The 72,089-nt window shown below is 42.3% G+C and overlaps 1 protein-coding gene, 2 long non-coding RNA genes and 2 pseudogenes across 3 annotated transcripts; 3 read left to right on the forward strand and 2 right to left on the reverse strand.

Annotated features, from left to right (window-relative positions):
- Positions 1-2,586: 2,586 nt before the first annotated feature.
- Positions 2,587-18,029, reverse strand: LOC132492633 (interferon-induced protein with tetratricopeptide repeats 1-like). The gene is made up of 2 exons (XM_060102364.1): positions 17,861-18,029; positions 2,587-6,527 (listed from the first exon to the last, which is right to left on the reverse strand). The coding sequence occupies exons 1-2, from the start codon at positions 17,863-17,865 to the stop codon at positions 5,093-5,095; spliced, it is 1,440 nt and encodes a 479-aa protein (XP_059958347.1). The 5' UTR covers positions 17,866-18,029; the 3' UTR covers positions 2,587-5,092.
- On the forward strand, positions 17,756-31,726 carry LOC132492639 (uncharacterized). Its single transcript, XR_009532837.1, has 3 exons — positions 17,756-17,948; positions 21,852-21,946; positions 31,609-31,726. It is a non-coding gene; the product is annotated as an uncharacterized LOC132492639 (long non-coding RNA).
- On the reverse strand, positions 24,676-26,054 carry LOC132500331 (interferon-induced protein with tetratricopeptide repeats 2-like; annotated as a pseudogene).
- Positions 31,727-38,602: 6,876 nt separating the features above from the next.
- On the forward strand, positions 38,603-42,552 carry LOC132487932 (serine/threonine-protein kinase MARK2-like; annotated as a pseudogene).
- Positions 42,553-53,515: 10,963 nt separating this feature from the next.
- LOC132500401 (uncharacterized) lies at positions 53,516-59,182 on the forward strand. Its single transcript, XR_009534029.1, has 3 exons — positions 53,516-53,701; positions 56,450-56,561; positions 59,042-59,182. It is a non-coding gene; the product is annotated as an uncharacterized LOC132500401 (long non-coding RNA).
- Positions 59,183-72,089: the final 12,907 nt, after the last annotated feature.

A 72,089-nucleotide genomic window follows, 5' to 3' on the forward strand; every position in this document is an offset into this window, starting at 1 on the left:
GAAGAAGCAAAGACCCGACTGTTGAGTAGGTGTTGAACATGCTGAAAGTATTGGATGGAATTTGAATATCAGTCTTTTTTTCACAGACTGTTGGATTGGGTGGATTCTTGGGAAAATTCATCATGTATTACCTTCTGGATTTAGTCTCATCAACCTGTGAAACACAGCAAGTAGAGAAAAAGAGAAGTAGAACATGAAACGTGGCAACTGATCAAAAGTCTGCTTGGGAAGCTGAAACGTAAGTAATAACTCGTCCAAGGAATAGATAGAAGCCAGAGTTTCTGAACCTTGGCACTATTGACAGTTTAGGGTGTTTAAGCAGCAATCTTGCATCTCTCCACTAGATGTCAGTAGCACGCTGCAGTTGTGACAAATGAAATGGTCTCCATATAATGCTAAATCCAACTTCTTTTGTTGTTGTTGTTGTTTTTGTCCGGAGGGGCAAAATCCTCCTCTTCCCTCTTCCCCACAGTTGAGAATCATGTAAGTAATACCCTCATGTATACACCTAATTTATTTGAATTAGTCTTCCCAGCACAGCCCGAAAGAGAGAGGAGGTGGACTTTAGGTAGGACAGGGAAAGTGGATACAGATCAAGGGAAGTTGCGGGTGGTACTGGAGTTCAAGAGATGGCCTGGGTGAAAGGATTGCTATCCAGGGGAATGGCAGTGAAGGCGTCCTCCCTTCAGCATGGGCTTCAAAGTGGAGGTGCCTGTATCACATTTGGTGTGGCTGGGGACAAGATACAGAGCTATGGACACAGACTGAGGGTGGGCAGCTCAAGCTGGGGCAGGCTGTAGGGTAGAGGCTTTTAGTCCCAATGCCGTTCCAGCTCTAGCAGCGTCGTGAGAATGGAGACATTGGTGGCCAGGATGATCCTCAAGGAGGCAGAGCCTGTGGTGGTGTGTAGACAGCAATTAGCAAGGACTTGGGCTGGGGCACCTATAATAGTAGTGAATGGCAGGAGCTATGGCTTGGCTTGATTCAGGGTACATGAGAGAGCCCCGCTGGGCACTTGGGGGGAGCTCTAAATCAGGACACCGACTGAGGTTCTGTCAGTCATTTCCATGGGAGTAACAAGCTCCTGAAATTCAGCTGTCAACTTAAAGCTGTCAGTTACTGCTTGGTAATCCCTGGATATGTTCATTTGTAAGCTTGGCAATAGTATCTTTAGTACGAAAGAGCATCTGTTTTCCTGGATTTGCTGCTTGTTGTTTTTCTCTGCAAACATCCAGGCTGTCACACATTTTAGTTTTACTGAGCTCCGGGAAGTGCAGAGACCTCTTCCAGAGTTGGGAAGGATGGGAGAGAGAGGTGGTATTAGGTTATAAGACACACTAAGTAAATGTGATCTCTGGAGATTGTCAAACACATCTCACACAAACACATTACATAATCCAGAGATTTATTTTACATTAATGAGCTCTGCTTTCTGGGTACAAACGATGTATAACAATACCTGGGAAAAACTGCCTAGTTGAGAATTGACCACTTATCCAATAATTATTTACCTTTAATATTTCTGACTCGGGGAGTTGGCAGTGGTTAGACTTACTTAAGTACCTTACAGCCTCCTCCCACCAACACAAGCACTTTAAGTTATGTTTTTGTTAATTTAATAAATCTCATGTTTTAGTGATAAGGAAATTGTGAAAATTGCTTCTATGTAACCCTGATGCCTACCCCTCAATGATATAAATTTTGCTCACTTCATTTCCTATAGAGTTTCAGTAGAAATCCAAAGTCTTGCCCAATATTTCTGGGAATTCCCTGGGGACTTGTATTTTCTGTGGATTAGGGGTCTGCACCAGGAAATACAGGCAGCCTCCAGAATCTGGAAAAGGTACCAAAGGAATTGTCCCCTAGAGCCTCTGGAGGGAATTTGACTGTGCCAACACCTGATTTCAGGCCAATGAAACCAATTTCAGACTTCTCATCTCTACAACTGTAAGATAATAAATGAGTGTGGTTTTAAGCCACCAAGTTTGTGGTAATTTATTAGAGCCACATAGGAAATTCATACATCTTCCTCCCAGACACACACAAGAATGAAAAAACAATAACATTGGTTCCTTAATTTTCCTTTTAAAAACATTATTTCTTGTGCATTGTCTATTAATAAAATGTCATAATCAAAGATGATTGCTACAGACCGTCTCTCAGATCCTTTAGCACCCTTTTCTTTTGTTTTGTTTTTTTTGTTTTTGCGGTACGCGGGCCTCTTACTGTTGTGGCCTCTCCCGTTGCGGAGCACAGGCTCCGGATGCACAGGCTCAGCGGCCATGGCTCACGGGCCTAGCCACTCCGCGGCATGTGGGATCTTCCCGGACCGGGGCACGAACCGATGTCCTCTGCGTCGGCAGGCAGACTCTCAACCACTGCGCCACCAGGGAAGCCCGTAGCATCCTTTTAATATTTCTTTTTTCTTTTTCTTTTTAACATCTTTATTGGAGTATAATTGCTTTACAATGGTGTGTTAGTTTCTGCATTATAACAGAGTGAATCAGCTATACATATGCATATATCCCCATATCTCTTCCCTCTTGTGTCTCCCTCCCTCCCACCCTCCCTATCCCACCTCTCTAAGTGGTTAGAAAGAACCAAGCTGATCTCCCTGTGCCATGTAGCTGCTCCCCACTAGCTATCTGTTTTACATTTGGTAGTGTATATATGTCAGTGCTACTCTCTCACTTCGTCCCACTTTACCCTTCCCCCTCCCCTTGTCCTCAAGTCCATTCTCTACATCTGTGTCTTTATTCCTGTCCTGACCCTAGGTTCATCAGAACCATTTTTTTTTTTAGATTCCATATATATGTGTTAGCATACGGTATTTGTTTTTCTCTTTCTGACTTACTTCACTCCATATGACAGACTCTAGGTCCATCCACCTCACTACAAATAACTCAGTTTCGTTTCTTTTTATGGCTGAGTAATATTCCATTGTGTATATGTGCCACATCTTCTTTATCCATTCATCTGTCAAAGGACACTTAGGTTGCTTCCATGTCCTAGCACTTGTAAATAGACCTGCAATGAACATTGTGGTACATGACTCTTTTTGGATTATGGTTTTCTCAGGGTATATGTCCAGCAGTGGGATTGCTGGGTCATATGGTAGTTCTACTTTTAGTTTTTTAAGGAACCTCCATACCGTTCTCCATAGTGACTGTATCAATTTACATTCCCACCAACAGTGCAAGAGGGTTCCCTTTTCCCCACACCCTCTCCAGCATTTATTGTTTGTAGATTTTTTGATGATGGCCATTCTCACTGGTGTGAGGTGATACCTTACTGCAGTTTTGATTTGCATTTCTCTAATGATTAGTGACGTTGAGCATCCTTTCATGTGTTTGTTGGCAATCTGTATATCTTCTTCGGAGAAATGTCAATACCAGCAAATGACTGAATCAATAGCACTTCAAACAAAATGGCATAAAACAAGAGAAACTACTTGGCACAGTTTGACAATGAATTAAATTTCAAACATCTTCATGGGGAAAGCTGACCTTTAATTGACTGTGTATTTGTTTTACTATCTTTCTTACTAGATTGTAAGCTGCATGAGGTTTGGGGAAAATGTCTGCTTTGTTTCACTGAGGGGTAGCAGAATGTGCCACCCCCAAATATGCCACCTTGCCATAGGATTATTTTGAGCTAAAGGCAGTTGAAAAGAAGCAGATATAAGGAAAGCTCTCTGCTCTCCCCCATCTGCCTGAAAAAAATGTCTCTCCTCCTCTACCAGGAATGACAGAAGTTAATCACCTGAGACAACTCTAGTCTCTAATCAACCCAGAGACACAAACAGAAAAATATACATCACAAACCTTATAAGCAGGCTATTGTCTTCCATTAGTTTCCCTCATATACTTGCCTTCCTATAATTTGCCACTTAGAAACTAAAGTTCTTTGCCTTTACCTTATCACTTCTCTAAAAATGTATTGTTTGTTTGTTAGAATGCTGTATAAACCCACCCCTTTGAATTACTCATCACTGGGTACTCCCCTGTGTATGCCTGATGCAGTGTTAATAAACTTGTTTGTTTTTCTCTTGTTAATCTGTCTTTTTTCAGTTAAGGCCCAAGCCAATGAACCTAAAATGGGTAGAGGAAAAAGAATTTTCCCTCCCCTACATCACCATAGTATTTTTGGTATCTAGCACTGAAAACTATTTATTGATAAAATGAATGAACTGAACATTTTATTTTATGTAAGTCCAGTGGTTTTTTTTAAATAGATCTTTATTGGAGTATAACTGCTTCAGGATACTGTGTTAGTTTCTGTTGTACACCAAAGTGAATCAGCCATATGCATACACATGTCCCCATATCCCCTCCCTCTTGAGCCTCCCTCCCATCCTCCCTGTCCAGCCCCTCTAGGTGGACACAAGCACCGAGCTGATCTCCCTGTGCTATGCTGCTGCTTCCCACTAGCTAACTACTTTACATTCAGTGGTGTATATATGTCGATGCTACTCTCTCTTTACCCCAGCTTCCCCCTCCCACCCCATGTCCTCAAGTCCATTCTCTATGTCTACATCTTTATTCCTGCCCTGCAGCTAGGTTCATCAGTATCGTTTTTTTTTAGAGTCTATATATAGTTAGAATAAAGTATTTGTTTTTCTCTTTCTTACTTACTTCCCTCTGTATGACAGACTCTAGGTCCATCCACCTCACTACAGATAACTCAATTTGGTTTCTTTTCATGGCTGAGTAATATTCCATTGTTTATATGTGCCACATGTTCTTTATCCATTCATCTGTCAATGGACATTTAGGTTGGTTCCATGTCAAGGCCAGTGTTTTATTTGCTACAAATCTACTCAACAAACTTTCTTTTTTCTACTACATAACATTCACAGAGAAATGGTTCTTCTGTCTGCTCCTCTCTCTCTCACACACACAGAGACCTGTATAGTCTGTTTCACTATTTTCTCAATACAACCAATGTTTTATCAGGTTTGAGTAATTGTTCAAAGATTACATCATTGCAGTGAATTACATAATATGTTTCTGAAAGCAGCAAGCAGAAAAGATGATTAGTATATGTTGACATAAAATCAAGTGATAGGTAAGAGTGGTCCATATTTCAATGCCTACGGGTCGGTCACAAGCACAGAGTTCTCCAAGACAGGAACCAGCCTCAGGGCCTGCTCGTAATACTCCAGGGCTTCATTCATTTCTCCTTTTACTTTGTGGATGAACCCAAGGATGCACAAGCTTTCTATATCTGATGCATCTTTCTGAAGTTTCTTTAAAGCCAATTTCTTCAAAGAACTGATACTTTTATTCCTTCCTAATGATGCGTTTTCTATTTTTACTGCTTTTAAATAATGGCTGATTGCATCAACTTCAGATTTTTTTTGATATTCCAGAAATCGGCCGTAGTGGAAGTGTACCTGTTGCAGCATATGTTTGTTGAGTGCTTCCATGCATAACACCTTTTGATAAGCATCTTCAGCTTTTTTGTGGTCACCTGCTTCTGTGTACATTTCTGCCAGGTCTATGTAAGCAAACTCAAATGTGGGCTTTTGTTGCACAGCAAATTCAAAATGATATATGGCTGATTGTATTATTCTGTTGACGTTTGCTTTATCCTGTCCTTTAGGCTGCCAGTTTGTAGCTTTCTTTATTTGGATGATTTGTGCCTTGTAGCAAAGCCCCATCTGGTGATGCAGGAGGACAGAGGAGGGTGTTGCTTCCAAGGCCAGTTTTAAGAACCAAAGAGCTTCACCCAGAGAGCCTTTTCTTCGGTAAAAGGTGGCAATATATCGGAAGACATAGATCTTTGAAGACGCGTTGGTCAGTGCTTCTTTAATGTATTTTTCTCCTTCAGCTTCTTGTCCTACAGCTTGAAGCTTCAGGGCAAGGAGAACCTTAATATATGCATCTTTTGGATTTAGCCTGATAGCCTGTTTTAGGGTATTCAGACAAAATGCCCCAGGACTTCGTTCTTCTTTGTGAAAGCTCTCCAGGCGATAGATGGTGATTGCATACCCAGTGCTGAATTCAGGGTTTTCAGGGTCCTCTTCCAGAGCCTTTTCAAAGCAGACCTTGGCCCGTTCATAATTCTCTCCTCCACATTTCAGCAAGGCCCATCCTTCCTCACAGTCCATCTGAGGACACTCCATTCTGTAGCTGGAGGAATTTGCAAGCTTCCTGCAAGTGTTCTTCACCTCGTCCAGGTAAATCTGGGCTTCTGCATGTCGGCCCATGTGGTAATGCAGCCAGGCATAGTTGCCCCAGGTAACCAGACTTCTCACGTCTGATTGGTTGCCATATTCTTGCAGGGTTAAGTCTTCAGCTTCTTTCAAACTCTTCAGGGCTTCCTCGTTCTGGCCTCTCAGGTGTTTCACATAGGCCAGTAAGTTGTATATTCCTATGTTGTATTTGGTATCTAGGAACTCAATCTGGTCCAAGACCCTGTTTTCTAAATCAGGTATTTCATCGTCTTTAATGACCAACTCCCATGTAAAGTGACATCTCAACTGTTCCAGCTTATCCTTGATCTGATCTTCATCAGCATTATTACTTTAAAAACAAAAGCAGATTTTCTTTGTTAGGTGACAAAGAGCCAATAGAAATAAGCCAGACAAAACACCACATATTTAGAGCTTAGCCTTGAAAAGGGCACGCCTGCTTTGATCTTCCTTTGAGTTCCTGTATTTCTAAGATCCATGTGGCCTTTGAATGCAGTTTGCTTGGCTTCATACACTGGCCCCAGCACTTTCTAGCCATGCAACCTCTCTGTGCTTCAGAGTCTCCTTTGTAAAGTGGGGAAAATAATAGACTTATCACACTGGATTTGGTGAGAAATAATAAGCCTATCTATGGAAAGCACTTAGAACATACATATTTCATGCTATGTAAGAGTTTCCTAGGAGATTTGTTCAAGATGTGGAGTAGAAGGACATGCGCTCACTCCCTCTTGTGAGAGCACTGGAATCACAACTAACTGCTGAACAATCATCGACAGGAAGACACTGGAACTCACCAAAAAAGATAGCCCACATCCAAAGACAAAGGAGAAGCCACAGTGAGATGGTAGGAGGGCCACAATCACAATAAAATAAAGTCCCATAACCGCTGGGTGGGTGACTCAATCTGGAGAACAGTTATACCACAGAAGTCCACCCACTGGAGTGTAGGTTCTGAGCCCCACGTCAGGCCTCCCAACCTGGGGGTCCGACAAGGGAGGAGGAATTCCTAGAGAATCAGACTTTGAAAGCTAGCAGGATTTGATTGCAGGACTTTGACAGGACTGGGGGAAACAGAGACTCCACTCTTGGAGGGCACACACAAAGTAGTGTGTGCATCGGGACCCAGGGGAAGGAGCGCTGACCCCATAGGAGACGGAACCAGACCTACCTGCTAGTGTTGGAGGGTTTCCTGCAGAGCCCAGGGGCAGCTGTGGCTCACTGCGGGGACAAGAACACTGGCAGCAGAAGTTCTGGGAAGTACTCCTTGGCGTGAGCCCTCCCAGAGTCTGCCATTAGCCCCACCAAAGGGCCTGTAGGCTCCAGTGCTGGGTCACCTCAGGCCAAACAACCAACAGGGAGGGAACTCAGCCCCACCCATTAGCAGACAAGTAGATTAAACTTTTACTGAGCTGTGCCCACCAGAGCCACAGTCAGCTCTACCCACCACCAGTCCCTCCCATCAGGAAACTTGCACAAGCCTCTTAGATAGCCTCATCCACCAGAGGGCACACAGCAGAAGCAAGAAGAACTACAGTCCAGCAGCCTGTGGAAGGAAAACCACATTCATAGAAAGATAGACAAAAGGCAGAGGACTATGTAGCAGATGAATGAACAAGATAAAATCCCAGAAAAATAACTAAATGAAGTGGAGATAGGCAACCTTCCAGAAAAAGAATTCAGAATAATGATAGTGAAGGTGATCCAGGACCTTGAAAAAGAATGGAGGCAAAGGTCGAGAAGATGCAAGAAATGTTTAGCAAAGACCTAGAGGAGTTAAAGAACCAACCACTAGAAGAATCAAAGAACAAACAAACAGATGAACAATACAATAACTGAAATGAAAACTACACTAGAAGGAATCAGTAGCAGAATAACTGAGGCAGAAGAACGGATAAGTGACCTGGAAGACAGATTGGTAGAATTCACTGCCATGGAACAGAATAAAGAAAAAAGAATGAAAAGAAATGAAGACAGCCTAAGAGCTGTCTGGGACAACATTAAATGCACCAACATTCACATTATAGGGGTCGCAGAAGGAGAAGAGAGAGAGACAGGACCCAAGAAAATAGTTGAAGAGATTATAGTCAAAAACTTCCCTAACATGGGAAAGGAAATAGCCACCCAAGTCCAGGAAGCTCAGAGAGTCCCAGGCAGGATAAACCCAAGGAGAAACATGCCGAGACAGATAGTAATCAAATTGACAAAAATTAAAGGCAAAGAAAAATTATTGAAAGCAACGAGGGAAGAACGACAAATAGCATACAAGGGAACTCCCATAAGGTTAACAGCTGATTTCTCAGCAGAAATTCTACAGGCCAGAAGGGAGTGGCACAGTATGTTTAAAGTGATGAAAGGGAAGAACCTACAACCAACATTACTCTACCCGGAAAGGATCTCATTCAGGTTTGACAGAAAAATCAAAAGCTTTACAGACAAGCAAAACCTAAGAGAATTCAGCACCACCAAACCAGCTCTACAAGAAATGCTAAAGGAACTTCTCTAAGTGGGAAACACAAGAGAAGAAAGGACCCACAAAAACAAACCCAAAACAATTAAGAAAACGGTAATAGGAACATATATATCAAAAATTACCTTAAATGTGAACAGATTAAATGCTCCAACCAAAAGACACAGGCTTGTGGAATGGATACAAAAACAAAACTCATATATGTGCTGTGTACAAGAGACCCACTTCAGACCTACAGAGACATACAGACTGAGAGTGAGAGGATGGAAAAAGTTATTCCATGCAAATGGAAATCAAAAGAAAGCTGGGGTAGCAATACTCATATCAGATAAAATAGACTTTAAAATAAAGAATGTTACAAGAGACAAGGAAGGACACTACATAATGATCAAGGGATCAATCCGAGAGGAAGATATAACTATCAAGATCAATAAAATAAAGATCAATAAAACTAAAAGCTGGTTCTCTGAGAAGATAAACAAAATTGATAAACCATTAGCCAGACTCACCAAGTAAAAGAGGGAGAGGACTCACATCAATAAAATTAGAAATGAAAAAGGAGAAGTTACAACAGACACTGCAGAAATACAAAGCATCCTAAGAGACTACTACAAGCAACTCTGTGCCAATAAAATGGACAACCTGGAAGAAATGGACAAATTCTTAGAGGGGTATAACCTTCCAAGACTGAACCAGGAAGAAACAGAAAATACGAACAGACCAATCACAAGTAATGAAATGGAAACTGTGATTAAAAATCTTCCAACAAACAAAAGTCCAGGACCAGATGGCTTCACAGGTGAATTCTATCAAACATTTAGAGAAGAGCTAACACCCATCCTTCTCAAACTCTTCCAAAAATTTGCAGAGGAAGGAACACTCCCAAAGTCATTCTATGAGGCCCCCATCACCGTGATTACAAAACCACACAAAGATACTACAAAAAAAGAAAATTACAGGCCAATATCACTGATGAATATAGATGTAAAAATCCTCAACCTGATACGAGCAAACAGAATCCAACAGCACATTAAAAGGATCATACACCGTGATCAAGTGGGATTTATCCCAGGGATGCAAGGATTCTTCAATATACGCAAATCAATCAATGTGATACACCATATTAACAACCTGAAGAAGAAAAACCATATCATCATCTCAATAGATGCAAAAAAAGCTTTTGACAAAATTCAACTCGCATTATGATAAAAACTCTCCAGAAAGTGGGCATAGAGGGAACCTACCTCAACATGATAAAGGCCATATATGACAAACCCACAGCAAACATCATTCTCAATGGTGAAAAACTGAAAGCATTTCCTCAAAGATCAGGATCAAGACAAAGATGTCCATTCTCACCACTATTATTCAACACCCAAGACCCAAAATACTAGCCTTAATGGGTAAATCATTTATGAATCTAGTATAATGGTTAAAAGACAAAAGTTTAAAAAATAACTATAGCTACAGTAATTTGTTAATGTATACACAAGGTAAAAATATACAAATTGTGCCATCAAAAACATAATCTGGGAGGATGAGAGAGTTAAAAAGGTAGAGCTTTAGTATGTGTTTGAACTTAAGTTATCAGCTTAAAATAAACTATTATAAATATAAGATGTTTTATATAAGGCTCATGATACCACAAAGCATAAATTTATGATAAATACACAAAAGATAAAGAGAAAGGAATCCAAGCATATCATTAGAGAAAGTCATCAAATCACAGCAGAAGAGATGGAGAGACGAAGGAAGGAAAAAAGTAACTGCAAAGTAACCAGAAAGCAATGAATAAAATGCTATAGTAAGTCCATAACTATCAATAATTACCTTAAATGTAAATGGACTAAATCCTCCAATCAAAAGACACAAAACGGTTGAATGGATAAAAAACAAGACCCAACTATATGCTACCTTCAGCTTTAAGGACACTCATAGACTGAAAGTGAAAAGATGGAAAAAGATATTCCATGCAAACAAAAAGAAAGCAGGCTTATATTGGACAAAATATATAATAAGAGACTATAATAAGAGATAAAGAAGACTATAATAAGACTATAATAAGAGATAAAAACAAAGACTATAATAAGAGATAAAGAAGGTCATTGTATAATGATAAAGGGGTCAATCCAACAAGAGAATATAATATCTGTAAATATTTATGTACCCTACATATGAGCACCTAAATATATAAAGCAAATATTAATAGTCCTGAAGGGAGAAATAGATAGTAATACAATAATAGTAGAGGACTTCAGTAACACATTTTCAACAATGGAGAGATCATCCAGATAGAAAATCAATAAGGAAACATTGGACTTAAATGACACATTAGGCCAGATTGACTTTATATGTATATCTATATAGATATATGGATATATGGATACACACACACACACAAAGAACGTTCCATCCAACAACAGCAGAATGAATACATGTTCTTCGCAAGCACACATGGAACATTCTCCAGGATAGAGCATATGTTAGGCCACAAAAGAAGCCTTAATACAATTTAAGAAGATTGAAATCATATCAAGCATCTTTCTGACCAGTATTATTCAGCCATAAAAAAGAAGAAAATCCTGCCATTTGTGACAACATGGATGGAACTTGAGGGCATTATGCTAAGTGAAATGAGCCTGACAGAGAAAGACAAATACTGCATGGTATCACTTATATGTGGAATCTAAAAAAAAAATTCAAACTCATAGAAACAGAGTAGAAAAGTGGTTGCCAGGGGTGGGAGCAGGGAATAGAGAGAGGTTGGTAAATGAGTACAAATTTTCAGTTATAAGATGAATAAGGTTTGAGGAGCTAATGTAAAGCATGGTGACTACAGTTGATAACACTGTGTTGTGTAATTGAAATCTGCTAAGAGGATAGAACTTAAATGGTCTCATCCCCCCACAAAAAGTACATGAGATGATGGGTATGTTAATTATCTAGGTGGGGGACTCTTTTCACAAGGTATACATATATCAAATCGCTACAGTGCACACTTTCAATATCTTACAATTTTGTATGTCAATTATAAAATGAAGAAAAGAATTATCTTAGAAAATCTGTTCCCTTTTTCTTCTATATAGTTTAGGTACATGAAATACTTGGTCCCCCGCACGCCCTGCAGATTTTCATTACATATTTATTGTGAATTGACATGTTTACATGTCAATTCTGTAATTGATATGTTTACGACAATGTAAATATATTTGACTGAGTAGATAAAAATAAAACATTTAAAGCTAAAACTCCATTTGCCAAGCTTTCCTCACTTACTAATTTATCTCATGTGTTTTTCTTAGATAGCTGCACTCTTCAGTTTATTATTTACATAAATTATTTCAACACCTTCCTATTATTTAAATATATGCTAACACATTTTTACATGCTCTAAGACTTTTTTTAAATATCTTTATGGAGTATAATCGCTTTACAGTGTTGTGTTAGTTTCTGCTGTATAACAAAGTGAATACATGTGTATACAAAGTGTATATATGTATACATATATCCCCATATCTCCTCCCTCTTGGGTCTCCCTCCCACCCTCCCTATCCCACCCCTCTAGGTGGTCACAAAGCACCGAGCTGATCTCCCTGTGCAATGCAGCTGCTTCCCACTAGCTATCTGTTTTACATTTGGTAGTGTATATATGTCCATGCCACTCTGTCACTTCGTCCCAGCTTACCCTTCCCCCTCCCTGTGTCCTCAAGTCCATTCTCTATGTCTACGTCTTTATTTCTATCCTGCCCCTAGTTTCATCAGAACCATTTTTTTTTTTGTAGATTCCGTATATATGTGTTAGCTTATGGTATTTGTTGTTCTCTTTCTGAATTACTTCACTCTGTATGACAGACTCTAGGTCCATCCACCTCACTACAAATAACTCAATTTCGTTTCTTTTTATGGCTGCATAATATGGTATTGTATATATGTGCCACATCTTTATCCATTCATCTGTTGATGGACACTTAGGTTGCTTCCATGTCGTGGCTATTGTAAATAATGCTGCAATGAACACTGTGGTACATGACTCTTTTTTTTTTTTTTTTTTTTTTGTGGCATGCGGGCCTCTCACTGTTGTGGCCTCTCCCGTTGCGGAGCACAGCTCCGGACGCGCAGGCTCAGTAACCATGGCTCACGGACCTAGCCGCTCTGTGGCATGTGGTATCTTCCCGGACCGGGGCACGAACCTTTGTCCCCTGCATTGCAGGCGGACTCTCAACCACTGCGCCACCAGGGAAACCCCATGACTGTTTTTGAATTATGGTTTTCTCAGGGTATATGCCCACTAGTGGGATCGCTGGGTCATATCGTGGTTCTATTTTTAGTTTTTTAAGGTATCTCATATGTTTTTGAAAGTTGCTTTAAATACTCTCTCTCTCTCTCTCTCTCTCTCTCTATATATATATATATATATATGTACAGACATACATACTCTATCTCTATATATACACATATAGTGTATAAAATTTAATAAATTGCTGAATAATAATTCAAATCTTTAAGGGAACAAGCAAGCAGGTAGGATGCTGGCTGAAGTAAAGAGAATGTCTAAGTTCAGGTGAAATGTGGAGAGTTGAGTGCCCTTCCTACCTGGAGATTTGGTATCTCATTGAAAGAATCGGGGAGGTAAGAGCCCTTTGCGCCCAGGAAGAGATTTCTCATGGGCTCACGCTGCAGCTGTGACCAAAGCAGATAAAACCAGCATTGCTAGTCCTTAGGAAATATCCAGAATCAACCCATTTTTTAAATTAGTTTCTGCTTTATAACAAAGTGAATCAGTTATACATATACATCTGTTCCCACATCCCTTCCCTCTTGCGTCTCCCTCCCTCCCGCCTTCCCTATCCCACCCCTCCTGGCGGTCACCAAGCACTGAGCTGATCTCCCTTTGCTATGCGGCTGCTTCCCACTATCTATCTACCTTACATTTGGTACTGTATATTAGAATGAACCCATTTTACAGTCTTTCCTCCTTCTCCTTTCTGCTGACCCGCCTGGATGGTGGCATTGCCCACACACCCCATGGTAGTTGGCACATCTCCTTCCAGGACCTTGTCAAAGCCATGACTAGAGTACAATCTTGAAATTCGCAGAAAGAGGCCCTGTTTAAATGGTAAAAGTAGGAGTTTCAAGGGAAATCTCTGAGGCAGCTTGACCATGGACATTGTGGTGATGCTTCTGTGGAGCATATGACTCTGTGAAGGGCCAGGCAGACCTCATGCCCAGTTAGTTGTTCAGGACAGGGACAACCCAAGGAGCCCATCACTTCAAAAAGTGAGCCAAGGAACTCTCCAGAGCAGTGCTTCTCACACTTTAGTGTGCACAAGGACCAAATCACCTGAGGATCTTGTTAGAATGCTGATCTGGATTCAGTAGGTCTGGGATGCTGCCTTGGTAGCAACCTCCCAGGGGGTGTTAGATTTGAACCACACTGAGTAGCAATGTCCTGGGAAGACTTCACTTTGGGGCAGTGAATTCCGATCACCAGTTTCTTCTCCCTAAAACATCCCTTAAAGAGGCAAGCCTTGCTTTATGTCAACATCCCACCCCTCCCACTCCCTACCCACTTTGGGCTTCCTCCACTCACATTTATACACGTACAATGCAGGAAGCATGTAGTGTGTGAATGAAGTACCTGCTGTCCCCTTTAAATACATATTTCTTTCCTAGGCCTTCTTTCTGATCTGTTCAATCAGGATTTCCCAATGCAGGGCCCAGTAATTTGGTTCTAATAGAGCACTCGGGTCGGGTGTGGTACAGGGAATCTGCCACGCAGTTTGAGAGGCTCTGTGACACTTACTCCCTGTTTATAGTTCACACGGGAAGTCTGGCAGGTCGGTAAGAAGATGGTTCGTGTAGACATATTCTCCAGTGCTGTCAGAGCACATTTCAAGGCAAAAGCGACTTCATTACGAAGTTTCATAGTGCTGAACTAATCCTTAGCACATTTGCTGAGAAGTCAGCATGCTTTTAAAATAACCACAGGAACCATAACAAAACACACAAAGCTCTGATTCTGTCCTTTCCAATATAAGAAACAAAAGGGGGACCGGGACCTGCAGCAACTTTCCTCCAGGCCCCAGCTCTCACTGACCAGATTTTGCCTGAAAGGATCTGAGCATGCCCTCCTAGGCTCTCTCAACATCCCTTCCCAGCTGCCAGCTGCCAGCTCTGCTGGGAGCACATCCCTCAGCACCTGACTCTGTAAATCAGGCAGAGCCACAGAAATCAAAGTGCATGCACTGGTAAGATAGATTAGATAGATGATTAGTGAAATGCATATTTAATCTACTAGCAAAAACGGAATCAGCATAATTCAGGAAGTTGCTCTCAAGAACAAGATTTGGGAGAGATTCTCAACTTCCTGTCAGAGAACCAGGGAATATTTACTTCATGATGGCCGTTTCCCTGCAGTTCTGAAAAGCTGGGGTTCAGGCCGATTTTATTTTCTGCTGTGGGCTGCAAGCAAATGCAGAGGAGGTTTCCACTCAGGATGCTAGCTGTTAGGTCTGTGCTTTTATAAAATGGAAAAGGAAAACAAAACTGAGGCAATGCTATCAAGATTCCTGCTGAGGAGAAACTGAAACTGAACATGCAGAGCTGAGCTCAGTTCTCCACTGGGAGTACCATTCTACACAGACTCTGCAACTGTGCTTGAGAGTTAGAAAGAAGGCATTGTGGATGCCATACACATTATAAGCCCTCCTCCCAGAGATTCAGATGCAACCTAGGGGTGGGCTTGGGCTCCGGACTCTGCATTTTCACAAGCACCCTGGAAATTCTGTTGCAGAAGTCCCTGTATCGTGTTTTTGAGAAGCATAGTCCTGGAGGTATTTTGTTTTGTTTTTTGTTTTCTTTTGTTTTGTTTTGGCAGTACGGTATGCAGGGTCTTAGTTCCCCCACCAGGGGATTGGACTTATGCCCCCTGCAATGGAAGTGAAGAGTATTAACCACTGGACTGCTGGGGAAGTCCCTGGAGGTATTTTGAAAAGCAGTTTCCCATTTGTGGGAGATCATGTAATGTATCAAACAGTGATTCAGACATCTAGAAGAAAGGAAAATAACCACAGAAAGCCTGGACTTCGGTTTTCTCTTTGACCAGCTCTGGGATATTTCTTGAATCACATCACAGCCTCATTTCCTCATTTCTAAAATGGCCTGGAATAAATTTCCTTTTTTCTTCCATCCAAATGATAGGAAACTGTGCCGTAGGGAGATCCACTTTTACCTTCATGTCAGGTGTGGCTCTGGGCACTCTAAGGACTGATCCTCCCTCTCCAAATAGGGACCCGAGGGTCCAGACCTCCCAGTCCCTGCCCATCCTCTCTAATGTGAGCATAATTAAAAGCATTAATACATTTCACCCGTTTGGCCTTTGTACCCAGAAGAAGCTCAGCCCTGGAGTTTGGCACCTTAGTAATGACCCTGCTCTGACACACTTTCTATATGACTTCTCGGCCAAGTAATTTGCCCTCTGAGACCCGTTTTTCTCATCTAAAATATGAGGCTAATAAAAAATAATAGCGTCCCCTTCCTTGGGCTACTGGGAGGATGATAATAGATGATGCGTGTAGAGCCCTGGACAGAGTGCACTTCCAACTACAAGGAAACTGTTACTGCCATGATCAGTGGCATATCAGTGTTATAATTTTAAGTGAATTCTGGGTGTGCAAAGGGGCCAACAGAGTTCCTCAGTGGATGGGGCATAGGAGGGCACTCATTAGCCAGCCAGCAGGTATGAGGTGTTTCCCCAGGTGGCTTCCCCGTTTGGAAATTTTTAGCACAGCTGAGAAGGAACAGCCTAACTTGCCCCTGTTCCTACAGCCTCTGAGAACAGGGCACCTTGATGTGGGCCTCAGTCGAGCATAGTCCAGAGAGCCTCCCTCAGACTTCCTCAGGTCCGTGGCTCTGGACACACCCAAGCACAGATCACTGCCAAACTTCTTAGGCAGACTGGCTACCGAGGCACTGGGTAGGGCTAGGTTTTTCTGGTCAACTCATTCATGTAGATATGATTCACATCACTTATGACTGGAAGCCCATCACATAGGGGAAGTGACCTGAGGCGTTTAGCAGTGAATTCCTCTTATCCACCCCGATCCCAGACACAAGCCTGCAGAGCATTAGGGAGCCCTTGGATTGCCCTGTCCTCATTCCCTGAATGGTCACTAGGTTGCTCCCTCCCAAGCCAGTCAACCCCTCAATCCCTTCCCATAGGTGTCTGATGCGAAAGTTTTCCTTTTCTCTCAGCTGTATTTTTCCTGAGGCTCTAACTGATGTTAGAACTCAAGCAGGTCTATATGCATCTTTGAAAATCAAGTTTATTAAGATTATCCTTTACATATAATAAAATGAACCCATTTAACGTGTAGTTTGATGAATTTTGACAAATGTATATTCCCATGTAACCACCACCACTATCTCCCTATAGACTATTTGCATCATCCCCTGTGTACCCTCCTGGTCAAGCCCAGTCTCACCCTCTACCATCCCCGGGCAACCATTGCTCTGCTTTCCTTCATTAGAAATTAGATCAGTATTAGGAAAGAGATGAGGTCATTATGTTTTGAAGAGAAATTATTTTCTGCTGCTCACAAGTTCTCATTACAGGGATAAAAAATAAACTCAATAAAAAAAAATTAAAAAAATAAATAAATAAACTCTCAGCTTCCAGTTTGTTTTCATATAAGAAATGGAAAAAATGTCCATCTGTAAGGATTGTTTTTTCCACTTCCCACCTTGAAGTGATCAAACTTTTAGGGCAAAATTCCCAACATGGGTTGCCTTTTTACTACCAATTTCATCTTTCATAACATCTGCTGAAAAGAAATGTTTCCTTTTAAAATGACAAGAAGAAACCCTCTTAGTTCTTTCAAAGAAAAGAACAGAAAAAGCCTCAAAAGAGTAATTTGCTTAGATCTGACTTTGAACCAGCAAACTTCGTACCTGATTGGATCTAACCACTCCTGCCAAGCCTCCCTCACATCCAGCTCCTGGCTCCCAGCTCCACCCGTGAAGCTTAGGGAGTCTGAGTGCACACACCAGAAAAAGTCACAGAAATAAAAAGTACCCTATTGGTAAAGGCATGTTTAGTCCACAAGCAACAGGACAACTCTGGAACTTGCCTGCACCCAAGAAGCTAAGCTTACAATTTGGTTTCAAGATCGAGGGTGCTTGCAAGGTATCTCACTGACCTCATGATGGTGATCTGTTCTCTGCTGTTCTGAAAAGCTGGTGTCCAAGCTGATTTGCTCTTCAGAAGTCTTTCACATCTACCTCAAGGTAAGTACTGAAGGAGCTATAAAAGAGGGACGTGGGGTGGGGAGAATGCATCAGCTGATGCTTTCTCCCAGTCTCTGAGTGACTGCCTTTATGAAAGGGAAGAGGATTTGGAAAGTGAAACTGATTTCAAATCAAGAGGAGGAAAAGGAAACTTAAGGGTTTCTGTCATGATTCAGTAGAAGTAAATCGTTTAAAAATCATGACTGGGGACTTCCCTGGCCATCCAGTGGTTAAGACTCTGTGCTTCCACTGCAGGGGGCGTGGGTTCCATCCCTGGTGGGGGAACTAGGATCCCACAGGCCTCGGGGCGCAGCAAAAAAAAAACCAAAAAAAACAAAAAAACCCGGGCTCCCAGGAATCTGACCCTAACTCTAGGGTGGGTCCCAGGAAATTGCATTTTTAATGAAGTCTGTAGGAGATTCTGATGTAGGGGTTTCTGGGAGCACATATTGTGAAAGACTGCTCCAGAAATATGTTGTAAAAAGTAACTTCGTCAAGTCAATTTACTTGTGGGAGACAATTTGCACCTTGAGACCTGGATTTAATTCTGTGTGTTATTTACTAGCTCTGGGATTATCCATGAGTCAAATCACTGAGCCTGCTTTTTTTTTTCCCCCATGCTAAATATAAGAAGCCAAGCCCTGGAGTAAACCCTGAGCACTTTCAATCTCTGAGGTCTAAGGCAAGCAAGCTGCCTAGCTGATAAATTTACATATTTATGCTTTAAGCTCTGAAGGAGTGATAATACCCTGAGAGATTTTTTTTAAATAAAATTTTCTATGATGTAAATATCCGTGAAAATATAGGGAATATAGTTCTCATGGCTGATTTGAAGATGAAAGAATTGTCAATTGCGTAGGAGAAAGGCTCCCTCCATTCTGAAGCTGCAGAAGGTGAGAGAGAGAGATGCTTGTGTAACAAAACGGACACCTGTTTGTTTTTTCCCAACAATGGGAGTACCATGAGATACTTCAAGTTCAGAGACTGTGTTATGTCCAACCAGAGTAACCTGCGACTTGGAAAGTCTGTAATTCTGTTGGTTGTCTGACTTAACAATTTGTTATCCTGGTAGTGATAAAGTGATATCCCTTTATATCTTTTATAGTGTCACCCAGGTAAGAGGGGCCCCTGCTTTTGGCCTTGTGCTTTAGAGGGCCCACATACCACAGACACACAAAATGTAAATTTGTTAAGGAACACACGGCGTCTCTGTTACTGAGAATCCGGTGCTTGATCCTGGCATAGTGAGACCTGAAACCTAAAACGTCCCACATACCACAGACACACAAAATGTAAATTTTTTAAGGAACACATGGCATCTCTGTTACTGAGAAACTGGTGCTTAATCCTGGCATAGCGAGATTTGAAACCTTAAACATCCAGCCCAGGGAAAATGTGTCTCTATCTCTTGCCTTCTTTGCTCAAAGAGAAAGGAAATTGTGTCATGAAAATTTCTGTGTTGTGAGGGTGCTGATTTTAGGGATAGACACTACTTTGAAGTGCAGAAATGATCGGAAGTGGTTAGATCAGAGAAAAGGCTAATTTACTGAACTGGCCAAAGCCTTCCTCTCAGCCTGAATGCAATAGATCTTACATTATGAAGTTATTTTCCAGTACAGTTGCACCAGCTGCCCATTTCTTGCCGATTTTCTTATTCTAATTCCTGGCTTATGCAGCACTCATGAATTAGCATGGTATTTGCAACAGCTGCATATGGTAGTTGAATAACATTCTATGTGTTAAGAAATTCATAGTGTGCTTAAATTTGTACACATGTACATTTAGACTTACACAGTGAGTCACATTTTCTTCTGCTTTTAAACTCTTCCTTTGTGGCAATTTGCTGATGAATGGTTCCTGAGAATGGGTATTTAAAACTAAAACAAGGGCCTCCCTGGTGGCGCAAGTGGTTAAGAGTCCGCCTGCCGATGCAGGGGATACGGGTTCGTGCCCCGGTCTGGGAGGATCCCATATGCTGCGGAGCGGCTGGGCCCGTGAGCCATGGCCGCTGGGCCTGCGCATCCGGAGCCTGTGCTCCGCAACGGGAGAGGCCACAACAGTGAGAGGCCCACATACCGCAAAAAGAAAAAAAAAAAAGAAAAAAAAAAAACTAAAACAAGTGGGACCAGATTTTCCTACCCACACCCTACTCAGAAAATAGAATATAGAATTTCTCCAACATGTCTCTTGAGTGCAAAAGTAATGATGGTACTTAAAATGTTATTAATAAGAAGGGCACAGCACAGTGCCAACAAACTTAGAGGTTAAAAATAGAAGGCAATGAAAGGAAAGCTTGCTTTCTTTATATACATTTATAACAAGAGTACTCATTCTTTTTTTAAATAGCCATATTGAAATATAATCCACATACCGTACAATTCACCCATTTAAACTATACAATTCAATAGTTTCAGCATTTCACAGAGCTGTGCAACCATCACCACAGTCAATTTTAGAATATTCTCATTTCCCCCAAAAAGAAACCCTACCCCCCTTTGCTGTCACCTCCAGTCCTCCCATCCCTCCCAGGCCTAGGCAACCACTAATGTACTTTCTGTCTCTTATAGATTTGCCTACTTTGGACATTTCGTATAAATAGAATCATACAATATGTGACCTTTTGTGACTGGCTTCTTTCATTTAGCATAATATTTTCAAATGTCATCTATGTTGTAGCATGTATCAGTAAGTACTTTATTTTTATTGCTGAATAATACCCCACTGTATGGAGATACTTTATTTAATACATCAGTTCATCAATTGATGGATCCGCCTTTTGGCTATTGTGAATACTCCTATAAACATTCATGTACAAATTTATGTGAATGTGCGTTTCCATTTCTCTTGGGTATATACCTAGGAATAAAATGGCTGGGTCATGTGGTAATTCTGTGTTTAACCATTTGAGGAACTGCCAAACTGTTTTTCCAAAGGCACTTTACCATTTTTACAGAAAAGATTTTAGTCAGTTTCCCTCTTTGTGGCCTCCCAAGAAGGCATAGATTACCAGTAATGAGGCAACTATGCTGTAAATCATAAGGAAATTTTGTAATTAGTCAAATCAGGTTACCTCCTTCCCCAAAAGAGACGATGGGGGAAATGGTGGAGGAAGGGAGGTAACAGGAGTACGTGGTCTCTAGTTGGAGCGCACATTTTCCACATTGGCCTCCAGGGTTGACGCTGCACATGCTAAGGATCCTATCTGTGATTATCTTCAGGATTCTCACACTTCCATGGTTCCAGTCGCCCTGGACACACATTGTGCAAGTCAGCTGACATGAAGTGGAAAGAAAGATGAAAGTTGTGTGGAAAAGGGGGCTGGGGGCAGAGGCTGATGAATCTTTTGCTGAGGACTCTGAGGCTGAGGAATAATTAGTATCACTTAGAACCCAGGCAGGATGAGAGAAATTCTCCTCACTCCTTCATGGGCATCAACACACTTGAGAACGTCTTTGGCAGGGATATCAGTACTCTCCAGGTGACAATCAAATACAGAGAATGACGAGCTGTATTGAAGCAGGTTTGTGGGCAGAGGACATTGTGGGTGCTGGAGCCATGCAAGAGGCAGATGTTATCAGGTAAGTCTGACAGACCTGTTCATCCACACTTAGGAGACACCTGTTGGGGGCTTGTTATCTATCTGGTGAGTATCTGAGGGGAGGGAAATGCACCAAGAGATATGGTTAAACGCCAGGGAATTACAAGTCATTCCATTTAATGTGGCTCCATTTGTTATTTCTGGATAGTGAGATTTCAGGAAACAAGAGCTACATACATAATTGTTTTGATTGTTTTCCAATCATTTCTCTTAGCTTTAAGTCCTCGAATAAATATTAAGTGTCATATGATATACATCTCTTCCCTACCCTTTCTACCTTTTTTCCTTTTGGGCTCCTGTTCCAGCAAGGGTTTTGGTGGCATGACGTGCAAGGACAAGATCACATACACCTGGGGTACCTTCTTTAGCACTCTGCAGTCGCCGATGGTCGTCTCTCAAGGTCAGCATGCCTGCCCATCTTACCCTCCACTCAGAACGCTCGCAGTTTTTCTCCCCAGGCACCAGATCCGATAATAAGTTACTCAGGCCAAGTGAGCTAAATCTTCCCCTGCAATGGACACTTGCCCAAGTCAGTGCAATAGAATAAGTTTACCTTTGCGGCTGGTGTGAATTATATTTTCCACCAGAGGCCTCTTGAGAAAGAAGAGAGACTTCTCGGCTTCCTGTCTCTCTCTGTTCTTTACTTAACAGAAAACATTCTCCTATGTTTGTTTAGATTGCCTGCAGGATGTGGCCTAAAACAGAATTGGAGAAACTCCACGTTTCTCGTAGTGGACATCAGAAGAGGAGAGAGAATGTGGGTGGAAGCACAAGATGTTGACAAGATCTAGCAGAGAGAAGGGCCGCAGCCCCCCTGCTTCCCTGTGGGGGCAGGGTGTTTATGTACATGGGGTGCGTGGTGGTGGTGTCAGGGTGTAAGCTGAAGCCCTGGACTCTTAAAGCTGTAGAGGAAATGGTTGTTCTATTCAGTGGTCATGAAGTTAGGCCAGTCTGTGTCATACGGAGCCAATTCATGCTCAGTGTAACATTGTATTTATCAGTAGTTGAGTCTGGAAGATTTAAGGTACAGTAAAATTTCAGAAAAACCAGAACACGCCTTTATGTTCCATCACACCTAAGTTATTTATTAATTAAATCGATGACTCTTTCAGGCCTCCACACTGTGTATACCGATCTCAAGTGCACACCATGCTATTTTAAAACAAAAAATATTCACTATATTGTGCATTAAACCTCCAGGTCTTATTTATCTACCAGTTGGAAGTTTATACCCTTAAACTACATCTCTCTTATTCCCCCCCACACCCCAGCCCCTGATAACCACCATTTAAATTTAAATTAATTCCAACAGGCAATCATTTTGCAACCCAGAGGGTGACTGGTGGTCTCATGCTGGGTCAGCTAACTGTTTTGATTCACACCAACCTTGATGTCTGTTCCTGGCCATTCAATATTTACCTAGAAAATCCCAATTGCTCCAGGCATACCATGACTTTTGTGGTTTCCCTCAAGATTTTCAGGGTTAAATGAAGTTTTATATCACCTAATATACAATATTTCTAATGGGGGAAAGAAACCTCCATTATTATTTCCTAAGACCTTTCACTAGGTCCTTAACCACCCAATAATTCCTCTGTCCAGCCGCTTTCCTATCATCTTGAACCTGGGCTCATCAAAGCATTTCTGAATAAAGCAAGTCTTCATGTTATCAAGACATTTTCCCCATAGTGGCTAAGAAAATGAAAATTTCTCCATATGTTTATAATCTACGATGACAAACCAGCATTGTTCCCTCCTTCTCTTTTGCCTATCTTTCCCCATTCCTACTGGTAAGACATTTTTCCATATAAGTTTTAAAGAAAAGTATTATTTTGGTTTCTAGCATATTGTACAGAATCTACTTTTTAATCCTTCACATGGTGTGTTATGATTACAGGGCGGGCAGAAAGGAGGTGAAATCTCCCCACATGCCTCCTGAAACTCTTGTATTGTGGTTGCCGGACCCCATTTCTTTTAGATATGTTCCTTCTAGATTTGACCTGTTCTCTGCTCTCTTTTTCTAAAAACTCTCTTCCCCCTTCAGTTAATGGGGCAGTTGAACTCATGTTGTTTGTAGAGTTTGTAGAGACAATCCTAGATGGAAGCTTTTCTGAAGAGGAGGGGGAAAAAGGCAGAAGGGAGAGAGAGAGAGCACCCAGCCCTCTCTAGGCTTTGGTCCCCCAGCCTTTGGATGGACACAACACGTTAGTGTCTATGCAGGGTGTCGGGGAGGGGCAATTTCACCTTACCCTTTGGGGTTCCTCTGGCTGATCTAATAATTAAATTGACACAAGACAAATGAACAGGAGAAAATCTAAGTTAATTTCATACATATGGAGGTCTCATAGATACAGCCTAAGAAGTGACCAAAGCAAGCAGCTTTTATACCTTTTAGGCAAAGAAATAATAAATTTGTGAGGAATTGCCAAGGCAAAGAAACTTGGGCTTGGGTACGAATTAGTGGAGAATCTAAGCAGACCTGGTTTACATAGCCTTCTCGGCCCTCAATTCCCTGTCTCCGGCGACAAGGATGTCTCCCTACCTCCTGCTACAGTGAGGGTACCTTTCACATGGGAGATTTATTTCCTGCTTTCAGAGGACGGTCAGAGTGTTCTTCTGGCGCTGGCTGTTTTCTCAAGCAACAAATTCCGAGTAATCAGTATGCCACTGGCATATTTTGTGACAGCCTGCATTGAACTGAATCACAGGACCAATCTGTACAGGATCTAAAATGACTCCAAGGATGGAAAAACATTGCTTAAAAGGACCACAGTGTTACAGGTGTGAGGTATCTGACTGCTTTATAAAAACAGAGAAAGAAACCCAAGACATCACCCCACAGAGGGAATGTCAGAGTGCCAACTGATCCCAAGAGGTCAATTGGGAAATAGCCCCTTTACTGAGCCCCAGGACCTTCACCCAATCTAGTCCCCCTCCCAGAACTCTCTGAGCCATTCAAGTGTTAACACTTACCCAGCAGAGTTTCTCCTTAACCCTGATCCTGTACTGTGGCCAGGGCCTAAGTCCATGCCAATGCCATACCAGATGTTAAATATTTTGAATACCAACTTGGTGGAAGGGTTTCAGCTCCCTTCCAGCAGTAGCCCTATGGGTACCACATTCCGATTCTTATTCCTCGCTTAAAGATGCTAAAGGGATGAGGTTTCCAGAGTCCAAAACCCTCTCAGAGTTTTTCTCTGCTGGCTGCATTTCTCCATTCAGTTCCTGAAGAAACGCCAAGAGATGCAAAGCCTTAGGATCTGCTCTGTTTTTTGAGAGGTTGATTTTGGCAAATTTTTGCAGTCTGTTTTACATTTTTTTCTCTCTCCTTTGACTCCTGGTTTATTTTCACACCTGTCATAAAATGGTGGATGGCCTTGTCTTCACACTTCATTTGATACAGCTGAAAGTTGCAATATCGCAGATGGAGCACTTGTTTGGCTACAGGAGGTAGCTCTTTGCTGAATTCTTTTTGAAAGTAATACTCTGCGTCTTCATACCGACATGCTTGTGAAGAGAGACAGGCGATACAGGAGCAGATATGGAAGAAATTTCCATTGCTCTCATCAGCTCTCTTTAAATGATCTAGAGCATGTCGTATTCCTGTAACTTCTCTCTTTTCCCACCCATTTACTGTATTTGAAGAACTTTGGCCCTATAGTAGCACCCAATGTGGCAATGCAGGTAGGTGTTGTTTGGCATGCATTTTAGAGCCTTTCTCAGGAGTTCTATAGCTTGGTCCAGGTCACCTTTTCTTCCATACAGCTTTGCTGCCCCACGAAGCACATCTGTTGCCAATGGGGCTTTCTCCAAAGCTTCTTTGACTGACCTCTCTCCTTCACCTTCTTTATTAATCTTTTGAAGTCTCAGGGCCAAGAGGACTTTGACATACTGGTTGTCAGGATTCAGCTGAATGGCTTGCCTCAAAGGGTCAACGGGATTCTGAGACGGTGGCCAGTTATCCAGACGGTAGCTCGCGATGGCCAGTCCAGAGGAGAATTCTGGGTCTTGGGTTTCTTTTCCAGAGCCTTCTCAAAACACACCTTGGCCCTTTCATTTTGGTTTCCTCCACACCTTAACCATGTCCACCCTTCCTCACAATGCATCTCAGGATGCTCAATTCTGTAGGGGCTGGAATACTTCTGGCATACTTGTTTCACCTAGTCTACATAAACCTGAGCTTCTGAGAATCTTCCCAGGTGGTAGTAGACCCAGGCGTAGTTTCCCCAGGTGACCAGGCTTCTGATCTCTGCCTGGTCAGCGTGCTCTCGCTGGATGAACTCTTCAGCCTGCCGTAAGCATCCCAGGGCTGCCTCGTGCTGGCCTCTGCAGTGTTTTATGTAGACCAATATGTTGCACATTGTGGCTTGGAATTCACTGTTCTGAAACTCAATCAGGTTACACACTCTGTCTTCAAAATCATCCAAGGAATTTTCTCCCTCTACCAAGTTCCAGGTGAAATGGCATTTTAGTTGCCATAGGCTGCTGTCCAAGGAGTTCTTTGTGGTCTCACTGTGGGGGGGAAAAACAGAAAGATGAACACTCTGAGACATAGCACAGATTCACCAGACAAGAAATGGGGAGCATGACAAATAGCATTCTCCTCCTAAAGGGTGTCAACCCCAGTCAAAAAAGAATATCCTATTGGGAGACTGGGATTGACACATATACACTATTGATACTATGTATAAAATAGACAACTGATGGGAACATACTGTATAGCACAGGGAACTCTACATAATGCACTGTGATAACCTAAATGGGAGGGAAGTCCAAAAGGGAGGGCATATCTATATGTGTCTGGCTGATTCATTTTGTTGTGCAGTAGAGGCTAACACAACATCGTAAAGCAACCATACTGCAATAAAAATTAATTAAAAAATTTTTTTTAAGGAATATCCTTTCGGGGCTTCCCTGGTGGCACAGTGGTTGAGAGTCCGCCTGCCGATGCAGGGGACACGTGTTCGTGCCCCGGTCCGGGAGGATCCCACATACTGCGGAGCGGCTGGGTCTGTGAGCCATGGCCGCTGAGCCTGCGATTCCGGAGCCTGTGCTCCGCAACGGGAGAGGCCACAACAGTGAGAGGCCCGCCTACTGGGAAAAAAAAAAAAAAAGTGATGAAGGAAATGCTCTTTTGCAATGAGTTGAGAAAAGAAGAAGTGAGGAGACAGTTCTTCTGAGAAGTTTCGCTGTAAAAGCAGGAACTTGGGTGGCTATAGCTGGAGATGGCTGAGGGGAGATTATTTTTGAAAGTGGGTGATATTAATGAATATTTATGTGCTGATGAGAGTGATGCAGTAGGGATGGAAAAACTGTGATACCAAAGAGCTGACAATTGCTGGAGAGAAGTCTTTAAGGAGGTGAAATGGGATGTGAACTAGAACAAAATTATGATGCTCAACCGTTTTTTTTAAAACACTAGGGATAATTCATCCAAACTATGGAAGGGAAGGCAGGCTGAAGGCATAGATTTAGGCAAGTAGAAGATTTGGTAGTGACACGTGAGGGTGGTTCTCTAAGTTTGCTTCTTGGGGAAGGTATACACCAAAATGTTAGCAATACTTTTTTTTTTTTTTTTTTTTTCCTTTTTGCGGTACGGTATGTGGGCCTCTCACTGTTGTGGCCTCTCCCGTTGCGGAGCACAGGCTCCGGACGCGCAGGCCCAGCGGCCATGGCTCACGGGCCCAGCCGCTCCGCGGCATATGGGATCCTCCCAGACTGGGGCACGAACCCGTATCCCCTGCATCGGCAGGCGGACTCTCAACCACTTGCGCCACCAGGGAGGCCCCAGCAATACTTTTTATCTTTATTTATTTCTCTGTGTTTCCTTCTCCTCTACCTCTAAGTTTTTGCTTCTGAGCATGCATTTCTGTAAACCAAGAAATGTAGGCATTATGACTCCATGGAGTCAGGACTCGATAGTTTCCACTTGCCCCTTCAGATCCACTCTGCATCCTTCCCCACCAGACTGTCACCGTCAGAGAGGGAGCTCCATGGTCTCTGGCTTCCCAGTGGGTTTGGCCAAAGGGAGACACAAGAGCTCAGAGGGAGGGAGTGGTATCCTCGTCGCTTCTGGGGCTTCCACCCTGCAGAACGTTCCTCTGCTGAAGCCCACAGGTGCTGTCAGTTGGCCTTCTGTTTACACTTGTTTTTTCAGGTTCCTGTAACTTCTCCTTTCTCTTGGGGCTTGGGGCCCTAGTGTGTTATTAGCTCCAGGGTGTTATATCATCTCTTCTTATCTCTGAACCCAAACCACTTCTTATTCAACTTTCTTTAATTACTCAGCTTGAGTTCAACATCAGTTTCCTGCTAGGAACTTGATTTACACAGAAAAAGAAAGGAAACCTTAAAAACCAGGACTCAGGACCTTAGAACTAATTGGCAGATGAAATTAACACATTCTTTTTGTGACCTTGTGTAAGTTGTTTAGCCTTTCTGAGCTTAGATTTCTTATATCTCTTGTGAGGATTAAGTGAGATACATATAAAGTGCCTGTAACATTGCCTGGCACATGGAAAGCATCTGAAAATGTTATTTGTTAGTACTGTTATCATTATGGGCAACAACAAGCTACATTAATCAAGTGAAGCCATTCACAGGGATCATCTTACTTGATATTCACAACAGCCCCAGGAGGTAGGTGGTCAATAACCCCATTTTCAGAGGAGGAACTGAAAGAGCTAGTTTCTTACACAGTATCACACAGCAAATACATTGCCATTTCAGTCAACCAAATGTGTGTGTGTGTGTGTGTGTTTACAGGAAAAGAAACGTCATTGTTGAGCAATGCATTCTTGATTTCTGGGATGATGACAGAAGTCATAGCACCAGAAGCCTCTGCTAATAATAGCAGCAGCACCAAAAAAACGAAACCATTCTTCATCTCTGTGGGTCCTGAGAAAGGAAACTCCAAGAAAGTCGATCCTCAGGGAAGTCACCTCCCTTCCATCAGACATAGAAATGACAGTTCTTGCTGGGAGCCCCAGTCCCCATGCTTACCCATAGTCTCTTGTCACGGTCCAAGGATCAGGGGAAATTTTCTTCATCTTGCCAGATTTCAGTAGCATAAGCAGTATTGTTGTTTGAGTCAATGTATACAAGATCCAAGATGCTAAGGGACAGACATTAGTCAAAAATGATTTTTTAAAATATCCTTTTATTTCCTAATTAAGATACGATGAGGACGTGATCTGCCCTGGTTAGCTGTCCAACACAGAGGTCTCTCTTTTTAACTTGTGGGCTGCTTTTGGGGACCGAGCAGAGCAGAGAATTGAGCATCCCCCTTTTAAGAGGACCCACACCAAAGGCTGCCTGGAATCAGGCACTGTGCACATATCCTATGTCCATGGATATGGTCCTTTCCCTCAAGGTCATCTGTCTCCTTCTCTAATTATCCCCAGATGACTGACAATGACGACGTCCATATATGTCTCTCATTTTCATTTGGGTTTCCATTCTCTCTTCTCTAACAAAGACAATTCAAAGCAACAAGTGTGCAAATATTCTTACAGCAGAATGCAAGACCAGAGGCAATCCTTTGCTCTATTTTAGATTCTTGTTATTATTTAATTAAATTATGTCTCATAGGAAGCATTGAAACATTTCAAATAACCAAAAAATACCCCAGAGGGTGTCTGTACTTTTGTCCAGGGGTCCCTGGCACACCATCAGCAGTTTCTACCATCTGGTGAGTCTCAAGGATCCCAGGAATGGTAATCACAGCTATAATAATGTTCTCTAGCAGAGATTGCTAATATTTTTAAAGGCCCAGGTAGTAACTATTTTCAGCATTGTGGGCAACACAGTCTCTGTCTCAACTCCTTAACTCTGCTGTTACAGTACAAAAGCAGTCATAGACAATACATGTTCCAGTAAGACATATTTATGAAAGCAACTGGCAGACTGTACTATAGTCCACGAGCTAAAGGGTGGTAGTCCTTGCTCTATGGCCCAATACATTCTTCATATTCACAGAGCATCTTGAGGAAATGGCAAATAGTGTTATTCACTCTACCTCGTTTTACTTCAAATTTCTGTTATTTTAAAAAAAAAAATTATTATTATTATTTTTTTTTTTTGGTATTTTTCGGCTGCGCTGCACAACATACAGGATGGTTCCCTGACCAGGGATCGGAACTGAGCCTCTGCAGAGAAAGTGCCACATCCTAACCACTAGGCCACCAGGGCACTCCCAAATTGCTGTAATTACAACAAATGACCTACAGGAATATCTCATTGAACATCCCAAACGTACCATCTCCATCTATACATTGGTTAAATCTTTTGACTAAGTGATCAATAAAGTCCTGACAATTGTGGCCTGATCTTCTCCTTAGCAGCCTCCTCGCTGCTCCCCACTTTACAATATTTTTCCTAGCAGACTTCTTTCCTGGCTGTCAAAAATGTGATTTGATTGATACTTAGGTAAATTGGGGCAGACGTGGTTTCTTAAACAGGAAACAAAAAGCATTAACCATGGAAGAAGTCTTGGTGGCAAAACACTTGCTAGGGTTTACTAAAATATACAGAGTGCTGTGAAGATTTAAATGAAGAAGTGATCACATAAACTCCTCTGAAGCTTAAATGGTTAGAAGACTTTGCTGCAGAAGCAGCTCTTGGATACTCGCTGAAGGATGCTGGAATGTTATTGAGACGGGAGCGCTGCTGGAGACGTCCAAAGACTTACAAAGTAATAAAAGAACAGTGAAGGCTTTGTTGGGCACCAGAGAGCATTCCATTTGATGGCATGTCGTTGTTTAGAGCTAGAGAGAAAAGTTGGAGGCAAATGTGGGAAGCCTTGAATCATCCATCAAAGGCATTATAAGAGGATTGTCCTCTCTAGAATGGGTATTATGGTTAAGCCAAGATGAGCAGAAAGTTTCTTCTTGAGTATCAGCTCCCATGAATTGGTAGCTGATGTCTCCTGTGGTCACTGGAAGGAGTAGTGGTGTATTGATACATACATACATACACATATATATATATATATATATATATATATATATATATATATATATAATAACAGCATGATTCCAGTGGTATATTTCTACCTTGACACAATAACCCAGCCAGATGTTTTCCTTTCCCCAGATTTCCGGGTATAGCTGACTCACCCCTGTCAATTCACCACAAACTGTAGATGTCCAAATGCCTGAAGTCCAAAGCTCCAGATTTCTGCAGCTTCACGTGGGTTTCTGTGCTCATGGCCTCCTGAGTTCCCTCATCCCAGACTCCATGTTTATGGTGTTTGTTTTGACCTAGATGTGAAATTAACACCTCCGCACAGCACCCCTAAAATACCCATTCACACAGTGCAACAAACGATTTTGCATTTGTTGCCAAAAAAGAGCCAGGTCATCCAGCTTCCTCCCAGCTCTGAATCCCTTTTGTCAGAGGACACCCAGTCCCCACACCCCATCTCTCTCCTTCCTGTATCCAGGGACAAGATGTCCTCCCGCTCTGAACCCAGAAAATGAACCAGTTTATTTTTCTCAAAAAAAGAAAAAGAAAAAGAATACATGAAGAAAGGAAATAGAACCCCCCACACACAAAAGGAATTGAGATGCCAGTTGCTACTTTAAAAAGGAAAAGTCAACTCATTCCACACTAAAATGCTAGTGGACTCCCAGTGTTCTAAGACTGTGGATAAATTTTCTTTGTGGTTTTCTGTATTTTGGTAATTTTCTGAGTAGTCCTTTTCAAGAACTACAAAAGAAAAATGGTGTTTTTCAAGCACTCACTTCTGAAGGGGTTGTGGAAACCTTTGTGGGGAAAGAAGATGGACAGGCCACCACCGCCCAGCTCACAAGGGGCCAGTGAGTTGGCCAAGCCCGCCCCCTAGTGGGAAAATCTGACAGCGCCCTCCACCCCTCCAGGGTCCGTTAAAATTGTCCTTGCAGAAAAAGCTCCTTGACATCCGTCTTGACAATGATATTTTTGGATATGACACCAGAAGCACAAGCACTAAAAGCAAAAGTAAACAAATGAGACTACATCAGGACATGAACACTACATGACACTGTCCTTCTGTTGCTTTCTTTTCTCTTCCTTTTCTAATTTCAGTGTGTTCACTCTCCTGAAACACTCCTAAGGGTGAAGGCGGTGTGTGGAGCCATGCAGATTTCCCCACTCTGCCTAACACAGCGCCTTGCCCATGGTAACCACAGTACTTGAGTGAAAAGCAGAACACTTCACCACAATTAAAGGTGACCCAGTGGGAGTCCCTGATCGCCAGGATTCCTAGCTGCTCTTCTGGGAGAAGCTGCTGGGTGAGTGGAGGCCTGAGTGGAGATGCTGAGATGCTGCCAGATACTGGACACCTCCTGACTGACAGGCCTGAGATGGCTGAGAGAGACTGAGGGGAGAGAGGAGGGCCATACGACCACAAGTGTATGATGCAAATAGGATATGATAGCCTTAATAGGTTCTAATCGTGGAGATTTTGTCATTCGTTTGTTATCCACATCTATGCAAAGTAAATTCTTTTTATTGATCAATTTCACTAAATTATAACAAGTCTTACAAGTTCTTTTCATTGGCTTTGTAAAATAAGCTTGTTTTCAATGAGTTCCAGCAATGACAGGCTTTCAATAAATGTAACTGGATTCATACCCCTCCTGTCACCAGTGATTCCCACATCATTCCAGCCTGGAGTCAAAACCGGCACCTCCATGAGAGAAACAGAAGAGAGAAGTAAAACCCTGTTTCTCTCGCTCCATTTCCACCCACAAGAGCAGAATCCAGCCCTGCCCTAGTCTACCCCCCCACTCCCAAATATGTCTGGGAGCTCCATGGAATCTCCATGGGGCTTCTCCTCCCTGCTTCCCATGCCATGGTGACACTCCTGCCACTGCTCTCTCCAAAGCCCAAGCTGAGTCTGGTGTCCTTGGCCAGGCCACCTGCTCCCCAGTGAACTGGCAGAAAGGTTTGCCTTGACTCCCTGCATGTAGCTGGGTTACCACATATGGAAAGTGTGGTGACAGAAGAGCTTTAATGTACTTTTACCTACACAAGTAAGTGCCTAGGCCGGACAGAAAGGGAAGGCAGATCTAGAATGAAAACTACTCCCTTCCCTTTCACACTGAGTCATGTTCCTCACACCAAATCTGTGTTCCCATTTTCTCTTCCCTTACCTTAAAATCTATCCAAGACACTCCTAGTCATTTCTGCAAATGGCCCCCAGAAGGGCACCACCCCACACAGCGACACAACAGTAACAATTAACCCCTGAATGCCCCCAGGGGCCTGGTGGAGTCAGACTCAGCTTAGTACCACTTAAGTTTTTAAGCCAGAATCCTGCTTCTCTTACCTGGACGCACACACACTAATCATACACATCAGCCCACACACATACACACACAAGCACATACACATGTACACACACTGATTTGTCTCCTATTTGAGATATTTCTATCTCCAATCACTCTTTTTTTAATTTTTATTTTATGTTTTTTTTTTTTTTTTTTTGCTGTACGCGGGCCTCTCACTGCTGTGGCCTCTCCCGTTGCGGAGCACAGGCTCCGGACACACAGGTTCCGCGGCCATGGCTCGCGGGCCCAGCCGCTCCGCGGCATGTGGGATCTTCCGGGATCGGGGCACGAACCCGTGTCCCCTGCATCGGCAGGCGGACTCTCAACCACTGCGCCACCAGGGAAGCCCTATTTTATGTTTTTATACAGCAGGTTCTTATTAGTTATCCATTTTATACATATTAGTGTATACATGTCGATCCCAATCTCCCAATTCATCCCAACACCACCCCACCACCACCCCCCACAACTTTCCCCCCTTGCTGTCCCTATGTTTGTTCTCTACATCTGTGTCTCAATTTCTGCCCTGCACACCGGTTCATCTGTACCATTTTCCTAGGTTCCACATATATGCGTTAATATACGATATTTGTTTTTATCTTTCTGACTTACTTCACTCTGTATGACAGTCTCTAGATCCATCCACGTCTCTACAGATGACCCAATTTCGTTACTTTTTATGGCTGAGTAAGATTGCATTGTATGTATGTACCATTTCTTCTTTATCCATTTGTCTGTCGATGAGCATTTAGGTTGCTTCCATGACCTGGCTATTGTCAATAGTGCTGCAATGAACATGCGGGTGCATGTGTCTTTTTGAATTACGGTTTTCTCTGGGTATATGCCCAGTAGTGGGATTGCTGGGTCATATGGTAATTCTATTTTTAGTTTTTTAAGGAACCTCCATACTGTTCTCCATAGTGGCTATATCAATTTACATTCCCACCAACAGTGCAAGAGGGTTCCCTTTTCTCCACACCCTCTCCAGCATTTGTCATTTGTAGATTTTCTGTTGATGCCCATTCTGACTGGTGTGAGGTGATACCTCATTCTAGTTTTGATTTGCATTTCTCTAATAATTAGTGATGTTGAGCAGCTTTTCATGTGCTTCTTGGCCGTCTGTATGTCTTCTTTGGAGAAATGTCTATTTAGGTCTTCTGCCCATTTTTGGATTGGGTTGTTTGTTTTTTTAATATTGAGCTGCATGAACTGTTTATATATTTTGGAGATTAATCCTTTGTCCATTGATTCATTTGCAAATATTTTCTCCCATTCTGAGGGTTGTCTTTTCATCTTGTTTGTAGTTTCCTTTGCTGTGCAAAAACTTTTTAAGTTTCATTAGGTACCATTTGTTTATCTTTGTTTTTCTTTCCGTTACTCTAGGAGGAGGATCAAAAAAGATCTTGCTGTGTTTTATGTCAAAGAGTGTTCTTCCTATGTTTTCCTCTAAGAGTTTTATAGTGTCCGGTCTTACATTTAGGTTTTTAATCCATTTTGAGTTTATTTCTGTGTATAGTGTTACGGAACGTTCTAATTTCATTCTTTTACATGTAGCTGTCCAGTTTTCCAGCACCACTTATTGAAGAGACTGTCTTTTCTCCATTGTATGTCTTTGCCCCCTTTGTCATAGATTAGTTCACCACAGGTGCGTGGGTTTATCTCTGGGCTTTCTATCCTGTTCCATTGATCTATATTTCTGTTTCTGTGCCAGTACCATATTGTCCTGATTAGTGTAGCTTTGTAGTATAGTCTGAAGTCAGGGGGTCTGATTCCTCCAGCTCCATTTTTTTCCCTCAAGACCGCTTTGGCTATTCTGGGTCTTTTGTGTCTCCATACAAATCTTAAGATTTTTTGTTCTAGTTCTGTAAAAAAAAATGCCATTGGTAATTTGACAGGGATTGCATTGAATCTGTAGATTGCTTTGGGTAGTAGAGTCCTTTTCACAATATTGATTCTTGCAATCCAAGAACATGGTATATCTCTCCATCTGTTTGTATCATCTTTAATTTCTTTCATCAGTGTCTTATGCTTTTCTGAATACAGGTCTTTTGTCTCCCTTGTTAGGTTTATTCCTAGGTATTTTCTACTTTTTGTTGCAGTGGAAATGGGAGTGTTTCCTTAATTTCTCCTTCAGATTTTTTATCTTTAGTGTATAGGAATGCAAGAGATTTCTGTGCATTAATTTTGTATTCTGCAACTTTACCAAATTCATTGATTAGCTCTAGTAGTTTTCTGGGAGCATCTTTAGGATTCTCTATGTATAGTATCATGTCATCTGCAAACAGTGACAATTTTACTTCTTCTTTTCCAATTTATATTCCTTTATTTCTTTTTCTTCTCTGATTGCTGTGGCTAGGACTTCCAAAACTATGTTGAATAATAATGGTGAGAGTGGACAACCTTGTCTTGTTCCTGATCTTAGGAATGCTTTCAGTTTTTCACCATTGAGAATATGTTTGCTGTGGGTTTGTCATATATGGCCTTTATTATGTTGAGGTAGGTTCCCTTTATGCCCACTTTCTGGAAAATTTTTATCATAAATGGGTATGAATTTTGTCAAAAGCTTTTCCTGCATCTATTGAGATGATGATATGGTTTTTCTTCTTCAGTTTGTTAATATGGTCTATCACATTGATTGATTTGCATATATTGAAGAATACTTGCATCCCTGGGATAAATCCCTCTTGATCATGGTGTATGATCCTTTTAATGTGTTGTTGGATTCTGTTTGCTAGTATTTTGTTGAGGATTTTTGCATCTATATTCATCTGTGATATTGGTCTGTAATTTTCTTTTTTTGTAGTATCTTTGTGTGGTTTTGTAATCAGGGTGATGGGGGCCTCATAGAATGAGTTTGGGAGTCCTTCCTCTGCAATTTTTTGGAAGAGTTTGAGAAGGATGGGTGTTAGTTCTTCTCTAAATGTTTGATAGAATTCACCCGTGAAGCCATCTGGTTCTGGACTTTTGTTTGCTAGAACATTTTTAATCACAGTTTCAATTTCATTACTTGTGATTGGTCTGTTCATATTTTCTATTTCTTCCTGGTTCAGTCTTGCAATGTAATACCTTTCTAAGAACTTGTCCATTTCTTCCAGGTTGTCCATTTTATTGGCATAGAGTTGCTTGTAGTAGTCTCTTAGGATGCTTTGTATTTCTGTGGTGTCCACTGTAACTTCTTTTTCATTTCTAATTTTATTGATTTGAGTCCTCTCCCTCTTTTTTTGATGAGTCTGGCTAATGGTTTATCAATTTTATCTTCTCAAAGAACCAGCTTTTCATTTTATTCATCTTTGCTATTGTTTTCTTTGTTTCTATTTCATTTATTTCTGCTCTGAACTTTATGATTTCTTTCCTTCTACTAACTTTGGGTTTTGTTTGTTCTTCTTTCTCTAGTTCGTTTAGGTGTAAGGTTAGATTGTTTATTTGAGATGTTTGTTGTTTCTTTAGGTAGGATTGTATTGCTGTAAACTTCCCTCTTGGAACTGCTTTTGCTGCATCCCATAGGTTTTGGATCATCGTGTTTTGTCCTTTGTCTCTAGGTATTTTTTTATTTCCTCATTGGTGATCTCTTGGTTATTTAGTAACATACTGTTTAGCCTCCATGTGCTTGTGTTTTTTACTTTTTTTTCCCCTGTAATTGATTTCTAATCTCATAGCATTGTGGTCAGAAAAAAATGCTTGATATGATTTCAATTTTCTTAAATTTACTGAGGCTTGATTTGTGACCCAACATGTGATATATCCTGGAGAATATTCCGTGTGCACTTGAGAAGAACATGTAATCTGCTGTTTTGGGATGGAGTGTCCTATAAATATCAATTAAATCTATCTGGTCTATTGTGTCATTTAAAGTTTGTGTTTCCTTATTAATTTTCTGTTTACATGATCTGTCCATTGTTGTAAGTGAGGTGTTAAAGTCCCCCACTATTATTGTGTTACTGTCAGTTTCCTCTTTTATAGCTGTTAGCATTTGCCTTATGTATTGAGGTGCTTCTATATTGGGTGCATATTATTTATAATTGTTATATCTTCCTCTGGGATTGATCCCTTGATCATTATGTAGTGTCCTTCCTGTCTCTTGTAACATTCTTTATTTTAAAGTCTATTTTATCTGATGTGAGTATTGCTACCTGGCTTTCTTTTGATTTCTGTTTGCATGAAATATCTTTTTCCATCCCCTCACTTTCAGTCTGTGTGTGTCCCTAGGTCTGAAGTGGGTCTCTTGTAGTCAGCATATATATGACTCTTGTTTTTGTATCCATTCAGTGAGCCTGTGTCTTTTGGTTGGAGCATTTAATCCATTCACATTTAAGGTAATTATAGATATGTATGATCCTATTACCATTTTCTTGTTTTGGGTTTGTTTTTGTAGGTCCTTTTCTTCTCTTGTGTTTCCCACTAAGAGAGGTTCATTTAGCATTTATTATAGAGCTGGTTTGGTAGTGCAAAATTCTTTTAGCTTTTGCTTGTCTGTAAAGCTTTTGATTTCTTCATCGACTCTGAATGAGATCCTTGCCAGGTAGAGTAATCTTGGTTGTAGGTTCTTCCCTTTCATCACTTTAAATATGTTATGCCACCCCCTTCTGGCTTGTAGAGTTTCTGCTGAGAAATCAGATGTTAACCTTGCGGGGGTTCCCTTGTATGTTATTTGTCATTTTTCCCTTGCTGCTTTCAATAATTTTTCCTTGTCTTTAATTTTTGCCAATTTGATTACTATGTGTCTGGGTGTATTTCTCCTTTGGTTTATCCTGTATGGGACTCCCTGTGCTTCCTGGACTTGGGTGGCTATTTCCTTTCCTATGTTAGGGAAGTTTTCAACTATAATCTCTTCAAATATTTTCTCTGGTCCTTTCTCTCTCTCTTCTCCTTCTGGGACCCCTATAATGTGAATGTTGTTGTATTTAATGTTGTCCCAGAGGGTTCTTAAGCTGTCTTCCTTTTCATTCTTTTTTCTTTTTTCTGTTCCAAGGCAGTGAATTCCACCTTTCTGTCTTCCCGATCACTTATCCGTTCTTCTGCCTCAGTTATTCTGCTATTGATTCCTTCTAGTGTATTTTTCATTTCAGTTATTGTACTGTTCATCTCTGTTTGTTCTTTAATTCTTCTAGATCTTTGTTAAACGTTTCTTGCATTTTTTCAATCTTTGCCTCCATTCTTTTTCCAAGGTCCCTGATCATCTTCACTATCATTATTCTGAATTCTTTTTTTGTGGAAGGTTGTCTATCTCCACTTCATTTAGTTGTTTTTCTGGGGTTTTGTCTTGTTTCTTCATCTGGTACATAGCCCTCTGCCTTTTCATCTTGTCTGTCTTTCTGTGAATGTGGTTTTTGTTCCACAGGCTGCACGATTGTAGTTCTTCTTGCTTCTGCTGTCTGCCCTTTCCTCATGCCTTTGTTAATCATCCTCCAAACTCTTGAATTCCATACTCCAGAGGGCTTTCTTTCCACATGCTGCCTCTCCCGTTCTGTGCAGGCCCTCTCCAATCACTCTTGATATTTCTATTTGTCCCACCCTCCTGACCTTTCATAGGATGATGGAAAATGTATTTGTACTGCATCAGATCACCTAAGTAGAGACCCTCCAATTGATATTTGTCCCATTGTCACAACTCTCTGAACAAGCCAGAAAGAAATCATTAGATGTGTTGGTGCCTCTGAGTCCATCATAAAAGTAGGAGACTGGGGGTGGGAGTTGGGGAAGATCTATTGAGAATAGTGACAGAGAGAGAGAGAGAGAGAGAGAGATAAATGAAGACTGAGAACCAGTTTGGGCTGAACTTCAAATCCATTGAAAATATGGTGAACATGCTGCAAACCATTGGACTGGTTGAACCCAGGCACAGTACTCCCAAACTTGGTATAAGACAGAAATCTCCAAACAACAGAAATTTGTTCTCCACTGTTCTGGAGGCTAGAAATCCAAAATCAATGTGTTTGCAGGGCCACACTCCCTCTGAAGGTCGTAAGGGAGAATCCATTCTTGCCTCTTCTAGCTTCTGATGGGTCCTGTGTTACTTGGTTTGTGGCTGCATTACTCTAGTCTCTGCTTCTATCTTCACATGGTCTTCTTCCCTGTGTGTCCCCGTGTCTTCTCCTTTTCTGTCATAAGGACACTGTCATAGGATTTAGGGCTAATCCTAATCCAGGATGATCTCATCTCAAGATCTGTAACTTAATGAAAAATACAAATAGTAGCCTCATTGAGGGTGTACTACATGCCAGGCACTGTATGCATATTTTCTCTGTTTCTCACAGGAAGACTGCAGCCCTGCAATCAGTTCTGCAAAGTGGGTGTTATGAGTCCCACTTTACAGATGGGAAAACCAAGGCTCAGAAAAGTTGCTCAAAGTTTTAGAGATAGAAACTACCAGATGTGACCAGGTTTAGACAGCATACCCCTTGATTGTCACATCCTTGTTGCCAATTCCATTCATTCATTCATTCCACAAACATTTATTGGATGCCTACCTCATGTGAAGGCCATTCTAGGTGCTGAAGATACCTAGAACAAAGGACAAAACAAAAATCTCTGTTTGCTCAAAGTTGAAATTCTAATGGGAGATAAAGACAGGAAGCAGATATGTAAAATATGTAGTATTTTAAGTGGTGATATAGCTATGGAAAAATTATAAAGCAATATATGTACCTTGTCAAACATGTCAACTGTAACAAGGCATCTTTGAGATAACCAGGAGATTTGAATATATACTGGTATATGATAATGTTAGTCTCTTAGATTTGATAATGGCATGGTAGCAGTGTTTCTAAAATACATTCATTTAAAAATGCAGACTGAAGTGTTTATGTATAAACTAAGATTGCAAAAATGCTGCAAATTATTGATATTGGATGATAGATACATGAGGAAGATACTTTAAAATTTTTTGTATGTTTAAAAAATTTCCATAATACATAGGGGTGGCAGATAAGACATGCAAGGGGTTTTGTAAGACCAAATAGGTAAATCAGGGAAGGTCGCACTGAGAAGGTGACATTGGAGCAAAGACTTGAATGAGGTTGGGGAGGAAACCATGTGGATCTCTGAGAATGTCCCAGGCAGAAGTAGGAGTTAGTACAGAGCCCTGAGAAAAACGCAAAAGAGAGAAAGAGTGTGGAAAGAGAGAAATGTACTCCAAAGAACCTGGGCAGAACTGTGAATAAGAAATCAAACTATGATGCCTGCTAGCTTCCCTTCAGCTTTAGAGTTATTAATAATGTTCTTTACTGTGTCTTATGCAACAGAGCATTTCAGACAGTATCATAATGCCAATTAAGTTGTGACATTATTTTGAGCCGAATCATTCAGATTTTCAAGGATATTGAATATTTTAAGTGTAGACATTATGAGGTTTTCAAAAGCCAGAAATGATCACACCTTTCCAAACTAGAAAAGGCCACTGAAGCATACTACAGGTTTCAATTTCTAATAAGGTAATGTCACTTGCTATAACCCACACAAAAAGCTCTCTGAGGCCCTTAATATTTTTTTTAAAAGAGTAAGGGGGTTTTGAGATCAAAAAGTGAGAAAATCACAATGGATTATCCCCAGCATTGTTGGTAGATTCATTTCTTCCCATGACCTCATACGAAACTATTGCTTTGGAGTTCCTAGCACTTATCCAAGTCCCTGGCTGGGCCTAAATTGTCAGTCCTTCTGGCTCAGGAAGCTGCTTTTCAGTCACCTGAGAGATTTTGACCAAAGGTACCCTGTTTCCTTCTTGGCATTTTTGTCTATTTCATTTGTTACTTTCTTTTTCTCACTTTTTTCTTTTTCTCATTTTTACCTTTTATTCTCTTTTTTTCTCTTTTCTTTATTCTTTTTACTCACTTCTTTTTCAGTTTTTCTTATTTGTTTAGTTTATTTTCGTTTTTGTCTGGCATTGGTTTTGATTCAGTCATAAAGACCAGTTCATGGGGTGAACTTTGAACTGGTTTTCTTTTGATTTGGACCAAGCTTCTCACCAGCTCTTCCCAGATGTAAGCCGACCTTAGGACGCCTCGACTCCAATCACAGCAGTGAGTCCAGTGTGCTGCGGGGCCTCTAAGCTGTCTCTGCTGAGGAGAGACCCAGATTCACATGGCCTCCTCCAGACCCTCGAGACTGTTGGCAAGGAAGACCGGGCTACGGTGAAGATGGCCGGCACATCCTGGCTGGGAAAGCGAGAGCCGTGAAGATCATTGATGAGACTCAGTGGAACTCCTCCAGCCTCCGGACACTGTCCCGCAAAGCAGGAATCACGAAGGCTTGGATCATCCCAACATAGTGAAGTATTTGAAGTGACGGAGGCTGAGGAAACTCTCTGCCTTGTTAGGAGGATTCTAGTGGAGGAGAGGTGTTTGAGTACCTCGTGGCACATGGCAGTAGGAAAGCAAAGCAGCTGAAAGCAGAGTCCCCCAGGAGGGTATTGTCCACAGAGATTTAAAGGCAGAAAACCTGCTCTTGGATGCGAACAGGAACATCAGACTTTGGCTTCAGCAACAAATGCACCTTTCACAACAAGCTGGACACCTTCTGCAGTGGTCCCCCCCATGCTGCCCGGAACTCTTCCAGGGAGGAACCACAGGAAGTCATCCTGTCTACACTGGTCGATGGATTCCTGCCTTTTGAAAGATAGAAACACAAGGAGCTGTGGGAGCAGGTTCTGAGCAGAATATATCACATTTGATTCTTGTCAATGGAATGTGAATATCTGCTAGAGAAATTTCTCATTTTCCATCCCAACAAGAGAGGCTCTTTAGAGCAAATTGTGAAGGATCCGTGGATTACTGTGGGTCATGGCTATGAGGAACTAAAGCTCTACATGGAGCCACTCTCTGACTACCAGGACCCCAGGCAGACCGAATTTATGGCGTCCATGGTTACACTCGGAGACAGAGATCCAGGACTCGCTGACAGGCCGGAAAGACAAGGTAATGTTCCAGTATCTGCTCCTGGGTTATAAGAGATCTGAGCCAGAGGGCTACGGGGTCACCCTGAAGCCTCAGCCTTCAGCGGATCTAACAGCAGCACAACTTCCCTGCCCCCAGGAACGGGGCAGGGTCCCCTCCAGCTGCAAGCAGCACACTCCCACCTCTGCTGCTCTGAGCACACTCCGCCGAGGAGGAACGCAGATGTGGAGGAGGATCAGGGCCCAGGGCGGAGGGCCACAGGACAGCCAGCGAGCGGCACGGGAAGAAGACCGCCGCTGCCGCCCACCCCCCAGCGCCCTCCCCACCGGCACAAGTCAGAGCAGGAATCCCCCGCGCTAGGAGTGAGCCAGCCTCGGCCAGGCCTCCGTGCGGAGCGGCCAAGGCAGCCTAAACGTGCGGCTCCCGGGCCCCCTTAGCTTCGGCTTCGGCCACAGTCTAACCCGGCCCCGCCTGCACCAGGAATCCAAGTGCAGCCCACACCGGCCTCCGGGCCCCGCCCCGCGGAGAGTACCTGTGAGGAGCCCAAGCCCAGCACAGCCCCCACCTGTCCCCGAGTCCACCCGTCTACCTGCAAGGTCAGTAGGGAGTGGAGCCCCGGCTCTGTCCAAAGGGAACTCCGCCCACGGGGGCAGCCCGACAGGTGCCAGACCCAGACATTCTGCCCTGAGGTGAGACCCCAGCCTCCGCCAGCGGCAAAAGCCACGATCGGCTCCACTGGGAGCTTCTTCAGGAAGTTCAAGTCCAAATCGACAGGAAGAAATCGAGGTTTGCCAGAGGAACCTGAATGAACCTGAAAGCCAAGACAGAGGGAAGACACTCCTCACTCACGTGGTGAGCAGCCGAGGCAGAGATAAAACGTGAGCCGCGCTCACTACACTTGAGATGGACGATGGAGACCACGAGCTCCCTGGAGCGGGAGGAGAGGATGCGGGGACAGGAGAGGATGCGGGGACAGGAGAGGATGCGGGGCAGGAGAGGGTGCGGGGGCAGGAGACGATGCAGGGCCAGGCGAAGCTCCACGCGAGCAGCTGCCGGTGCAGCAGAATCAGGACCAGCCGCTGTGCGGGCAGCCGGGACTCGAGAGCAGGGAGGGCGGCCTCCCGACCTAAGGGATTGAAACGCGGACCCCCATCTCCACGCCTCCAGAAGCATCGCCTCCAGAACCGCCGCCCAGGGACTAGAGGAGGCGCTGTTCCAAATTGAGGCCGCGCTCCCCCACCTGGAGCCAAACCGCTGCCAGGCCCGTCGCCTCCCTGGAACCCTGATCTTCTTCTTTTCTACCTGCTGGGGGTGAGGCGCGATGCCCTGTAAGATAAACACAGGCGACTCCAGTGAGAACACACAGCTGTTTACTCAGAGGCGGCCAGAGGAGTTGCCACCATCACCTGCATTTGGCGGGGACCCCAGGCAGACAGGGCAGTGGGAAGCTCCCAGGTGGAAAGGGAAGGCTCCAGGAGCCCAGACTGGGGGCTGTTGGCACCGGGAAGCTGGAGGAGATGGACATCTTATGTGATTGGTTTAAGAAACGTATTTGGCTTTCTCTGGTTGGACCTGAGTTGGAAGGGGAGTGTAGATGTGGGGAGGAAAAAAAAGGAAGCTGGCAATTATTGACCCAAGTTCTGATGCCTGTTGCATTACTGGAATAAGGAGCCCAAAGTGGTGACTTAGGAATTTCAGCTTCCAGGTTAAAGGAGCCACAGTCAATGTAGATCCATTAATTCTGGACATGTTTCTTTCTTGGAAAGATTAACATGCAGGTTAACTGTTCAAAGCTCTTCCACTGGGGGAAATTCCCATAACCACTGGCCTTTAGAACCACCCCTAAATGGCGCTAGAGTGCTACAGTTGTCTACTTTGGGGAAGTACCAAGCATATCATGTAGAACCATGTATAAACTGGTCCAAATAATCTCTTCCTCAGCTAGTCACATGGAACTCCCCATGAGGCCATAGGTGAGACTGAGAGAGAAAAGGCAATGTAGAAAGTATACGGGTAATGGGAATCTTGCTTGTGGGACTTCCTTGCGTCTTTAGGTCCTACATGGGCTCAGTTTCATCTACAGAACTTCTTGATGATGGAGAGCTCCTGAGCACACCCAACTTTATAGTTTGATTGGTCAGGCTACACCCAATACATGATGGGTAGTCAATCACATATAGCTTGATGGTCTATCATCAAGTATTCATTCAATCTCTACTAAGAGTCCTGAACAAGCCAGACACTGTTCCTCAAAGGAGAATAGTAATTTGCAGAGGATGACATAGCTATGCTCCAAGATCCTAAAGGTGTGTTCTGTGATTCACCTGACAAAGGCTCCATAGAGCATCACTATCTGTCACACACACTTTAGGCATCTCAAATCTGTTGGGTCATGTGGCACAAGTAGCAGAGCAGCTTGCCTTCAGCTCAGACCTGTTGCAGACCCTTCTCTTGCTCTGTGGGCACTAAAAACTGGCAGCCTTTAGGATAATTCAGAAAATGGGTCAAAGTAGCAGGCTCAAACGGGGTACACATTGTCTCAGACTCCAAGGAGGCCCACTAGGCTTGGTGCCTCTTTATCAGTAGTAGAAGGGAGCAGATGCAACAACTTGTATTTCACATTGGAAAGTACATGTCAACATGGCCCAGACGTTGGACTCCTAGAAACGTCACTAAGGTGGCAGACCTCTGAAATATTAAGGGGCTTATTTCCACCCACTGATATACATGAGTCTTACCAAGGTGTCTCGAATGGTTGCAACTTCCTGCTTACCATGTCCAAATCAGCAGCATACCATCAGCATCACAGTGGACCAGCATGATGTCTTGGGAAATGAAGAAATATCAGTCTCCGTGAAGGAAATAGTGACGGAGGGCTGTATCCCTGAGATAAGACAGGGAAGGTGAATTTCTGGTCTGGCCAGCTGGAAGCAAACTGCTTCTATTGGTCTTTACTAGCATGAATAGATAATACAGCATTTACCAGTTGCATAGCTGCAGACCACCTGCCCCACAATGGGTCAATTTGCTCCAACAATGAAAAGCAGGAACAGCAGCTAAACTGAAGTGACCATCTCATTAAGTTGACTAAAATCCACTGTCCCCAAGATCCATCTGCCCTTTGCATAGACATAGTTAAGCAATCCTTTAAAGAGAAGGAAATTGGCACTGAGACCACACAACTAACAAATGACAGACCCGAATTCTCACTCCAAAGTCTAAGCCCAGATCGTCACATCTTAACACCTCAGCGACTCTGTAATCACATCCAGTTGCCATCACAAATTGGACCTGCAGATTCATTACTAGTACTTTATCTCAATTTTTGGTGAAGAAATTTTTAAAAATTCGTCCTATCTCAAATATGAAATAAATTGCAAAATAGGTACCCAAAATATGATCCAATCCTGCAATAATTGATCTCTGATGGAAGTTTAAATCGTGACTGGCTTTCTAGATGGCGGTTTTGTAACGAATCAACATCCTTTTTTTTTTTAAGATCTTTAATTGCTTTACAATGTTGTGTTAGTTTCTGCTTTATAACAAAGTGAATCAGTTATACATATACATCTGTTCCCATATCTCTTCCCTCTTGCGTCTCCCTCCCTCCCACCCTCCCTATCCCAGCCCTCGAGGTGGTCACAAAGCACTGAGCTGATCTCCCTGTGCTATGCGGCTGCTTCCCACTAGCTATCTATTTTACGTTTGGTAGTGTATATATGTCCATGCCACTCTCTCACTTTATCACAGCTTACCCTTCCCCCTCCCCATATCCTCAAGTCCCTTCTCTAGTAGGTCTGTGTCTTTATTCCTGTCTTACCCTTAGGTTCTTCATGACATTTTTTTCCCCTTAGATTCCATATATATGTGTTAGCATACGGTATTTGTCTTTCTCGGCCGCGATGGGCGCGAGCGGCGGGACTGCCGAGGGACCGAGACGTCCGTCGCCCTCCAGCCTCGCGTCCGTGTCCCCGCTTGGAGCCCCAGCTCCTGGGACTCGGGCCGCCGAGTCCGCCAGAGCTCCGGGAGGCGCTGAAGCGCGAGGCGAGTCTTTGACAACGACAAGGTCACTTGCATATTGCCCGCCGAGGGTGAAAAGAGCTTCAACTCCGTGGCCAAATTGCACAACGTGAGGAGCTTGGAGGAAACGCGAACTGTTTCCTCCCGTAGACCATGCACCAAGGCGAAAAGCCACTGCGGGAGAGGATGTGGACCCGGTTAAGGCCCAGAATTCTGACAGTGATTCGCGACATTTTATGACCCGTTCCTGGCTGTTCCTCCGCAGATAACAGCCGGTCATCTAAAGCAACCTCATACAAACAGGGACCACTTGTCCCCTTGACGAACGGTGGAGAGACTTCAAAAGCGAGTCCGCAGCGGGAGAGAGCCGGCCTTCCAGCTGCAGAGCCCGGGCGCCTGCCTCTTCCGGAGCTAGTGAGTACCTCCCTCAGCATCGACATTCAAGTGAAGCAGAAGATACTCCAGCTCCGACAGCCTGTTTATTGATAGGTTACAAAGGATCACAAGGTAAAAATCACTCAGAGGGAAACACAAGTACTGTACCTGTGGATAGGCCTTCATAGTGGAACTCAGAAGGAGCCTCATTCATGGAAGTGCTAGGAATTTGGGCCAAAAACCCAGCGGCCTCACGACATAAACTTAAAACAAATGTGTTCCCTTTTGTCATTATGCGAGAAGAGGGCCTCCCGTTTCCTCTGAAGAAAGAGGCACAAGGATAAGAAGCATCTTTATGGCATCACAGCAGCTGGACTTCTACCACGTCACTGTACACTTACACGGCTGCTTTCGTAGAAGGATCTTTGGCCCTTCAGAAAGAGCAGAAACAGTTGTGAGGAGATGCAAGCCAAGATCACAGGACAAAGATTAGCTGAAAGATTGACTATTAAAATGCATACCTATAATCCAGAGGGTAGACTTTGGGGGAAATACCAAGAAGTAAGGGATGAAGATGGTGATCAGTTCTCTGATGATATATTCTGAAGACGGGCATTAGGATGGTCTTTTAAATCTCTCACTGTTGAGATGTGGTTGTCTTATATCAGACTTTTTAACAAGTATCAAGACACCGGACACTTTTGAAGGCAAGAATTTTATAAAGTTACACTAAGGAAACTATTGAAAAAAAATGCCCAGTTCATCTGTCAGAAGATGACCTTCATGTGCTTGAATATTGTGTTTAGCCACATTGTATTAAATTTTTGCACTGTATCATGCATTGGTCTGAGTACTGCTTATAATAGAGTACTTTTTTTTTCTTTAAGCCAAATGAAAGCAAGTGAGTCCTTTTTGTCTTGTTCTCATCTCTATCAGATATTACTTACTGTCTTTCACTGAGATACTTAGTTGTGCCAGGAGTCAACCTAAAATGAATTAGATAGACATAGAATCCTTCTTTTTTGGATAAAGAAGTGAGCTGTCTAGAGAACTTCTGCATATTTGCAAGGGGTTATTGAGATATTGGATGTGAAGTACTTAGGAAGACACTCACAGGAAATGCTTAACACATGTGTTTCCTCCTTCTGCCTTCCATTAGGAAGAATGTTATCTTTCATCTTGTTCGGAATAAGGAGTACTTTTAGCATGAGCTAGAGGTGAAGGGTCTTTCTAGGTGACCAGAATTTCGTGGAGCAGCCCAGGGTCTAAGAAAGGTCTAAGATGATGCACAGAGGTGAACGGAGTACCCATGCTTGTGCTTTTCCTGTGTTGAGTTCTTTGATCTAACAGGGGATATGTTCATTTCCCGGATGTTAACATTTGGAAAGGAAATATTTTCAAAAGCTACGGTTGAGGCACTTCCCTGGTGATCCAGTGGGTAAGACTCTGCGCTACCAATGCAGGGGGCCGGGGTTCAGTCCTTGGTCAGGGAATTAGATCCGCATGCATGCTGCAACTAAGAGTTCGCATGCCGCAACTAAAGATCCCACGTGCTGCAACTGAGACCGAGCGCAGCCAAAATAAAGTAAATAAATAAAGTGCTTACCCATTAAAAAAAAGAAGAAGCTACAGTTGAATTATTGTCTTGCCAATATGTCACTTTAAATTTATCCCCAAAGAGAGGGAAACCTCTAGGCTGCAGCAACCTCTGTCTCACTTATACACACTTTCATGTCATCTTAAAGGATTGTATGGTTGTCTCCAGAGAAGTTAACACTTACATTACCAAAGATTTGTTTGTCTAATATGTTGGCATCTCTTCTTTTCTGAATTAATTTATTTTTATTTATTTTTGGCTGCATTGGGTCTTCGTTGCTGTGCGCGGGCTTTCTCTAGTTGCGGTGAGTGGGGGCTACTCTTCGTTGCAGTGCACGGGCTTCTCATTGAGGTGGCTTCTCTTGTTGCGGAGCACGGGCTCTAGGCACGTGGGCTTCAGTAGCTGTGGCACGCGGGCTCAGTAGTTGTGGCTCAGAGGCTCTAGAGCACAGGCTCAGTAGTTGTGGCACACGGGCTTAGTTGCTCCGTGGCATGGGGGATCTCCCTGGACCAGGGATCGAACCCATGTCCCCGGCATTGGCAGGCGGATTCTTAACCACTGTGCCATCAGGGAAGTCCCTATGTTGGCATCTTTAAACAATGTTGAAAGAAGAATAAAATATTAATTAGAACAAATAAGAAAAATCCTTAAAGGAGAACCTTTGTTAGACCTATAAATTTTATTTCAAAGACTTTATCCTAATGGAATTACCATGCATAATAGCTGATATTGGTTTTTTATAAATTTATTTATTTATCTGGCTGCGTTGGGTATTCGTTGCTGCATGTGGGCTTTCTCTAGTTGCGGTGAGCGGGGGCTACTCTTCGCTGCGGTGCACAGGCTTCTCATTGCGGTGGCTTCTCTTGTTGTGGAGGCTTCTCTTGTTGCGGAGCATGGGCTCTAGGCACGCGGGCTTCAGTAGGCTTGCGGCCTCTCTAGTGCAGGCTCAGTAGTTGTGGTGCACAGGCTTAGTTGCTCCACGGCATGTGAGATCTTCCCGGACAAGGGATCAAACCCGTGTCCCCGGTATTGGCAGGCGGATTCTTAACCACTGCGCCACCAGGGAAGTCCCTGATATTGGTTTTTAAAAATGGAAATAACTTAAACATCCAACAAAGGGGATTTGTGAGTAAATTATTGTACCTCCAAATGACAAAATCATACATGCAACCATTAAAAATGATTTTTTAAATGTTGGATGACATAGAAAGATTTCCCATATTAAGTGGGAATAAAGTAGACAACTAAATAATATGTATAGTATGAGCCCATTTTTGTAAAATTAGGTATGCAGAGGAGAATAGTGTTAGATATATACCCACCAAAGTGGGAATTATATTGAACCTATAGGATAACTAAAAGCCATTAATAATCAAATAAATTGAATTTATAGAAAGGAATTTACTGTATGGAAAAATGTTAAAAAAACACCAAACAATTAACCAAAATTTATCGAGTGCTATATGCCAGACCTATTATAAGTGCTTTTTTTTTTAACATCTTTATTGGAGTATAATTGCTTTACAATGGTGTGTTAGTTTCTGCTTTATAACAAGGTGAATCAGGTATACATATACATATATCCCCATATCTCTTCCCTCTTGTGTCTCCCTCCCTCCCACCCTCCCTATCCCACCGCTCTAGATGGTCACAAAGCACCGAGCTGATCTCCCTGTGTTATGCTCCTGCTTCCCACTAGCTATTGGTTCTACATTTGGTAGTGTATATATGTCCATGCCACTCTCTCACTTTGTCCCAGCTTACCCTTCCCCCTCCCCGTGTCCTCAGGTCCATTCTGTAGTAGGGCTGCGTCTTTATTTCCATCCTGCCCCTAGGTTCTTTATGGCCAATTTTTTTTTTTTTTTTTAGATTCCATATATATGTGTTAGCATATGGCATTTGTTTTTCTCTTTCTGACTTCGCTCTGTATGACAGACTCTAGGTCCATCCACCTCACTACAAATAACTCACAAGTGCTTTTACACATTTTATCTTGTCTAAACTTTGAAATGGTCTTAGACAGTACATATTTTATTTTACAGATGAGGAAACAGGCAGAAAGTAGTTAAAAATCTTCCCCAAGTTTGCACAGCTAAAAAGTTGTAGATACTAGCTTGAACTTGAGAGGTCTGATCCCTGAGTCTGCATTGTTAACCACAATTCTGCACTTCCTCCTACTTCCCTCTGCCAGCATAGAGTGTAGAAAGATCATGTGGACATTATCTTGAATTTCCCCAATCTAGCTCCATTTTTCATCTTTTTCCATCCTGCCCTGTGAAGTGGAAGGATTATGGAATAGACTATATGAACAGGTTCCTATGTCCTCCAGCTACTGATTGGGTTTTGTCAATGGGGAGCACTTTGCAGAAGAAGGGAGAGAGACAGTGATGCTAGAGGGTTTATTTCTCTGGTCCTCTCCCTGCTGAGAGGCTAAGTGCTGTGTCAGTCTACTGAAGGGTACTCTTCCTTTCAAGGGGCTTCTATGAGACTCTTTCCTTCCGTTTTCCAGTAGCCATCTCATCTCTTTGGGCCTAGGGATGGCTAACTGCTGTGCTGTCTTGTGATTCCCCTACCCAACAACTGTTAAATAGTCCCTTTGTAAATCAGCTCTCTCAATCATCCCATTTTAAGTGTCCTAGTTAGAATCCAAACTGATACAAGTCGTGATACCTGTTTTCAAAAAGCTGACATTGAGCATTTTGGGTATACACCACATGAACAGGAAAGTTGAAGCTAGTATAAGAATAGATCCTCTGTAGGAGTAAGGTCGACGGTTACAAACTAAGATATTTTAAGTTGCATGTTCATGGCCACCTGCACATTATTCTATTCTCCATTCCTTAGTTTCCTCTTTTAGACAGATGGGCTGTAGAGATAGCTGTAAAGCATGCTGCATGGTGATCAAAATGCTCTCTGAAGTTTTGCAATCTCGCTGTCATAAGTAATTATATCAAAGTAATTCTCACAGCAGTTTTCAGAGCCATTTACTGGCCTTGTGACACACATGGTCATCGAATCATAGAGCATTTTATAGACAGCTCTTCATCTGGAACAGATTTATGAGGTCATTAGACAGGACCTCTGCAGAGACTGAGAAACAGAAAATAGAAGCTGAGACAGACTGGAGTCAAAACATTTGTGTAGACTCCTTATCTTCCACTCACAATAACGTAAAGCATAATATAATAACACAGTTCTTTCCCTGCTTTCTCAGTCCTCTGATGTTGAGGACCTTCTCGTGAACTGTTGAACTATTTCACAAGCCTGAGCAGAACAGACATTTGAGGACTTGCAGAAAAGGTGTGTCTATAGCCAAGCATCACAAGTCATGACCGGGTCACTCTTCCACTCCCTTGAGGCAGCTGCCTTCTTCTTTTGTACCCAACATGATTGATGGTGATAAAATATAAAAGTTTCATAGAAACAAAAAATAAATATATATTTTTCTAAATTTGAGGCAAGGAGAGAGGCTTTAATTTTCTGCTCTGACAGCTTAGTTCTGACTCACACAGGAAGGGAAAGGGTTGGAGGAAGAGGTGGAGAATAAGGAGAAATTCTAGAAAGTTGCCTACACAAAAAAGGAACAAGCCAGCAGATACAAAGGTACAGAACATCTTTTAAAGCTAATGCTGCATCTGCTAGTTCTGTCTATAGTTGCTTCCTTAACTACATTCAGATCTGTGCTTTCTATAAAATGCACATAAATTCTGCAATACTTGGAAAGACTGATCTTATGAGAGTAATTGTGAGACTGGCCTGGTTGTCTATAATTGGTTGGCACTTAGTATTGACACTGATTTCCATATTCCCAGGGTTTACATGGTAACCAGGATCTTGTGGGAGAACCCAGCACTGCTGACCACTGTGGCCTTTACTCAGGTCTCAGTCTGCTCCTTTTCATGCCTTCTTTTCTCCTAAAGATCCCAGGGATTTAGCCTGGTTCTTCTCTTCTTTGGAAGATTCCTTCTCTGTAATGAAATGAATGGTACAGACAGAAAGTGTAATTGCCCTCTGTCTCTCTACTTTAATAGCTCCTCTGAGTTTTTTAGTTTGTTTGTTTTTTCATTTGTCTGGTTTTTGTTTTGTTTTGAACCATGAATCATTTTTAAAATGAGAATATGTTATAGAACTCCAACAGAAATTTGTGGAGTATAATGTTACAAGGGGTATAGAAGGCACTGCAAACAAATTGTTTAAAGACATAAGCACAATTTCATTGTTTTAAAATATCATGTAAGTGTATCACAGAATAACCACAAACTCAATAATAAGCAATATTAAAATAAAACAACAAAAGCATTTTCAAATCAGTAGAAGCCAAAGTTCTCACATTATTTATGTGGCCATACATGGTGGACTTCCCCATCCTTACCTCTACCCCGGCCACCCTCTGAATCTCCACCTGGAATGCTCCCCTGCCCCAATATTGACAGGGCAAGCTCCCCCATTTCCTTCAGGACTCAATTGGCCCCTTCTTTGTGAGAAAGTGAAAAATGGCCTGCTGGTAATTAAACTATTAAGAGGGAATGGAATAGAGAGCCCAGAAATAAACCCACGCACCTATGGCCAATTAATCTATGACAAAGGAAGCAAAGATATACAATGGAGAAACGACACTTCAACAAGTGGTGCTGGGAAAACTGGACAGCTATATGCAAAACAACGAGATTAGAACATTTCCTCACACCATATACAAAATAAACTCAAAATGGATTGAAGACCTAAATGTAAGACGTGAAACCATAAAACTCCTAGAAGAGAACATAGGCAGAACATTCTGTGACATAAATCATAGTAATATATACATATATTTTTAGATCTGTCTCCAAAGGCAAAGAAAACAAAAGAAAAAGGGGGGGGGAACCTCGTTAAACTTAAAAGCTTTTGCACAGCCAAGGACATCACTGACAAAATAAAAAGACAACCTATGGAATGGGGAAAAATATTTACAAATGATATGACTGACAAGGTTTTGTTGCCTTTCTCCTGAAAACCTTCCAATGGCTTCTTATCTTGGTCAGAAGAAATGGCAGAGTCGTTACAATTGGCCCCCGAGGCATCTCTAGGACTTCATGTTTTACCACTCTCCACCACGCGCATTCTGTTCTAGCCACGCTGACCGAATTTCGCTTACTAGAAACTACTAAGAATATTCCTGCCTCAGGACCTTTGCATTTGCTATTCTCTCATCTCAGAATACTCCTTCCCCACTATCCACATGCCTCTGAGTCACCTCCTTTTTGTTTGTGCTCCAGTGTCACTTCATCAGAATCCTTTCCTGATTACCTTGTACATAACATAGCACCCACCTTCATTATCCCTTTACTTTTTATTGCTCTTCATAGCACTTTCCATTACCTCATTTTTTTTATTTATTCATGGTGTTTCTTCCCATTAGAATGTAAGCAGGAGAAGAGGGCTCCTGTTTGACTACTATACCCCTAGTGTCTTAATAATGCTAGGCATTTTAGCAATTAAAAATAAAATGTTCAGCAAGATTGCTTTGCAGCAGGCACACCGCTAAGGGCTTTATACGTAGCATATAATTTCTTTTCATCTGTAGAGCCCATGTTTTCCGTGCTAGGCGCAGAGAGTGGCGACCCTGCAAGAACCCCTGGGGCAGAGCCAGGGGCAGCCGCTAGGAGACCGGGCGGGTGCGGCCTGCAGGTGGAGCTGGTAATCGACTCCGCCTGGGAGGAGGCCGCCTGGCGCCGCACCTCTTGGTCCGTGGCGCATGCTCCGCTTCAGCGGAGGACCCTCTCAGAAGCGGCGGTGGCGCTAGGCCTGGGCGGTGTCTCCGCGGCACTTCCCGGCGGCCGGCTGCTCTGATTGGGGGCGCTGGTAGCCGGAGGCGGGAGCAGGCCCTGGCGTTCAGCCGTCTCCGCCCCCTCCAGGTCTCAGCCGGGGACCCAGCCCCGCGAGCTGGCACTGCGGCTGTGGACAGCGGCCTGGGAGGATTGCTCCAGGTGAGTGCCGGCCCCGTTGCGCTGCCAGGTGCGGGTGCCGCAGCTTCGGCTTCCCGCCACGGGCTCTGAGGCCAGGGCCCCGCACCGCTTCCGAGGCTCATTCCCGCCGGCCCTGAGCCTCTGCACGCTGTCAGGACCCTCTGCGCTGGTCCCCGGCGCGTCTTACCTGGAGCACCTGCGGGTGCCTCTTCTGCAGGCGGTCGCCCGAGGCATCTCGCTGTGACCCAGGAATTGAGGGCTGTCTTGAATTTGCCTGCCCTTTCCCAGGTGCCCTCGGGCTTCCTGGGCAGGCGCGGTCGCCCCTGGGCTGCAGCGACACCCAGGATTTCTGATTCCCAGCTTCCCATCACCTCCTTCCTCCTTGTCCTTTACTCCCATTAACTCCCCCAGGCAGCCTGCAGACCACTCTAACTTTTTAGTCAAGGTGTGGTCGAGAACGGTTTGACATCGGTCCTGGTGAATATCTTGGCGATCCTATTTAACCAGTTGACATTTTGCTTCCAGTACTTAACTTGGGTGAGGCTGAGTTTCCTGGAAAAAGGACTTAACGGTACTGCAGAGAGTTGGCGAGGCGTAATTAACATAGTAGGTCGGAAGCGCTGCCTGCGGAAGTCTGGAGCATAGCAGGAGCTTAAATGGGAGCGGAAATTATTAGTGGTGGTGTTATTATTAGAAAGCTGAATGACAAGCTGCTTTGGAGCTCTTCTTCAGCCACTGAACTCTGGACTGCCCCAGTCCCATTTTTCAAAATCTGTCTTGTGCATCTACACTTTGCTAGGTCCTGGGGGTTCAGAGTTGACTCAGATGCTGGCTCTGCCCTTGGGCTGGGGTAAAATGAAGACAGACAAGTACTTAATTGGATTGTTACAGTATAAAAAGGATTGAGCTAAAAGTTGCTGAGAGAGCCCAGCAAAGCACATTGCATGCATCCTGGAGGAGGCCTTTTCTCTTTTGAACTTCTCAATCCTCATCCTTATGACAATTACTGGACTAGTAGGTTGAAAAACTTACTAGTGTTTTGTTGGAAGGAAAAATCAACTGGGTGACATTTCCAGTTGAGTGGCTTCAGCTGTTATCTTCCTGGAGCTTCCATTGTGGACAGCTGGTCCAGGTCGCGGAGGATAGGCCTGAGTGGAAACGCAGGTACTGCCAGAGGCTTCACTGTTTCAAATTGTGGTTACAGACTTTCACTTTTCCTTTCAATATACTCCTTATTCCCGAGGAATAATGGGCTTTTGGAAGGTTATATTTATGATAAAAGGTAGCCCGGAACTGTACAGCCCTTCCCAACCACTGTAGAGAAATACAAACTTGTGAGTAAGCACAGTGGGCTTGCTTTGCCAGTAGAGACTCAAGATAACATCCCCTCCTGTCTAGAAGTTCCAGGTTCACCACTGCTGGGAGAAATCACTGTAGCACCATCAAGAGGTGCATCGACAGAAGGGAGTCAGTTCACTTTTGCAATCTTCTGAGAACCAATTTCTTAAGACTTGTGGAATACTCAGTTTAAGCCCAAGTCTTAAAAACAGCTGTATTGTATTACTGACGTACAATAGCAGGGCATATTTAGAATGTACAATTTTATGTTTTGATATGTATACACATGTGAAACTGTGATACGCTCAATATCATTAACCTGTTCATCACCCCCAAAAGATTTCCCTTTGCAATGCTTAGCTCCTGGCCCTCGTCTCCCCAGGCAGCCATTGATCTGCTTTACGTCAATAGAGATAAGGTTGCATTTTCTAGAGTTTTATAGAAATGAAATCATACATATTTATTTATATGGTCTGGCTTCTTTTACTCACCATAATTGTTTTGAGATTCATCCATGTTATTTTATGTGCATTCCTTTTTATTGCTGAGTAGTATGTATATATCACAGTATGTTGACCCATTCACCCATTAGGGGAATTTGGGTTTTTCCGGTGTTTGGCTGTTGCACATAGAGCTGTTACAAACATTTTTATGCAAGTGTTTGTATGGGTATACACTCATGCATCTTTTTGAATGATTATATTTATTTTAAAAAACGTGGGAGGCCTGGGCTGTTGTCCCAGCTTTGCCTCTAACCATCTGGGTGTCCTTGGAAGCGTCACTTCATTTTGCCTTTAACATCCATCCTCAAGGTCTTTGCTACACTGTGATTTTGTGCCATCACTGCCAGAAACTAGATGGTCTTTGTTGATGGCTGGAGGGTCTCAGAAGCAAAGAGGGGTGGTCTCCTTTCCCTCTATTTCTCTTGCAAACTCTCTTTTCTTTCATGACACTTTTTCCCTTGGGTGTAATTTTATGCAGGAAGGGAAGTGAATAGCTAGTGGGAGCAAGAGCTCATATCGCTGAACTTAAAAGTGTTTAAATTGCAATTAGGAAAAGGTGGGAGGTTAACAGGCTCCGGAATTTGGGGGATCTTCCTTTTTCTCAACCTATTCTCTTCTGAGTCCTCCTTTCTGCTATTTCTCTGGGAACATTATGTTTAACCACCTGGTGAGGAGGTGAGTGGGTGTTCTGGGCTCCAAATGTCACATATTAACTGGGAGTGGCAGGTGGGAGGTTTCCCAGTAAAAATGAATTCCTCAATTTTTGCTTCGAGGTATGGCTTGAGTCATTTGTTCTATATTTGCCCTTTACCTAACTTTTACCTGACCTAAACCTGGTTCAGAACTTTGTATGGGAGCATTATTTACCAACATAATTTTGTGTAGTAAAACCTTGTGTAGACAAGTAACAACAGACTGTTTTATACAGAATGAAAATGTGGCTCTGGTGTTTGGTGGTCTGTTTGGTCCTTGGGACCCTGCATTCCGAGGTATCCAGAGGGAAGCTGGCACCTGTGGATCCTGAAACAAATATGAATGTGGTAAGTTTCTCAAAGTCATCTGTTTTTTAAAAACGCATCTGTGATCAACGTTAATTATTTTCTGAAATCCAGTTATGTCGCTACACGAAGCCACAAACTCTATTCTCTGTATATCTCATTATGTTTTTCCTGTTCTCCGAATCTTAGATTCAGCTAGCTGGACTTTACCTAAAAGGTAATGTGTATTTTACAAGCCTCATTTGCTGTTAAAACATATACTTCTTAGTAAGATAAGTGATATTTTTTATACATTCATTTCATTTTTAAGTCTCACTGAATTTGTTTAAACAACAATAAAAAAAAGTGTCAAAACTTTGGAAGAATGTTAATACTCAATGTGCTGAACAAGGACAGATTACCAATGTCCATAGTTCAATACAAAAATCAAAGTATCTGAAAAAAATTTATTAGAAGAAATAAGCAAAAATAATCCCTTGAGTAACGAAAACATTTCAGTTATTAATCTTACATAAACAACTAAATCTGGAGATACCTTATTTAGGCATAAAATATCAGGAAAGTACATGTTGCTACAGAAAACAGCAGCTTTAAAACAGATGATGCATGGGGCTTCCCTGGTGGTGCAGTGGTTGAGAGTCCGCCTGCCGATGCAGGGGACATGGGTTCCTGCCCCGGTCCGGACAGATCCCACATGCCGTGGAGCGGCTAGGCCCGTGAGCCATGACCTCTGAGCCTGCGCGTCTGGAGCCTGTGCTCCACAACAGGAGAGGCCACAACAGTGAGAGGCCCGCATACCGCAAAAACAAAACAAACAAACAAAAAAAACAGATGATGCAGTGACGCAACTGAAGAATCAGGCAACTTTGGAGATGGATATAAATTTATAGAAAGCCAAGAGAGTATGACCTGATATCAGGGTCTTAAGGTTACATTTTATTTCTTGTCCCAAATCTTTTCTTTTTAAATTTTTTAAAATTAAAAGCATTTTTATTTTTAAATCTTTTTCTGTAAGAATAATAAACTTAAATCCTTTCAAGTGTTTGTGGTAGAGAGAATAATGAGTACTTATTTACATTAAGTCTTCTGGATAATTGAGTTATGCATATGCCACTGAGCTCCCAATTAACAATTGCCCCATGGATTAATTGGTACAAACTGCTATGTATAAAATAAATAAACGAGGATAAGTTGTACAACACATGTAGCCAATATTTTATAATAACTATAAATGGAATTTTTTTTTTTTTTTTTTTGTTGTGGCCTCTCCCATGGCGGAGCACAGGCTCCGGACACGCAGGCTCAGCGGCCATGGCTCACGGGCCCAGCCACTCCGCGGCCTGTGGGATCTTCCCAGACCGGGTCACAAACCCATGTCCCCTGCATCGGCAGGCGAACTCTCAACCACTGCGCCACCAGGGAAGCCCCTGTAAATGGAATTTAACCTTTAAAAATTGTGAATCACTGTGTTGCACACCTGAAACTTATATAATATTGTACATCAACTATACCTCAGTTTTAAAAAAAAGAAAACAAAAAACAATTGCCCCATGGATCTTTCCTTATGGAGTAGTGAATTTAATCATAATTCCTTACTTTTCCTCTTTTCCCTCCAGTTTTATTGAGATATAATTGACATATAACATTGTATTAGTTTAAGGTGCACAACATAATGATTGTAAAATGATTATTGTAAAATGATTACCACATATTATTTATTTATTTATTTAACATCTTTATTGGAGTATAATTGCTTTACAATGGTGTGTTCGTTTCTGCTTTATAACAAAGTGAATCAGCTATACATATACATCTATCCCCATATCTCCTCCCTCTTGCGTCTCCCTACCACCCTCCCTATCCCACCCCTATTTACAATAGCCAGGACATGGAAGCAACCTAAGCATCCATCGACAGATGAATGCATAAAGAAGATGTGGCATATATATGCAATGGAATATTACTCAGCCGTAAGAAGAAATGAAATTGAGTTATTTGTAGTGAGGTGGATGGACCTAGAGTCTGTCATACAGAGTGAAGTTAAGTCAGAAAGAGAAAAACAAATAGCGTATGCTACCACAATCATTTTATCTTTTCTTGTTCAACTCTACCTTGACATTCTAGTGTAGTTTTATTGGTCCATTGGTTAAAAACAGATTAATAGTTTTTATGCTTCATTTCCCAGGATGGGGTCTCTTAAAACAAGGAAAATGGTAGATTACAGTATTACCTGGCATATTTAGAAAAGAAAGAAAGAAGTGTTTATTTGTACCTGGGAGCCAGGATGGAAACAAAGAAGCCCAAAGCTATGGTAAAATAAGACACACTTGGTGTAGAACATGTTAAAATGGTTTAGCTGAACATCTATGAGTAGAACACAGAGGTAAAACAAGTGGAGGATTTACTTTTGCGATGGGATGTTGGCTACTAGGTTGAGCAGACTGAAATTTCAGTAACAATTCATTTCTTAAGTAAAACCTGGAGAATGTCAATGACACTTTGTCTTCTTCTTTGCTCCGCAGAGTGAAATTATCTCTCACGGGGGATTCCCTAGTGAGGAACACCTAGTTGTGACAGAAGATGGATATATTCTTTGCCTTAACCGAATCCCCCACGGGAGGAAGAACCATTCTGACAGAGGTATGGCTGTTTTCTGTGGTGAGAAAGGAAAGCTCTGAAAATTTAACAGCATTGCTGGAATTTGCTCTTTTTTTATATCAGTAACCAAGTTCAGATTTAACTTGAAAACATTGAAATGGGATTATTTTTTAGACCAAAGTACTCAACATGTTACATTTATGCAAGGTGTATAAAAAACACTTCTTCTTTTAAAGAGATAAGGACAAGAGTCATCTAATTTCATATTTCGCTTAAAGGTTCAAAGGTCAGGTTTGTTTGAGGATATGCTAAAATCTCTGCTTTCTTTGTTATAAGGAAGCATTTCATTTAATAAAATGGTTTGAGCATTAAGTAGATAGCTCTTGCTGTTTGAAAATTACTTAATTTTTTGAATAGGTAATATATTCACATAGTTCAAAAATTTATGAAGGAGATGGTGGTTTGTACTTGTTCCTGAAGTCAGAAACTGGAAGGTGTTTCCATTTTTCACAAGCATTTTGCATAAATATGTTAATATTTTGAGTAGTAATGATTCTAAAGTTGCAGGAAGGCATTTTGGTGTACTGTGTTACACAGAGATTACTACTCTTAAATTGATTTTTACCTGAAAATATGACGGTTTTAGGATAATTTGGGTATCTTCCTCCAAGTATTTTGTGTATCTTGACATTTATTAAAGGGAGGGTCAATATAAGATTATAGATTGGGATGTAACCTGAGAATATGGAAAGTTGCTCTGTTCTGTTTTGGGGGGATTCAAATCATCTTTTTCTTGAGAAATTTTGTGTTGTTCTTACTAAATAAACATCTACTCAATAAATATCAAAAAAAAAAATCAAAGAGAATAAAAAGATACACAGTGAAATACCTCCCTCCCATCTCATTCTCCACCTCCCGCGTTTTTTATGTATCTTTCCAAAATCTCTTTATTTTAAATTTCTTTATCTCTAAAAAAATCTCTTTAGAAGCAAACATAAATTATTGTTTTTCCCTGCTTCCCTTTTAATATAAAATATGGCTTATAATGCACATTCTTTTGTTCCTTGAATTTTTTACTTAATATTTTGGAGATTTTTCCATACAATACAGAGAGCACTTCATCATTTATCTCTGCTGATACATAGTATTCCACTGTATAACTGTACCATGATTTATTTAACAAGTGTCCTCTTGATGGGCATATAGACTATTTCTGGTCTTCGATTAACAAATATTGCTGCTGTAAGTAACCTTGTATGTGTGCAAGTTTATTTATACGATACATGTTCAGAAATAGAATTTTTGGGTCAGAGGATATATGGATTTGTGATTTTGAGAGATATTGTATAATTGCTTTTCATGTGGTCTTGTTCTGGTAATTACTCTCATAAGCAATATATGAAAGTTCTTATAGTTTTGGCTTAAAGTCTATACATATTTTTTCTTTTTCTCGTAACTCAAGCAAAGCTGTGCTTTCCAATGAAGATTGAGGAATTTCTAGATAGATTACTTGAAATTGTTAGATATCAGAATAAGGATCTGATCCTAGTCAATCATCTCTCCAGATGTAGCTTATTTTTTTTAACATTTTCTGATTTTAGAAACTTTCCTTAGGAAAATAAGGTGAGATTAAGGTAATTGGAGAACTATCTCTTCTTCAATTAAAATTTTATGTGAGTAGAAAATTTTTATTCAGAGCAAACTTAAAAGCCCTCTGTGTTAATGTGAGCTTTGTATCATTATCTGTTTTTCTCTTAATATAATCTGATTTGTCCATGTTGTTCTGCCATAAATTCTAGCTCTAATGAGCCTTTCAGTAATGTTACCTGGTCAAGACAGCCAATGCTGTTTTTGAAATTTAATTTCTAACTCTTGAGAGTTTTATGATTTACAGATCCTCTTAAAAACATGTTTACAAAATGAGCAATGAGTTACAGCAAGGGCTTCTATTTTTTCTTCTGCTCAAGACACACAAAACATATTTTATTTCAGAGTGAACATATGATCTTGATTTCCTTCTCTTTTTTTAAAAAAAGTAAACCCTGTATACAGATTTCGGATCCCATATAAAGAAAAATCGGTATTGATATTATTTCTCTTAAAAGTGGTTAGTTGACTAATAATTAGTAGTGTGAGCCATTGTTCAAAAATGCAGGGAACCACAATAAAAACATGCTTAGAGAACGTGCCTCCTCGTCTTTTTCTATATCCACCTCTAGGCTTCTCTTTCCTACAGCAGTTACAGCAAATAGTGCCAGATGCCCTATGGTATGTATCTCAACCACTGCAGATGAAGGTGCTGTGCCCTGGGAAGTGAGCATCCTTTTTGATTTGCTCTCAGGTGGTAGGAAGAATGAGGAGAATTCCGCCCGCCTCTAAATACTTCTGTGCTTTCTCCTGTGTAGGCCTTGGATTCTTCATCTGTAAAAACAGTCGATTGTCTAGGATGATCTCAAAGTTCCCCATTAGTCTTTATCACTCTCTGGTTCTACGGGTTATATACTATATTCATTCATTCATTTATTGTCAGGGATGTGTGGATTGGGGCAGTGGATACCCTTGGTTTTCAGAATGGGGAACAGACTGAATACACTCTACACTAAGTCTGGTGATAGCATTAATTCCCTACCCTTTTCCTCTGTCCTGAGGAGGCCTCCCTGTAGAGGATCAGTGGTATGTATATAACACCTGCTGTGAGCTAAGCTCAGAGGCGAGTTTTGGAGGAAATCTGTGACAAGTGACTTAGTTATCTAAAGGAATTTGTGATTCTCCTGAAAACTGCATAGGTGTTTCTCTGATGGTTTGCATTTCCATGGTCCAAGGCAGAGCACGGAGCTGAGGCTCTGCACTGTCCTTCACTCCCATCCAGGAGCAGTGTTGTCAGTGGTGCTAATCTGGCTTATTTAAGCCAGCTAGACAAAAAGAATACACACAATCCTTCACACCCAACATGGAACCCAGCTCATCCATGCCCCTTCCTCTCCTGACTTCCCCCTCTATTAATCACATCCTCGTCCTCCTGGACCTAGACCAGAAACTGCATAGTCACTCTTGACTCCCATCCTGGAGGAGCTGTCAGGTCCTCTCTAGGCTCCCCTGTTATATGGCTTCAGTTCAGCCCTTTCTTCTCTTTGCCAGGCCACCATCGTACCTCATGCTCTTGTGACCATTTACTTGGCCATCTGAAATAAGCTCAGAACCTGAGAGAGAGAAAGAATTTCAAAACAGGAATAGGGAAATTCAGTCTGCTTATCTTTTAAGAAATTAATGCTTTTAAGAAAATAATGCCATACATCTGTACTATTTATAAGTCATTACAGGCTACGTTAAAACATTATTCATTTATCAAGGATGAAGTGAAGCTATTCCTCTTACCCTTCTTAATATAGTTTTTCTGTTTTTGTGTTCTTCTGGGATGCTGTGACCTTACCCCTGGGCTCAGGGATGCTAACAAAGGCATTCTTGTCTGTGGATAGTTGCTAAGTTGGAGTTTCTGTGAGGGGGCTAGGGCTGGGGATCTCCTATTCTGCCATCTTGCCAATGTCACCTCCGTTATTTATTTATAGGTACCACATTCCTTATGGAACCTTAGTTTAAAGCTGTGTGGTGAGCATCTTTCAGTCCTGTCTCAGTGACCCCCTCTGATTGTATGTAGAGCCTCACTTGGGGGTCATTGGAAGTTTTTTATGATCACAGGACTTGGCCACATGGCTCCTCTACCCATGCCAACTGCTCTCCTTTCTGCCAACCTCCCTGTTCTCATCCATCTTACGTAGTTTTGCAGGATTAAGCTTCGTAAAGCCCAGGTATAATTATATGATATTGCTACTCAGCAATCTTCATGAGCCTAATAAATGAAGATAACACCATTCCTTAATATTTTGTCCTAGCTGTTGTCTTTACTGTTCACCCTCATTTTATACAGCAGTGGACCTTTGAAGTTCACCATGGATATGTGCAAGAACTTCCGGATTCCTCAAACTAGTGATTAGTTATAGGCTATGATGTCTACGGTGACTTCCTCTGTAGAATGGGATGGAATACCTCTTTCACAAGGTTTATGAGGAGTGCTTGAGAACCACTGGTTGCCAGCTGTGTTTACCCATCATCTAAGAAACATTTATCAACTGCACAGGTTTAAACTGGCACCATAGCCAAATTGCAAATGGTATAACTGAAGTTGTGTCTGTGATAAGTATCAAAGAACTGCTCTCTCACGTGCCGAAATCCAAATGAGTTATTTCCCTTTTGCTAAATTCTCCCTGGGCCTCAGCTGGTGACACAACCCTCTGGATTGGTGTTCACCCTGCCCACCATCTTTATTTCTATACATTCCTAAAAACATTTTTTTTTTCTGTCCTTCCAGCCCCACCCAGCTTAACTGCCAACTCTCCATGTTGCTTGAGCATGAAGGAGACACACTTCCTCCAAACTCCCAGATGCCTTGCTAACACCCCTCCTGAGGTGCTTTTCTTCCTCTGCTTCAGGGTTAACTCACGCGTGTACTTCTCTCTCCCCACCATCCCTCCCTGCAACCACTCTTTGAAGGCAGAGGCTGTGTCTTTGTCACCTCTGTGTTCCTCACAGCAACCAACAGCACCAGGTTGCCTGCGTGCGTGGCCTAATTAAGAGATACATCGGGCAGTCTTCAGAATTGGGATTCTGAAGTGCGTGAAGGGAATGGATCTTCTCTCTAGTAAAATAAAATAGACACTTGTGCACACACAAATTTTATATTAAGATGCAGAGGGTGTGTGGACTCAGTAAAGAATCCCCTGATTTATTTTTATTTAAAAACATTTTCTTTATTGAAGTAGAGGTGATTTACAGTGTTGTGCCAGTCTCTGCTGTACAGCACAGTGACTCAGTTATACACACATAGACATTCTTTTTTCATATTCGTTTCCATTATGGTTTATCACAAGATACTGAATATAGTTCCCTGTGCTCTACAGTAGGACCTTGTTGTTTATCCATTCTAAATGTAATAGTTGGCATCTGCCAACCCCAAAGTCCCAGTCCCTCCCTCTCCCTCCCCTTCTCCCCCTTGGCAACCACAAGTCTGTTCTCTATGTCTATGAGTCTGTTTCTGTTTTGTAGACAGGTTCATTTGTGCCATATTTTAGATTCCACATATAAGTGATATCATATGGTATTTGTCTTCCTCTTTCTGATTTACTGCACTTAGTATGATAATCTCTCGTTGCATCCATGTTGCTGCAAATGGCATTATTTCATTCTTTTTTATTCCATTGTATATATGTACCACATCTTCTTTATGCATTCATCTGTCGATGGACATTTAGGTTGTTTCCGTGTTTTGGCTATTGTGAACAGTGCCGCTATGACCATAGGGGTGCGTGTATCTTTTTTTTTTTTTTTTTTTTTTTTGTGGTACGCGGGCCTCTCACTGTTGTGGCCTCTCCCGTTGCGGAGCACAGGCTCCGGACGCCCAGGCTCAGCGGCCGTGGCTCACAGACCCAGCCGCTCCACAGCATGTGGGATCCTCCCGGACCGGGGCATGAACCCGTGTCCCCTGCATCGGCAGGCGGACTCTCAACCACTGCGCCACCAGGGAAGCCCTAAAATATAGGATATGTCTAATGTACGTAAAATTCACTTTGCCTGGGAAGGACTTAAAAGAAAACAAGAGATTTTAGAGCAGTTTAAAGAGCAGGTAAGAGGTTGTGTAACTGCCCATTGGAAAAGACATGTCAGACAGTTAAAGGTCTCAGGATAAGAAAACAATGGTTTCAAATACGAGCCCTCAATCTAAAGTCATAGCATTCTGCATTGTTGGAGTTGTTTTGAGATGGAGCTGCTTCTCACTAGGACACGCTGTGGAGGGGCAGAGAGGGTGATTAATGATTCTTTCAAATAACAAAAGAGCTGGCTGGAAATGTATTAAAAGTGATCTGAAGGAAGGACAAAAATCTTAGTTATCCAAGATATAATTATCATCATTATTAATGTAAGGGAATTAAAACACCTTTTTTTCCATAATCCAAAAATGTATATGCTGATGATCTTCCAAGGTATTTCTTCTATCTCTGATCTCTCCCCTGAATTCCAGACTTATCTAACTTTCAGTTTACATCTTCAATTAGAAGTTCAGTTGGCATCTCAAGTAAATATAGACATTCTAGAAATCTGGGTTCCTTGAGCCTGTTCCTCCCTTGCTTTTCCCCACCTTGTTTGGTACCTCTTAGTCCCACAGGCCAAATAACCTAGGAGTCATCTTTGATTCCTATTCTTCTTTCAACCTCTCATCCAATCCAAGAGGAAGTCCTGTTAATTCTATCACCCAAATACATCTCAAATCCATCCACTTTTTTCCATTTCCACTGCTAGTCTAGGAAAATAGGAAAGACTATTATTACCTTTCCTTTGAGTTGTGGCAAAAATCTGGTCTCTGTTTCCACTCTTGGTCCCCATACAGGATTAGTAAACTTTTGAAAATGTAAATCGGATTACGTCAGTCTCCTGGTTTAAAGTCTCCCAATAGCTTCCCAACACCCTTAGATTTTAATCTAGCCTTTGCCATGTCTTACAAATCCCTAAAGGAGCTGGACTTGTCTACCCACCCAACCTCGTCTTCTCCTACTCTCCTCCTCATGATCTGTGTTTTAGACATACTGACCTTCTTCCTATCTTGAACATATAAGTTCAAGGACTTTTACACCTGTTGTTTTTACTCTACTTAAAAAGCTCTGCTCCTACATCTTTGTATGACTAGCTCCTTCCTTTCACTCAGCTCAACTATTCCTTACCCAAGAGGCCGCCTGTGGTAGAGCTATCTAAAATAACCCCCTCCATTCTAGGTCACTCTCTTAGCCCTATTTTATTTTCCTTATAGCTCTTATCACTTTCTGAGTTATGTTGATTATTTACTCATTTATTCTTGGTTCTCTATTTCTCCCATTTAAATGAGAATAAGGACCTTACTCCAGTTTTATGTTTCTCACCTCTGTGTCCCCCGCATCTGTGCCTTCAGGCATATAAGAGAAACTCAATAATAAATATTTGTTGAGTGAATGCAGTTATATACTGGTAGCTTCTGGCATTTCCAGCCCAGAGGCATGAGCCTAGCATTAAAGAAAAAAAGCACCTGAATTTCAGATGAGGGAATCCTGCTAGCTCTTCCCAGCTTGCTAACGGCTTCAAACTTTCTGCCACTTCAGTCTTCCCTATCCAACATGGGCTTACCAGCCCTCTGCCCAACCACAGAGTAAAATGAACATCTGCCTCTGCACAAGGACGATGAGGTCGGAGGGCTGCCCCAGGCATTATGATGTGGCTGTGAGATCTCCAAGGGACATTCAGTTAGCCATGTAAGTGCTTTGCCCACACTCTATGGAATTTATGCACAACTGGACACTATGACAAGTTTTACTTTTTCAACTATGTCTACTTAATTTTTAAACTTTGTCTCTGGGAAGCTGGCAGAGAGAGGCTATTGTGTTTGAAGAGGCAACATCTACCTTCAGTTAATTTTGTGGGGGGGGAGGGGTGTTTTTTGTTTTTGTTTTTTGCCAGGAAGGAGTAGTCTTCCATTTTTCTTGGGAGACAGTTAGTGCCCAATGGGGTCCACCCCTCTTCCACACCAACCTGCATCCACATACAGTGCACCCGCCGTTCCTTCCCTGTTTCTTCAGGCCCCTTCCTGATACTTCCCACCTCCCTCCCTTCTTACAAATGGTAGAAGTGAGGCATTTATTAAATATTTTTATAGTCAACATTTGCAAATATTTTGTGCCAGGCATCAGTCAACAACCCCTTCTACAGTCCTAAGAGATGGATGCTATCAATTTTTATAGACAAGAAACAGACCCACCGAACTGAAGAAACTTTGCTTTGGGTCACCCAACTCATAGGTGGTCAAAGTCAGGATTTAGAACAAAGGGCTCTACGGGCTTCAGGGGCCCAAGTTCTTAATCTCCCACTCCTCAGCTTCCCAAGGGAGACCATTAACTACCCACGTGCAGGGCAGGGGACCGGATTACATGGGTCAGCCAAGGACCACCCACCACACGCCAGTCAAGGAGACGAGAAAGCAAGCCTCATAAAACGGTGGATGGGGTGGAACGAGAACAATCTGTCCACGGTACAAAGGAGGGGGAGGTCAGACCCAGGAATCAGAAGGCAAAATGGCAGGGGCGGACGCGTGTGACGCCGGGGGCTGCGGCCTGCGGGCACCGGCCACGCAGAAGACGCCCGCACCGGCCCGGGGCCGGCGACGACCAGAGCCGCAGGGAGGTGACAGGCCCGCGGGACGCGTCGCCCGGCACCCCCAGCCCCGCCGCCCCCGGCCCGACAGTCCCGACCGCGGACGCCCGGGGCTCGAAAGAAGGGTCCGCTCGGCTACCTCCCCCGCAGGCCCGCCTTCAGCCGTCCCGGACCCGGACGGGGCTCCCGGGGAGCGTCCCCAACGCAGATGCCCGGCGGCCGGGCTCGGCCCCTTCAAAGGCCGCAGCGCTGCGTTGGAAATGGAATACGCGAGAAACGCGGGTGTGCCACAAAGGCCCCACGGAGTTGGGGAGAAGAAGCGGACAGAAGCCCTCACCTCATGGTGGCTGGGCTCTGCGGCCGTCTTGGGAGGCGCCGGTCCTCTCCGCTTCTCTCCTCAGCGATCGGCTGCTGCGCGGACTGAGCGGCCGCCTGCGTGTGCGCGCGCGCGAGCGGGATGACCGCAGCGCTAGTCCGCACGCGCGCGGGCGGTCGCTTTGTTCAAGGCAGGACCAGAGCGGGAAGAGGAAACTAGAAAGTGAAACTGATCCCCGACTAGGCGGAGTCCAGCCCCGGAAAACAGAAACTTGTGGAAGAGCTAGTTGAGTGGGCCCCGGAGCCGGCTGAGGCGTGGCAGTGAGAGGTTTGCGCAGCGCGGGGTCGTTCGGGGTGGAATTTACAGCTGGGCCTCGAGACTTCGGTATTGGCTCTCACCTGCCTCGCTGAGTCCACTTGCCTCAAGATTAGCTTTCTTGGGCGTGGTTGTTTGTTGTTGTTGTTGTTTTAACTAAAATGACAGGAGATTGCTCAGCTTTGTTTTGGTTGGGTGGAGGCGATGCGCTTTACAGCTTTCTGCGTCCTAGGCTGGAACTCAAGTCTTTTTTTTTTTTTTTTTTTTAATTTTATTTTACAAATTTAATCAGTTATACATATACATATGTTCCCATATCCCCTCCCTTTTGCGTCTCCCTCCCACCCTCCCTATCCCACCCCTCCAGGCGGTCACAAAGAACCGAGCTGATCTCCCTGTGCTATGCGGCTGCTTCCCACTAGCTATCTACCTTACGTTTGGTAGTGTATATATGTCCATGCTGCTCTTTCACTTTGTCACAGCTTACCCTTCCCCCTCCCCATATCCTCAAGTCCATTCTCTAGTAGGTCTGTGTCTTTATTCCTGTCTTACCCCTATGTTCTTCATGACATTTTTTTTCTTAAATTCCATATATATGTGTCAGCATACAGTATTTGTCTTTCTCTTTCTGACTTACTTCACTCTGTATGACAGACTCAAGGTCCATCCACCTCATTACAAATGGCTCAATTTCATTTCTTTTCATGGCTGAGTAATATTCCATTGTATATATGTGCCACATCTTCTTTACCCATTCATCCGATGATGGACACTTAGGTTGTTTCCATCTCCGGGCTATTGTAAATAGGGCTGCTATGAACATTTTGGTACATGTCTCTTTTTGAATTATGGTTTTCTCAGGGTATATGCCCAGTAGTGGGATTGCTGGGTCATATGGTAGTTCTATTTGTAGTTTTTTAAGGAACCTCCATACCGTTCTCCATAGTGGCTGTACCAATTCACATTCCCACCAGCAGTGCAAGAGTGTTCCCTTTTTTCCACACCCTCTCCAGCATTTATTGTTTCTAGATTTTTTGATGATGGCCATTCTGACTGGTGTGAGATGATATCTCATTGTAGTTTTGATTTGCATTTCTCTAATGAGTAAAGATGTTGAGCATCCTTTCATGTGTTTGTTGGCAGTCTGTATATCTTCTGTGGAGAAATGTCTATTTAGGTCTTCTGCCCATTTTTGGATTGGGTTGTTTGTTTTTTTGCTATTGAGCTGCATGAGCTGCTTATAAATTTTGGAGATTAATCCTTTGTCAGTTACTTCATTTTGCAAATATTTTCTCCCATTCTGAGGGTTGTCTTTTCGTCTTGTTTATGGTTTCCTTTGCTGTGCAAAAGCTTTGAAGTTTCATTAGGTCCCATGTGTTTATTTTTGTCTTTATTTCCATTTCTCTAGGAGGTGGGTCAAAAAAGATCTTGCTGTGATTTATGTCATAGAGTGTTCTGCCTATGTTTTCCTCTAGGAGTTTGATAGTGTCTGGCCTTACATTTAGGTCTTTAATCCATTTTGAGCTTATTTTTGTGTATGGTGTTAGGGAGTGATCTAATCTCATACTTTTACATGTCCCTGTCCAGTTTTCCCAGCACCACTTATTGAAGACACTGTCCTTTCTCCACTGTACATTCCTGCCTCCTTTATCAAAGATAAGGTGACCATATGTCCGTGGGTTTATCTCTGGGCTTTCTATCCTGTTCCATTGATCTATCTTTCTGTTTTTGTGCCAGTACCATACTGTCTTGATTACTGTAGCCTTGTAGTATAGTCTGAAGTCAGGGAGCCTGATTCCTCCAGCTCCATTTTTCGTTCTCAAGATTGCTTTGGCTATTCGGGGTCTTTTGTTTTTCCAAACAAATCTTGAAATTTTTTGTTCTAGTTCTGTGAAAAATGCCAGTGGTAGTTTGATAGGGATTGCATTGAATCTGTAGATTGCTTTGTGTAGTAGAGTCATTTTCACAATGTTGATTCTTCCAATCCAAGAACATGGTACATCTCTCCATCTATTAGTATCATCTTTAATTTCTTTCATCAGTGTCTTATAATTTTCTGCATACAGGTCTTTTGTCTCCTTAGGTAGGTTTATTCCTAGATATTTTATTCTTTTTGTTGCAATGGTAAATGGGAGTGTTTCCTTGATTTCACTTTCAGATTTTTCATCATTAGTATATAGGAATGCCAGAGATTTCTGTGCATTAATTTTGTATCCTGCAACTTTACCAAATTCATTGATTAGCTCTAGTAGTTTTCTGGTAGCATCTTTAGGATTCTCTATGTATAGTATCATGTCATCTGCAAACAGTGACAGCTTTACTTCTTCTTTTCCCATTTGGATTCCTTTTATTTCCTTTTCTTCTCTGATTGCTGTGGCTAAAACTTCCAAAACTATGTTGAATAAGAGTGGTGAGAGTGGGCAACCTTGTCTTGTTCCTGATCTTAGTGGAAATGGTTTCAATTTTTCACCATTGAGGACGATGCTGGCTGTGGGTTTGTCATATATGGCCTTTATTATGTTGAGGAAAGTTCCCTCTATGCCTACTTTCTGCAGGGTTTTTATCATAAATGGGTGTTGAATTTTGTCAAAAGCTTTCTCTGCATCTATTGAGATGATCATATGGTTTTTCTCCTTCAGTTTGTTAATATGGTGTATCACGTTGATTGGTTTGCGTATATTGAAGAATCCTTGCATTCCTGGAATAAACCCCACTTGATCATGGTGTATGATCCTTTTAATGTGCTGTTGGATTCTGTTTGCTAGTATTTTGTTGAGGATTTTTGCATCTATGTTCATCAGTGATATTGGCCTGTAGTTTTCTTTCTTTGTGACATCCTTGTCTGGTTTTGGTATCAAGGTGATGGTGGCCTCGTAGAATGAGTTTGGGAGTGTTCCTCCCTCTGCTATATTTTGGAAGAGTCTGAGAAGGATAGGTGTTAGCTCTTCTCTAAATGCTTGATAGAATTCGCCTGTGAAGCCATCTGGTCCTGGGCTTTTGTTTGTTGGAAGATTTTTGATCACAGTTTCAATTTCAGTGCTTGTGATTGGTCTGTTCATATTTTCTATTTCTTCCTGATTCAGTCTTGGCAGGTTGTGCATTTCTAAGAATTTGTCCATTTCTTCCAGATTGTCCATTTTATTGGCATAGAGTTGCTTATAGTAATCTCTCATGATCTTTTGTATTTCTGCAGTGTCAGTTGTTACTTCTCCTTTTTCATTTCTAATTCTATTGATTTGAGTCTTCTCCCTTTTTTTCTTGATGAGTCTGGCTAATGGTTTATCAATTTTGTTTATCTTCTCAAAGAACCAGCTTTTAGTTTTATTGATCTTTGCTATCGTTTCCTTCATTTCTTTTTCATTTATTTCTGATCTGATTTTTATGATTTCTTTCCTTTTGCTAACTTTGGATGTTTTTGTTCTTCTTTCTCTAATTGCTTTAGGTGCAAGGTTAGGTTGTTTATTCGAGATGTTTCCTGTTTCTTAAGGTGGGATTGTATTGCCATAAACTTCCCTCTTAGAACTGCTTTTGCTGCATCCCATAGGTTTTGGGTCGTCGTGTCTCCATTGTCATTTGTTTCTAGGTATTTTTTAATTTCCTCTTTGATTTCTTCAGTGATCACTTCGTTATTAAGTAGTGTATTGTTTAGCCTCCATGTGTTTGTATGTTTTACAGCTCTTTTCCTGTAATTGATATCTAGTCTCATAGCATTGTGGTCGGAAAAGATACTTGATACAATTTCAATTTTCTTAAATTTACCAAGGCTTGATTTGTGACCCAAGATATGATCTATCCTGGAGAATGTTCCATGAGCACTTGAGAAAAATGTGTATTCTGTTGTTTTTGGATGAAATGTCCTATAAATATCAATTAAGTCCATCTTGTTTAATGTTTCATTTAAAGCTTGTGTTTCCTTATTTATTTTCATTTTGGATGACCTGTCCATTGGTGAAAGTGGGGTGTTAAAGTCCCCTACTATGATTGTGTTACTGTCGATTTCTCCTTTTATAGCTGTTAGTATTTGCCTTATGTATTGAGGTGCTCCTATGTTGGGTGCATAAATATTTACAATTGTTATATCTTCTTCTTGGATCGATCCCTTGATCATTATGTAG

The sequence above is a fragment of the Mesoplodon densirostris genome, chromosome 1, assembly GCF_025265405.1.
Source record: "Mesoplodon densirostris isolate mMesDen1 chromosome 1, mMesDen1 primary haplotype, whole genome shotgun sequence".
Lineage (NCBI taxonomy): Eukaryota > Metazoa > Chordata > Mammalia > Artiodactyla > Ziphiidae > Mesoplodon > Mesoplodon densirostris.